The following is a 72,089-nucleotide window of genomic DNA, read 5'->3' on the forward strand; positions in this document are numbered from 1 at the left end:
CGACGAAAATTTTGGTGAGCATGTAGTATTGCTCCCTTTCGTCTCCCACATAGGTGGCTAAGCCCGCCTTGTTGACAAGGGTGAAGAAATCATCCAATATCCCTGCATTTGTCAGAAAATCATAACATGGGAGGGATGAAGCATTAGGAGCCCCATTGTCCTCTTCGGGCGCGAAGCTAGGCGCGATGATATCCTCATTGTACGATCGCCTAAGTCGGGTGGCGGTCCTAGAAGGCCTCCTGGTGCTGGTTGTTCCTCTCTTGAACAATTCTCCAAAGTTGAACTTCTTCATCTTTCTTTTCTGAAATTTTTCAACAAGTGATATAAAACTTGATTTGGTGACATATAATCAAGGGGAACTACTATAGGAACTTGCTAGAGTACTAATCATGCATCAAAATTAGTTTATACAACTTAGAACAAGCATGCAAGCTCACTAAACATGTTACCTACAGCAGCAAAATATTCAAGATATACTCAACCAAACAAAATTCTACTTGGATAATCGGAGGAGTCACATACCGGAGAGCAAATGTGCCAAATTTCAGACAGAAATCTGGGCTGAGCAAAGAGATCGAAAAATCCTGAGCTCTTGAGCAAAAACGCGAGTGAGAGAAAGCTGGTTCAAGTTTTTTCGGGAGAGAGAAGATTATGGGAGAAAGAGATGAAATAGTGGGGCAAGGAGGGGCCCACACCACAGGGTGGCGCGCCCCCCTCCTTGGCCGCGCCGGCTGGTGGTGTGGCACCCTGGGGTGCCCCACAGGTCATCCTCTGGTGCTCCCAGGCGCCTCTTCGAAAAATAGGACCAACGGTATAATTTTTTGTGAATTTTTGAAAACTTTGAAAAATGCACATTTCTGGGTATTAAGTTTATTATTACTGGCCAGGAAAAATTTTGAAATCTCTAATTAACTAGGGAACTTTGCAAATCAAAAGTGCTACAGCAAATAAGACAAGTGGAGTGAGAAAGAGATGTTGTTTACCTCCTCTATGCATATAAAAGGTATTCGTTAACAAGGTTGATCAAGTCTTGCCACCGAATAATTTTTACATAACATAAGAAGAAATAAACCTCAAATCAATCATGTTACCTTGAATTGTATTGATATGGATCCAATCATAAGATTTTGATAACCTTCTTTAGGCTCATATATAGGACAATCGATAGTTCCAACTTTGATAGTTCTCACATTAGAAATAGTATTGACTCCACATACTTTATCAATCCTTTTGGGGAAATAAACGGTATGCTCCTTATCATCAACATTGAAAGTAACCTTTCCTTTATTGCAATCAATAACAGCCCCTGCAGTGTTAAGGAAAGGTCTCCCAAGAATAATAGACATATTATCATCTTCAGGCATTTCCAACACAACAAAATCAGTTAATATCAAGCAGTTATTAGTAACTTGAACAGGAACATCCTCACATATACCAACAGGAATAGCAGTAGATTTATCAGCCATTTGCAAAGATATATCAGTAGGTATCAACTTATCTAAATAAAGTCTCTTGTAAAGAGAAAAAGGCATAACACTAACACCGGCTCCCAAGTCACATAGAGCAGTTTTAACATAATTATTCTTAATAGAACAATGAATAGTAGGTATACCTGGGTCGCCCAACTTCTTCGGCACTTTGCCATTGAAAGAGTAATTAGCAAGCATAGTGGAAATCTCCTCATTGGGGATTTTCCTTTTGTTAGTAACAATATCTTTCATATACTTTGAATAAGGAGGCAATTTAATAGCATCAGTCAAAGGGATTTGCAAGAATAAAGGTTTCATCCAATCACAAAATTTATTATAGTGTTCTTCTTCCTTTGATTTTAGTTTCTTAGCAGGAAAAGGCATTTGCTTTTGCACCCAAGGTTCTCTTTCATTACCATGTTTCTTAGCAATAAAATCTTCTTTAGTATACTTTTTATTTTTATCATGCTTTTTAGGTTGATCTTCTACCTCTTCTTTATCAGAAGCATCATTCTTATCATTATCATTATCATTATCATGTTCATTACCACTTTTAGTTTCAGCATCGGAAATAGAAATACTATTAGGATCATTAGCAGGGTCAGAGGATTCTACAACATTTTTATGTTTCTTCTTCTTTTTCTTCTTAGAATGAGCACTAAGTTCAATGCGTTGAGAATCTTGTTCAATTCTTTTGGGATGCCCTTCAGGATATAGAGGATCCTGGGTAGAGACACCACCTCTAGTTGTTACTTCATAAGCATGTTTCTCTTTAGAATTATTATTTAGCAAGTCATTTTGCACTTTAGTGAGTTGATCAATTTGAGTTTGAATCATTTGAAAATGTTTAACAAGCATCTTAACATCATTGGAGGTTCTCTCCACAATATCATGCAAATTGCTAATAGCTTGAGAATTTTCCATTAGATGATTCTCTACTCTCATATTAAAATTTTCTTGCTTAACAATATAATTATCAAACTCATCTAAGCATTGTGCAGGAGGTTTTGAATACGGAATATCTTCCCTAGTAAAGCGTTGAAGGGAGTTTACCTCAATCATGGGTGAAGGGGGAATTATCTCACATATATCCTCTATGGGAGGTAGATTCTTCACATCTTCGGATTTAATACCTTTCTCCTTGAGAGACTTCTTAGCTTCCCGCATATCATCATCATTCAATTCAATTAAACCCCTCTTCTTCAATATTGGCGTTGGAGTTGGTTCAGGTGTATCCCAATCATCATGATTCTGGCTTATTCTAGCCAATAAATCTTCAGCTTCGTCCGGAGTTCTTTTCCTGAAAACACAACCAGCACAACTATCCAAATATGCTCTAGATTCAATGGTTAGTCCACTATAAAATATATCAAGTAGATCATTCTTTTCCAAATCATGTCCAGGTCGAGCTCTGATAAGAGAACAAAATCTTGCCCATGCCGCAGGCAATTTCTCTTCATCTCCCTGGTCAAACCTATAAATTCTCTGTAAAGCAGCATGTTGAGCACTAGCAGGAAAGTATTTTCGAAAGAAAACATCACGCAAATCAGCTGGACTTTTAATAGAACCAGGAGGCAAATTATTATACCAAGTTTTAGCATCATCCTTTAATGAGAAAGGAAAAATTTTAATGACAAAGTAAGTACGCATCTTGACATCATCAGAAAACAAGCTACTCATAGAAGAAAGTTCATTCATGTGTTCTACAGCACTTTCTTTTTCAGTACCACAAAAGGGTGCTTTCTCTACAATAGCTATATGAGATAAATCAAGAGAAAAATCATAATCTTTATCCTTAATGCATATAGGAGATGTGGCAAATTCAGGATCAGGAGATAGCTTATGTCTAACAGTATATTGTGCGAGAAACTTTTTAATGTTTCTTGCATCAGCAGTAGCATTGCATCTATTAATTAAATCATCATTAAGCTCCACATAATCTTCATCAGGATCATCACTAGAATAATCAAGTTCAGGTGAACTAACAGGTGTAGTGGCATTTTCATTAGGAGTTTCAGCATTTTCAATTTGTCTAGACCTAGCAATTGTAGCATCTAGAAAGGATCCCAATGAACCACTATCATCAAGCACTGCAGAAACATTATCAATATTATGAGAGTTTTCAGATTCAGCAGACGTACCACCAAGCGAAGCTTGTGGCGGTGAAACAAGTTGACTTATCACAGATGGTGAATCGAGAGTAGCAGAGGTACTCAGAGTTGTACCTTTTCTTGTAGTGGATGGTAATATGGCGACTTTAGAATCGCGAGCTTTACCCATGATGGAGAATTTGCGGCGAACAATATCAATCCAAGTGAACTTCCAAATAAAGCTATGCTCCCCGGCAACGGCGCCAGAAAACAGTCTTGATAACCCACAAGTATAGGGGATCGCAACGGTCTTCGAGGGAAGTAAAACCCAAATTTATTGATTCGACACAAGGGGAGGTAAAGAATACTTATAAGCCTTAACAACTGAGTCGTCAATTCAGCTGCACCTGGAAAAGCACTAGTAACAGGGGTGATGTGAAAGCAACAGTAATATGAGAGCAATAGTAACAGTAACACAGCAGCAGTAGCAATAACACAGAAGCGATGGCACCAGAAGATAGTTGATACTACTTCTAATGACATATAGAACGAGTATATGATGATGAGAGATGGACCGGGGTTCCCAGCGATCTACACTAGTGGTAACTCTCCAATAACAAGTGACAAGTGTTGGGTGAACAAATTACAGTTGGGCAATTGATAGGATTGAAATAGCATTAAGATAGAACATCAAGGTTATTAATCATGTAGGCATGTTTTCCATATATAGTCATACGTGCTCGCAATGAGAAACTTGTACAACATCTTTTGTCCTACCAGCCGGTGGCAGCCAGGCCTCAAGGGAATCTACTGGCTATTAAGGTACTCCTTTTAATAGAGCACCGGAGCAAAGCATTAACACTCCGTGAAAACATGTGATCCTCACATCACCGCCATCCCCTCCGGTTGTCCCGATTTCTGTCACTTCGGGGCCTTTGGTTCCGGACAGCGACATGTGCATACAACTTGTAGATACAATCTAAGCAATAATTATAGAGCTTAAATCTAAGATCATGCCACTCAGGCCCTAGTGACAAGCATTAAGCATAACAAAATTGCAGCAACAATAACTTCACAAACTTTATAGATAGACTAATCATAATGTATCATCCATCGGATCCCAACAAACACAACACCGATTACATCAGATGGATCTCAATCATGTAAGGCAGCTCATGAGATCATTGTATTGAAGTACATGGGATAGAGAGTACCAACTAGCTACTGCTAGAACCCGTAGTCCATGGGGGAACTACTCACGGAGCATGATGGAGGCGGTGGCGTCGATGGAGATGGCTTCCGGGGGCACTTCCCCGTCCCGGCAGTGCCGGAACAGAGACTTCTGTCCCCCGAATTGGAGTTTCGCGATGGCGGCGGCGCCCCTGGAGTCTTTCTGGAGTTTCGTCAATTGGTACTGTGTTTTTAGGTCGAAAGGGATTATATAGGCGAAGAGGCGGCGCAGGAGGGCGCCCGGGGGCTCCTCACCATAGGCTGGCGCGGGCCCAGGCCAGGCCGCGCCGCCTTATGGTCTGGTGGCCCTCTGGCCCCTCTCCGACTCTTCTTCGGTGTTCTGGAGCCTCCCGGGAAAAATAGGATGTTTGGCGTTGATTTCGTCCAATTCCGAGAATATTGCCCGAACAGCCTTTCTGGAACCAAAAACAGCAGAAAACAGGAACTGGCACTATGGCATCTTGTTAATAGGTTAGTTCCGAAAAACGCATAAAAACATTATAAAGTGCAAGCAAAACATGTAAGTATTGTCATAAAACAAGCATGGAACAACAGAAATTATGGATACGTTGGAGACGTATCACTCCACTATATGTGAGATGAGTGCATCCACTATATGTGATCTTGAGTGCATACACTTTGAGAGCATGAGTGATACACCATGTGAGATGAGAGTGGTAGTTGATAGGTCATGTGAGGCCATTTCGAATTCTAACAACTTACCCTCTACCTCTAGTGTGTTTCCTTGTGTCTCATTAGGTCCCATGGATGACGAGTTCCCGATCATGGAGAAAATGTACATGGTGCATGAAGATGATGCTATCACACCATGCTTGATTGAAGATGAACATGGAGGCCACATGGAGCCTACCTCTTCCACAACACCTACTTCAAAGGAGTCGGACTACAAAGGTACCAACATAGGTGTTGATGATGCCATGATCCCACTAGTGGACATGATGATTTGTGAGTGCTTGCATGAGTTGGATGATCCTATTGCCATGTCATATGCTTCTTTCACTTTCCCTTGTGATACTTGTGATACCACCATTGTTGATCATGTGGAAGTAGTTGCTTATGATAATATGTCCATGCCATGCTATGAGTGTTTCGATTTCTACCCTATTGCTTGCAATATGTCGAACAATTTCTCTTTCCCATGTATTGCTTGCAATGAAAATGATGATGCTAATGCTTGTGTTGTAACAACCTTGATGAACAATTGCTCTTTCCCTAGGTTTGTCGACAACCATGATAAAATGTTGAACATGTTTTGTGCTAGATGCTTGCAATACTCTCCCATTAATGCAACCAAAATGTTGAACAATTGTTCTTTCCAATGCTTGGTTTGCCATAATGTTAATATGCTTGTATATGAGATTGCCCCCATAGCTCTCTCAAATTTTGGAGACTTTGCCTATATCCATGATGAGCATGTTCATGTGTTTACCCCGCATATTCACCATATCTATTATGACGCTTTGCTTAACGCTAATGGTGATGTGCAAAATAAATGGACCATCATGATGGATGATGTGTTCATATACCATGCACACACGTTCTTTGCTTTTCCTATTGTGTGTGTAGGTACAAGAATGCCAATGTTAACCTCGATTGAGCACGAGTTGACAAAGAGAGCTCTTGAGAGCATAATTCAAGTGAGTACAAGATCGAACCCGGCTCTAATACCTTTCCCATGCTTTGCATTGAACATGCCGAACAATTTCTCTTTCTTGTGATTCTTTTGCAAGCATGATGATGTGATTTTTACCGTTGGTGTTGCCTCAAACAAGTTGAGCAATTTCTCTTTCCTTTGGTTTGTTGGCACGCACGGTTGTGCAAATGTTTCCTTGATGAAATTTTTGGATGATATTTTGTGTGTTGCACCAAATATGAGGACCAATTTCTCTTTCCAATGGTTTGTGTGCACACATGTTAATGATATTTTGGACACTTTTCCGTATGTGTTTTTGCCAAATTCTCCTCTTATTGCTTCAAGGATGTTGAACAATTTCTCTTTCCGATGCCTTGAAAGCAATAATGCACATGAGTTTATACATGAGATGGACACCATGGTCGTCTCACAATTTGGAGTTTTTGTGTTTCCACATTGGGAAGATGTTCATAAGGAGTTCTTACACATTGACCTTGCACATGCATTATTCTTGATCAATTTGTGTTGTGCTAACGGTGTTGTGAATATGAAAGGACATGTCATCGATGATGTGCTCCAATATCACACACAAACATACTTTGCTTGGTCTTTGTTGTGTGAAGGTAAACGTGACTTGAGAATGAGCGTCAACGAATGGGTTCAACCCCATACATCTACTACACAAGATCTCTCAATGAGAGCACACCGACATTATGCTAAGGTGACCTCCTTCTACTTACACTCTCTTGCTAAACCCGTGGAACATTGGCTATGCTTTGAGTGTTGTTTGGATTTTCTTGTGCTATTCATAGGGCTCTTGACAAGCGAAGCAACATTCAAGTGTGGTTGTCATCTACCTCCTATACAAGTTCATGAAGAGCTATCGTCGAGGACGACTCTTTTTCAAGTGGGGGGAGATGATATGGGGCGACCTTCGGTCTTCACCGCATCATGTGCTTCATCGCCAAGACGGCACGCTAAGGTGAATCTTCTCCTTTACGCGTGCCTCGAATCGCCTATTTGGGACGATATACTACTTCATACTCCGACATATCTTGATGATAGGAACTCGACGACAAGTACGGAGAGAAGAGAGGATGCCATGGAGACCCGAGGACGCAAGACCGATGTCACGGAGGCATGGAAGAGAAGGAGAAAGAGGAGCTGGATGCTCCAGGCCGGAACTTCCGCCCGACACAGCCGGAACTTCCGCCCAGACACTGTCAAGACCGAAGATGCTCGCACTGAAGAGTTGCGGCCGGAACTTCCGCCCCTGATGGCTGATACGTCTCCGACGTATCGATAATTTCTTATGTTCCATGCCACATTATTGATGATATCTACATGTTTTATGCATACTTTATGTCATATTTATGCATTTTCCGGCACTAACCTACTAACGAGATGCCGAAGAGCCAGTTGCTGTTTTCTGCTGTTTTTGGTTTCAGAAATCCTAGTAAGGAAATATTCTCAGAATTGGACGAAATCAACGCCCAGGGGCCTATTTTGCCACGAAGCTTCCAGAAGACCGAAGAGAAGACGAAGTGGGGCCACGAGGCGGCGCCACAGTAGGGCGGCGCGGCCCAGGAGCTGGCCGCGCGGCCCTAGCGTGTGGGCCCCTCGTGACTCTCCCGACTCTGCCCTTCCGCCTACAAATAGTCTTCATCGCGAAACCCCCAGTACCGAGAGCCACGATACGGAAAACCTTCCAGAGACGCTGCCGCCGCCAATCCCATCTCGGGGGATTCAGGAGATCGCCTCCGGCACCCTGCCGGAGAGGGGATTGATCTCCCGGAGGACTCTACACCGCCATGGTCGCCTCCGGAGTGATGAGTGAGTAGTTCACCCCTGGACTATGGGTCCATAGCAGTAGCTAGATGGTTGTCTTCTCCTCATTATGCTTCATTGTCGGATCTTGTGAGCTGCCTAACATGATCAAGATCATCTATCTGTAATGCTATATGTTGTGTTTGTTGGGATCCGATGGATAGAGAATACTATGTTATGTTGATTATCAATCTATGTGTTGTTTATGATCTTGCATGCTCTCCGTTACTAGTAGATGCTTTGGCCAAGTTGATGCTTGTATCTCCAAGAGGGAGTATTTATGCTCGATAGTGGGTTCATGTCTCCGTGAATCTGGGGGAGTGACAGAAACCCCTAAGGTTATGGATGTGTTGTTGCCACTAGGGATAAAACATAGATGCTATGTCCGAGGATGTAGTTATTGATTACATTACGCACCATACTTAATGCAATTGTCTGTTGTTTGCAACTTAATACTGGAAGAGGTTCGGATGATAACCTGAAGGTGGACTTTTTAGGCATAGATGCATGCTGGATAGCGGTCTATGTACTTTGTCGTAATGCCCAACTAAGTCTCACAATACTCATCATATCATGTATGTGCATTGTCATGCCCTCTCTATTTGTCAATTGCCCAACTGTAATTTGTTCACCCAACATGCTATTTATCTTATGGGAGAGACACCTCTAGTGAACTGTGGACCCCGGTCCTATTCTTTTACATCGATACAATCTACTGCAATACTTGTTCTACTGTTCTCGGCAAACAATCATCATCCACACTATACATCTAATCCTTTGCAAGCCGGTGAGATTGACAACCTCACTGTTTCGTTGGGGCAAAGTACTTTGGTTGTGTTGTGCAGGTTCCACGTTGGCGCCGGAATCCCTGGTGTTGCGCCGCACTACATCTCGCCGCCATCAACCTTCAACGTGCTTCTTGGCTCCTACTGGTTCGATAAACCTTGGTTTCTTGCGAGGAAAACTTGCCGCTGTACGCATCACACCTTCCTCTTGGGGTTCCCAACGGACGCGTGCTGTACGCGTATCAAGCTCTTTTTCTGGCGCCGTTGCCGGGGAGATCAAGACACGCTGCAAGGGGAGTCTCCACATCCCAATCTCTTTACTTTGTTTTTGTCTTGCTTTATTTTATTTACTACTTTGTTTGCTGCACTAAATCAAAATACAAAAAAAATTAGTTGCTAGCTTTACTTTATTTACCGTCTTGTTTGCAATCTCCATATTAAAAACACAAAAAAATTAGTTACTTGCATTTACTTTATCTAGTTTGCTTTATTTACTGTTGCTAAAATGGGTACTCCTGAAAATACTAAGTTGTGTGACTTCACAACCACAAATAATAATGATTTCTTATGCACACCTATTGCTCCACCTGCTACTACAGCGGAATTCTTTGAAATTAAACCTGCTTTACTAAATCTTGTTATGCGAGAGCAATTTTCTGGTGTTAGTTCTGATGATGCTGCTGCCCATCTCAATAATTTTGTTGAACTTTGTGAAATGCAAAAGTATAAGGATGTAGATGGTGATATTATAAAATTAAAATTGTTCCCTTTCTCATTAAGAGGAAGAGCTAAAGATTGGTTGCTATCTCTGCCTAAGAATAGTATTGATTCATGGACTAAATGCAAGGATGCTTTTATTGGTAGATATTATCCCCCTGCTAAAATTATATCTTTGAGGAGTAGCATAATGAATTTTAAACAATTGGATACTGAGCATGTTGCACAAGCATGGGAAAGAATGAAATCTTTGGTTAAAAATTGCCCAACCCATGGACTGACTACTTGGATGATCATCCAAAACCTTTATGCAGGACTGAATTTTTCTTCACGGAACCTATTGGATTCAGCTGCTGGAGGTAACTTTATGTCCATCACTCTTGGTGAAGCAACAAAGCTTCTTGATAATATGATGATTAATTACTCTGAATGGCACACGGAAAGAGCTCCACAAGGTAAGAAGGTAAATTCTGTCGAAGAAACCTCTTCCTTGAGTGATAAGATTGATGCTATTATGTCTATGCTTGTGAATGATAGGACAAATATTGATCCTAATAATGTTCCGTTAGCTTCATTAGTTGCTCAAGAAGAACATGTTGATGTAAACTTCATTAAAAATAATAATTTCAACAACAATGCTTACCAGAACAATTCTAGTAACAACTATAGGCCATATCCTTATAATAATGGCAACGGCTATGGTAATTCTTATGGGAATTCTTACAAAAATAATAGGAAAACACCCCCTGGACTTGAAGCTATGCTTAAAGAATTTATTAGTACACAAACTGCTTTTAACAAATCTGTTGAAGAAAAGCTTTGGAAAATTGATATACTTGCTTCTAAAGTCGATAGTCTTGCTGCTGATGTTGGTCTTTTGAAATTGAAAGTTATGCCTCATGAAAATCATAATAATAAAATTGTTACTACAGCAAATGTCATCCAAGTTAGAATTAATGAGAATATAAGATTGATGGCCGAATTACGTGCTAGGTGGGAAAGAGAAGAAAATGAAAAAGAAGATAATATAGCTAAAGTTTGGACTATTACCACCACTAGTAATACTAATGCTACACATGTTGCTGCACCTCCTACTAATAATGGTAAAAGAATTGGTGTTAGCAATGTTTCCACTTCTAATGCAAAGCGCGAAAACCTGCCTGAAACTGCTAAAACTGCTGAAACTGCATGTGATAAAACTGCTGAAATTTTTTCCAACATTGGGGATGATGATCCCATTGCTTTAGATTATAATGGTTTGGATTTTGATGATTGCCATATCTCTGAAGTTATAAAGTTCTTACAAAAACTTGCTAAAAGTCCTAATGCTAGTGCTATAAATTTGGCTTTCACAAAACATATTACAAATGCTCTCATAAAAGCTAGAGAAGAGAAACTAGAACGCGAAACTTCTATTCCTAGGAAGCTAGAGGATGGTTGGGAGCCCATCATTAAGATGAAGGTCAATGACTTTGATTGTAATGCTTTATGTGATCTTGGTGCAAGTATTTCCGTTATGCCTAGAAAGATCTATAATATGCTTGACTTGCCACCATTGAAAAATTGTTATTTGGATGTTAATCTTGCTGATAACTCTACAAAGAAACCGTTGGGGAGAGTTGATAATGTTCGCATTACCATTAACAATAACCTTGTCCCCGTTGATTTTGTTGTCTTGGGTATTGAATGCAATGCATCTTGTCCCATTATATTGGGAAGACCTTTTCTTCGAACTGTTGGTGCTATCATTGATATGAAGGAAGGTAATATTAAATATCAATTTCCTCTCAAGAAAGGTATGGAACACTTCCCTAGAAAGAGAATGAAGTTACCTTTTGATTCTATCATTAGAACAAATTATGATGTTGATGCTTCGTCTCTTGATAATACTTGATACACACTTTCTGCGCCTAGCTGAAAGGCGTTAAAGAAAAGCGCTTATGGGAGACAACCCATGTTTTTATTACAGTACCTTTATTTTATATTTGAGTCTTGAAGTTGTTACTACTGTAGCAACCTCTCCTTATCTTAGTTTTGTGCATTGTTGTGCCAAGTAAAGTCGTTGATAGTAAGGTTCATACTAGATTTGGATTACTGCGCAGAAACAGATTTCTTTGCTGTCACGAATCTGGGTCAAATTCTCTGTAGGTAACTCAGAAAATTATGCCAATTTACGTGAGTGATCCTCAGATATGTACGCAACTTTCATTAAATTTGAGCATTTTCATTTGAGCAAGTCTGGTGCCTCAATAAAATTCGTCTTTATGAACTGTTCTGTTTTGACAGATTCTGCCTTTTATTTCGCATTGCCTGTTTTGCTATGCTTGATGGATTTTTCGATTCCATTGACTTTCAGTAGCTTTGTGCAATGTCCAGAAGAGTTAAGAATGATTATGTCACCTCTGAACATGTAAATTTTAATTGTGCACTAACCCTCTAATGAGTTGTTTTGAGTTTGGTGTGGAGGAAGTTTTCAAGGATCAAGAGAGGGAGATGATACAATATGATCAAGGAGAGTGAAAGCTCTAAGCTTCGGGATACCCCGGTGGTTCACCCCTGCATATATCAAGAAGACTCAAGCATCTAAGCTTGGGGATGCCCAAGGCATCCCCTTCTTCATCGACAACATTATCAGGTTCCTCTAGTGAAACTATATTTTTATTCCATCACATCTTATGTACTTTGCTTGGAGCGTCGGTTTGTTTTTGTTTTTGTTTTTTTTTGAATAAATGGATCCTAGAATTCTTTGTGTGGGAGAGAGACACGCTCCGCTGTTGCATATGGAGAAATATGTCCTTAGGCTTTACTCATAGTATTCATGGCGAAAGTTTCTTCTTCGTTAAATTGTTATATGGTTGGAATTGGAAAATGCTACATGTAGTAATTGCTATAATGTCTTGGATAATGTGATACTTGGAAATTGTTGTGCTCATGTTTAAGCTCTTGCATCATATACTTTGCACCTATTAATGAAGAAATACATAGAGCTTGCTAAAATTTGGTTTGCATAATTGGTCTCTCTAAGGTCTAGATAATTTCTAGTATTGAGTTTGAACAACAAGGAAGACGGTGTAGAGTCTTATAATGTTTACAATATGTCTTTTATGTGAGTTTTTCTGCACCGCTTCATCCTTGTGTTTGTTTCAAATAAACCTTGCTAGCCTAAACCTTGTATCGAGAGGGAATACTTCTCATGCATCCAAAATCCTTGAGCCAACCACTATGCCATTTGTGTCCACCATACCTACCTACTACATGGTATTTCTCCGCCATTCCAAAGTAAATTGCTTGAGTGCTACCTTTAAAATTTCTATTCTTCACCTTTACAATATATAGCTCATGGGACAAATAGCCTAAAAACTATTGTGGTATTGAATATGTACTTATGCACTTTATCTTTTATTAAGTTGCTTGTTGTGCGATAACCATGTTCCTGGGGACGCCATCAACTACTCTTTGTTGAATATCATGTGAGTTGCTATGCATGTTTGTCTTGTCTGAAGTAAGGGAGATCTACCACTAAAATGGTTAGAGCATTGCATACTGTTAGAGAAGAACATTGGGCCGCTAACTAAAGCCATGATCCATGGTGGAAGTTTCAGTTTTGGATAAAAATCCTCAATCTCATATGAGAAAATTAATTGTTGCTACATGCTTATGCATATAAGAGGAGTCCATTATCTGTTGTCTATGTTGTTCCGGTATGGATGTCTAAGTTGAGAATAATCAATAGCGAGAAATCCGATGCGAGCTTTCTCCTTAGACCTTTGTACAGGCGGCATAGAGGTACCCCTTTGTGACACTTGGTTAAAACATGTGCATTGCGATGATAATCCAGGTAATCCGAGCTAATTAGGACAAGGTGCAGGCACTATTAGTATACTATGCATGAGGCTTGCAACTTGTAAGATATAATTTACATAACACATATGCTTTATTACTACCGTTGACAAAATTGTTTCTTGTTTTCAAAACCAAAGCTCTAGCACAAATATAGCAATCGATGCTTTCCTCTTTGAAGGACCTTTCTTTTATCTTTATGTTGAGTCAGTTCACCTATCTCTCTCCACCTCAAGAAGCAAACACTTGTGTGAACTGTGCATTGATTCCTACATACTTGCATATTGCACTTGTTATATTACTTTACATTGACAACTATCCATGAGATATACATGTTACAAGTTGAAAGCAACCGCTGAAACTTAATCTTCCTTTGTGTTGCTTCAATGCCTTTACTTTGAATTATTGCTTTATGAGTTAACTCCTATGCAAGACTTATTGATGCTTGTCTTGAAGTACTATTCATGAAAAGTCTTTGCTATATGATTCATTTGTTTACTCATGTCATTTACATTGTTTGGATCGCTGCATTCATTACATATGCTTACAATAGTATGATCAAGGTTATGATGGCATGTCACTCCAGAAATTATCTTTGTTATCGTTTACCTGCTCGGGACGAGCAGAAACTAAGCTTGGGGATGTTGATACGTCTCCGACGTATCGATAATTTCTTATGTTCCATGCCACATTATTGATGATATCTACATGTTTTATGCATACTTTATGTCATATTTATGCATTTTCTGGCACTAACCTATTAACGAGATGCCGAAGAGCCAGTTGCTGTTTTCTGTTGTTTTTGGTTTCAGAAATCCTAGTAAGGAAATATTCTCGATTGGACGAAATCAACGCCCAGGGGCCTATTTTGCCACGAAGCTTCCAGAAGACCGAAGAGAAGACGAAGTGGGGCCACGAGGCGGCGCCACAGTAGGGCGGCGCGGCCCAGGAGCTGGCCGCGTGGCCCTAGCGTGTGGGCCCCTCGTGACTCTCCCGACTCTGCCCTTCCGCCTACAAATAGTTTTCGTCGCGAAACCCCCAGTACCGAGAGCCACGATACGGAAAACCTTCCAGAGACGCCGCCTCCGCCAATCCCATCTCGGGGGATTCAGGAGATCGCCTTCGGCACCCTGCCGGAGAGGGGATTCATCTTCCGGAGGACTCTACACCGCCATGGTCGCCTCCGGAGTGATGAGTGAGTAGTTCACCCCTGGACTATGGGTCCATAGCAGTACCTAGATGGTTGTCTTCTCCTCATTATGCTTCATTGTCGGATCTTGTGAGCTGCCTAACATTATCAAGATCATCTATTTGTAATGCTATATGTTGTGTTTGTTGGGATCCGATGGATAGAGAATACTATGTTATGTTGATTATCAATCTATGTGTTGTTTATGATCTTGCATGCTCTCCGTTACTAGTAGATGCTTTGGCCAAGTTGATGCTTGTAACTCCAAGAGGGAGTATTTATGCTCGATAGTGGGTTCATGTCTCCGTGAATCTGGGGGAGTGACAGAAACCCCTAAGGTTATGGATGTGCTGTTGCCACTAGGGATAAAACATTGATGCTATGTCCGAGGATGTAGTTATTGATTACATTACGCACCATACTTAATGCAATTGTCTGTTGTTTGCAACTTAATACTGGAAGGGGTTCGGATGATAACCTGAAGGTGGACTTTTTAGGCATAGATGCATGCTGGATAGTGGTCTATGTACTTTGTCGTAATGCCCAACTAAATCTCACAATACTCATCATATCATGTATGTGCATTGTCATGCCCTCTCTATTTGTCAATTGCCCAACTGTAATTTGTTCACCCAACATGCTATTCATCTTATGGGAGAGACACCTCTAGTGAACTGTGGACCCCGGTCCTATTCTTTTACATCGATACAATCTACTGCAATACTTGTTCTACTGTTCTCTGCAAACAATCATCATCCACACTATACATCTAATCCTTTGCAAGCCGGTGAGATTGACAACCTCACTGTTTCGTTGGGGCAAAGTACTTTGGTTGTGTTGTGCAGGTTCCACGTTGGCGCCGGAATCCCTGGTGTTGCGCCGCACTACATCTCGCCGCCATCAACCTTCAACGTGCTTCTTGGCTCCTACTGGTTCGATAAACCTTGGTTTCTTACTGAGGGAAAACTTGCCGATGTACGCATCACACCTTCCTCTTGGGGTTCCCAATGGACGCGTGTTGTACGCGTATCAATGGCCGGAACTTCCGCCCAGGACCGGAACTTCCGCCCAGGACGGCCGGAACTTCCGCCCCATCGAACCTCAGCCAGATCTCAGCCCACTTTGGCTTGTAACTTACCCCTTCATCCCCTTACCTATAAATAGGCACCTACCCCCACCTTCATGAGGGAGAGATGATGTTTATATGAATTGGCTTATGCCTCTATTATCCCTTTGTGGATTTGGGAAACCCCCGCCTTAGATTAATTTCTATTGTACCACCCAGGCTCCTTATCAAATCCTATTGTATCTCTTTGGTGACTTCTACCAATCTTGATCTTTTGCTTGCACTTCTACCTTTGGGTCTTTTGCTTGCACTTCTATTGATTTTGGTCTTTTCACCCTTCTAGATATATAGGATCTTCGATTCGTCGATCTTTTTGCGGGACTTCTACCGAAAGGTGTTTTCCATGCAACTTCTATCGAGTTGGTGGTTCGGGCCAACGAGAACAAACCGATTATGTTGTGTGCGTGTGTTTGTATCGAGTTCTTCGCATTCATCCACTTCCCCGTGAATCCCCCTCAGCAATCACACTCAACCGGGTCAAACCGTGAAGATTGGGCACACCCTCGGGCTTAGCCCGCATCATCACCTAGTGGAAGAATCAAGTGCAAAGGACACCTAATGTATTAAAAAAGTTAATTATCCGCTAACCCTCCACTTCAGCATTGGAGACGCCTGTGACAGCCCCCACATTTGTCCTTCACCGGACTAAATGAACCTTTGTACCCATAATTTTACTTCTGAGCATCACTAATATATGGCTAGACTGACCACGACGACCTTGACTAGAAACAACAGTAAACATCTTTTCTCCTTTAAAAAGCAAAACCAATCATGTCACAAAATGGAACAAATAACCAAAAGATCGATAGAGAGACACAACATGATCAACACAAGACTCATTAGTGGCAAGTCGCAACACATGGCCCTACTTGTTCAGTGCAAGATCTGAATTGCAAAACCTGTCTAACCACGCTCCTAACAAGGAAGATGAGTCGAACCCAATTTACATGTCATGGGACCGAAGAAATTACAATTGCAAAAAGTCTTGTGCTTCCATACACCTCCAAGACTGAAACATTTTTTGAGTGAAACACAAGGACGACTGAGATTAAACGATACATGTTCGGGATTAGGGGTAGGATAACTGAAATTAAACCTACCCTTCGGGGGTTTACACTGTTTTAAAATTTAGGGTTCTATGGAAGCACAAGCCTTGCAAAAATACCACAAATGAGGCTAGGGTTTTAGAAAACAAAATGATTTTTTTATTACACAAATGATCATAGGTCAAGCCTAGTAGTTTTTCAAAAAACATTGACCGGCTAATGATGTTTATGACATGTTTTGGACCTTGTTGTTAGGCCATGTAGGAAGGCGGTAGTGGTCAATGTAGGTAGACATTAAGCGAGTTCTAAATTCATGATGCATGGACACATTGATCTAGATCTTTTTCCGCTGGTTGATTTTTATGGGCACCATGTCTGATCTATGAGATGTAACCTTTGAAATCTAAAACTTTGGAATATATGAGCAATGTGCAATGATATATGCAAAGGCTAGAGCATCACTCCTATTCTCAAGAAGAAAACATTAAATAGGTTCTAAATTCTTTTTTGTAAAAAAATTCTAGATCCTCTCTCCCAAATTCACGGGGAGTTTGGAGCCTCCCTAATGTCAGGCTCACCATCAACGGGGTCAAGGTGAGTATCGCACCGCCCCTAGCTAATTGGGAGCAGGGGGAAGCGACCTGATTTGAGGTTGCACGTATTCATTGCAGACAGTTTTGGGTGCATATCCTTCTTGATGATATAATGTGAATGGAGTGACGAGTTTATAGAGATCTCGAATATAGGAAGGTGATATAGGGAAAATAGCATCAAAGGTGGCCGCAAGGTTAAGCAATGAATACGACGTCACACATCGTCACTTGCTAGAGGAATCGAATGCAAGGGACACCTGGTTGCAGCGACGAAGTTCTTCATTAACCGCCCACTTCAACAGTGAAGTGTGTGACATATTGACATCCTCCTCATTTTTTCTTCACCGGATAAAAGGAACTTTCATTGTACTAATGACGTTAATTCCGACAGGCACGTTTGGAACCTGGGTGTGCGTGCCCACCAAGTTTTCCAAAAAATGAAAAAAAAAAGCTATTTAAAAGTTTCAAAAAAGTTTGAAATAAATTTTTGCATGAACATATTATGTTGATACTTGTGTAAGTTTTCACGAAAAAATACTATTGTATGTAGCCTACACGAAAATAACAAAATGTCCAAATGACACAATAATGTTTGGATTCGTATTATTCATAGGAATAGGAATTTCCATTTTTTTCATTTTTTGTGCAGGTCACATACAATTTTTTTCCGTGAAAACTTACACGAGTAAGTACCAACATAATATGCAAAAAAAATTAAAACTTTAAATAGCATTTTTTTGAATTTTTCGTAACTAGGTGCGCACCCAGGTTCCATTTGTCATTTCTGCTTTAATCTCTACTATATTAAATGGCTAGAGGTGGTGTCCCATGGTACGTCCTCTACCCACCCCCGCCTGCAAACAAAGGAATAGGTCCTCCGAACCGCTCCACACTTAAAAACCGGTAAAAAAACTTGCAAAGGAACAACCTCCACCCACTAGGCTCACGACCCTGATTGACTCGAGAGAAAAAAAACGCACGAACTCCTCTGTTCTCCTCTCTCTTCCTCGCAGCCTCTGCTTCGTCCTCCACAATGGCGGTTTTGGGTTTCCAATTGTGATGCTGCCTCCGCCCTGCATCGTCCATGGCAGCCAGGATGTGGCAGAGACGTCCGGAAACAAGCTCCCCTCGTCCATGGAGGGATAGATGTGACGGGTATGGACAGAGCCGAGCTTCCCATGTTCCGTGGCGGATGGTAGGCGGCATATAGGGCTCGGCTGAATACGAGCGCGACGCCGGAGTGCTGGATTCGCCCAGATCAAGCCGAGAATAGGTGGGGGAGGTCTCCGGTGACGCCAGAGGTCACCACAGGACTCCTCCCACCTCTTCGTCCGCGGAAGGGAGCACCTCCACGACTACTGAGAACCCCAGCGAGGTGAGGCTCGCTCGGCTGCTCCAATCCCCCTACCTTCTCTCTCAATCTCTCTCTCACGATGAGGTGCAGGTGGTCATGGCGAGATATGGCCCTGATGCAGCCAACTGAAAAAATAGTTGAATGATCTATTTTGTCAATTTTGATCCAAGCTTATGGCTTTTAGATCAAAAGGTTTGGACAAGTTCAACTAGGTATAATTTTAGAATGAGCTTTCATGTACTTATGGATTTTGCTTTAGGATCAGTAGACTGAGAACACAAAAGTGACGATGAAGGTAAAAAGTACATGATATGCTGAATACCAGACGAGATTTTCACATGAATACTAATTCTTTGCTCAGTACAAATGAGAGATGCAGATCATTGCTTTTCTAGCCGGGATTGTTAATTACTTGGATGGTGCCTTACGCTGATGTTGTTTTCCTTGCACTATGATATCTAAACTGTACACATGTCCTGCTTGCACCATGATTTTTATATATACTGATTTAGGTACCCATGGCTCCTTCGCAGTTACATAACTATCAAATGTCAACTGTCACGGAATAAAGACTCATGTAGAACAAGTATGTTCCGCCACCGGCTCACGTAATTGTGTCCCTTGTTGCCCTGGTCACTGTTGGACGTGACGCCTAGGAACTACGACATCGGACGCGAACCCAGTTCGCCTTTGGCCATTCATACTAACTACAACAGCTAGAGTGGTGGAGGAGGATGAGGACTTCAAGGAGTTTGAAGTGGATTATGATGTCTGATTTAGAGTTTGGGATGATGAGGAGTCGACGACTAGGAGGTAATGATAGAACAACTAAAACTTATGGTGTTTGTTCTTGTGCTTTTTCATGGCTTGCTTTTCGTGATCCGTGATTTTGGTGGTCTTGTTGCTTCTAACTTCTATCTATGGGAACTACTGCATTCCTATGGAGGGACCTCATATATTTCGCAGTAGCAAAGATTAGGAGCTAACCACCATCATCCATTATACAGTTGCTGGACAAAATTTCCATCAGTTAGGATGCTCATAGTTACATTACATATAGGTGGCAGCAAAATGTCAACTCGATTATAGGCTATCACAAGGTGTCCTGTTAAGGAACTAACCATCTGCTGAATTATGACATCCCTTCACCATTCATATATTACTATGCGCCGTCGTACATACAAACAGCAACTATAATTTGTTGTGTGAACAAGCGATGGATTGTCCAAACAGAAGAATATTATGTTTTTCATTATTTTAGTCTGTCAACAACTGAACCACATTCTGCCTGCTGCCAGAGTATTTCACCATCGATGGGTTTCTTCTCCTATTGCAAGGTGATACATGCATCGAGTTGCACACGGTCATGTGTTCATTTGGGGCGCTCACTGCTTTGTGTTTCTTGGGTTGCAAGCCATTCTAGCCGCACCAGATTCCTTGTCCCCCATTCCGTGGTGGTTAGCGACTGCGATGGAAACTGATAAGCTTGAAACAACAACTGTTGTTCAGCGGATTGTCGAGCTTCTTCCAACCGGTACAAAAAAGGTATAGCCTTCATGATGCCTCAAGTCCTTTATTCTCATCCCCATGGTGCTACCGTGCACATCACACTCTCTTGCCTTCACGCAGTTCCGCGACTGCCAGAACAACCACCGCGACACCTCGTGCTGCTAAAGAAGCTGGCGGGCGCCATCCTCCGGTCCGCCCACGCCTTCGAGCGCGAGTTCTAGGTAGAGCAAGGTTCTCAAGGCATAAGTGTTAACTCCTTCTATCAAGCAATGTTTCTCCTTTTGATGATTTCCCTTCCAAATTTCCTGATGTTTGAGTGTTTTCTTTGGAGGATTCAGAGATCAAGCAAATTGTTCTTGGCTACTTAGAAAGTCCTACGTAACAAAAATACGTATCTATATTACTTTTTACCTTACTATTGAACATCAAAAGTTGCCCTGAGAAAACTTTCGAATCTTGTACAGTTTCTAGGGGCTCTGGTAGGTGCTAGGGATTTAATTTGTTAGTTAGACATTGGGTTAGAGTTACCATGAGCTGTTTGGGCTACAACATCTGATGTACAATGATGTAGTGATTTCGTTGTATTACTAATAGTACCTGCCCTTAAATAGGAATTGGTTTATCTGGGCATGCGGATATTTCATAGATGCACTGGACATCAAGTATTTGAGAGGATCAGCCAGCGCTCTTCTGTTTCTGTGGATTGATAGGCTTATCTAATTTCTGACGTAGAATTCTGAAATTAGAGAGTTTTCTAAAATTCCCTTTTCAAACTTTACAATTAGATGGTGTACTATTGACAATACTCTTTCGTTTGTGCTATTCTGAATTTCTTATATTTATTTGTTTCTATAGATTACGGGTTCACGAGAGTTGGGAAGCTCAGTTTTCAAACTGTGATTAAGTTGGCATCCCACAGTTTCAAGTCAATCTGCGATTCGCGTAAGTGGTTCTTCTATTGATTGGTTCCCTAGGAGAAAGATTGAATCATACTTCAAGAGAAAGATATAGCAACTTTGGGTACCTGATCCAGTGTGCAAAATGTCTCATTATTCTTTGGTGATATTTCTCTAGAGTGTACTGCATTTGAGACAAAGTTTTGGTACTTGGATATATTTGATTTTTTTCGAAATGGACTTGGATACATTTGATACGTGGTAAAACTGATGAGGAAATTTGTGCTTTGTTTCGTTGTGGGGACTTTCGCCGAAGCATTTCCATTTTAGGATGGAGTTGTTTTCGGTGGCATTATAAAGCCTGAACATGTGCTACTCCTATTTTGAATGGGAGACACATCTGGGCAGTACTAGGGATGGACGTAGGATAGTGAGGTATGTGTGAGGGAATGGTATGTATTTGTCGGAACTGAGTAAAGAATATATGAATTCTTTTGAGATACATCTGGTTCATTTGAATGATAACTTAATGAAGGTTGTATGAGGGATGGGGGTCGTACTAACCTTGGAAGTGGGATGCACTGTTGCAAGGGATAAGGAGGAACTAATGGCTTTCCAAAATGTTAAAATGTTCTCTCAAGTAATATCCTTGGGTCTAGAGGCTGCATCCCACCTGGCTGATAATGACCTGTTACATGAATCTACTGTTTTAGACTTATGTTTTTTCAGATTTATGGTTAAATAGTTTTTATTTTCCATGTAATGCAGATATACCATGGCATATACGATTTACATTCTGTCAGTTACATGATATACATCTTTTTGTGCATATAAGCATGAAACGGGCCGAAATAGTAGCGAATCCAATTAGAAATCAGCGCGGACAAACAACCGATGCGCCAGAAAGGTAGTCCAGCTTCTTATAGTTGTGTATTGTTTCAGTTTTTATTTATACTAATTGTTTTTGGTACTTACTTCGTGATGATTTGTAATTTCTTCCCCTGAAAACTTCTACTATTCATCTCAGTATTATAGATCATCAAAAATATGGCTTAAATTGTGCATTATCAAAATTATGGCTGTTGTTCTAAGTTCTAACTACTAACTTAGAAATACCTAATCATGTCAATACCGACGAAAGAAAAAAATATATACAAATACATGTGAGCAGTTAATTAGTATGTTTATCCAACTTATGAAATATATTCACGTATATTAATCATAATCAATTGTGCCTCGAGACCTACTAATATCTTCATTTGAACTAACCTTGCAGAAGTGTTGTTGCTCAAATTAAATTTATATACCATTTGTCTCATTGTCAAATGGTAGTTTGTTCAGTTAAATTTCTCTTTTGGCATAAATTCAGGAACTTGCTTGTTGTGTGGCTCCAGGAGGAAAGCATGTGATTATGGGTAATTAAGGCACATATGATCCGACTGTACTGTGTTTCTCTGTCTAGCATATTTCACGTTTTCCCAATATGATTTTTTTCTGTCTTTGCGCTTGAGACTGCAACTTTGCTTTCATAATCAAAATGGTATGCATTTTTCAGGTTCATCTGTTATAGACACCGGTTCTGCTTTGCAGTCTTAAGATTTTGATTATCGAGCCATATGATGGGTCTTGCTATGTTATTTTCTGAAAGGAAAGGCTTACTATGTTTTGGCACCCCTGCCTTGTAAGGCATGCCCTTTAATTTTCTGAAAAGAAAGGGTCACCATGATATTATTAGCCTTATGTAGGTAGCAATGCTACTATTCAGCAATATATTCTTGTGCAATGCTTATCTGCAATGTAACTTTCTGATCTGCTTTGTCTGGTCAGCGAAGAAGGAAACCAGCAAGATCAAAGTCACCGGGCACTCCTCTACACGCATCCTGTAGACAACATGATAGTCAGACATCGCATGAAAACTTCCCTCGGCACTCTCACTCGCTTTTTTTCTATTATCTCGTAGCAGTGCACGGGTACTGAACTAAGAGCCAATGGTTAAGCTTAATTGATAATGTGTGTTTGATGTTTCAGGTTGTGGTTTATGATAAAATAGATTTCATACTTCTATTCGAAAGAGATTAGAGTTCAGAGTAACGGATAAGTTACAAAATAAGAGTATATTATTCCCTCGGGAGTTTGAAGTTAGACATTAAAGATGCGCATTATTTCATTTTATGTAGTGAACTTTTGTACACATTAATGTACCTAAATGTATTTTTTTAATGCAGAAAATCTTTTGTGTTTTTCAAAAATCCTGGTACTAAGATGGGCTATAAGAATGGGACTAAAAATTTACCGAGGTTTACACAACAAAACTTAGGGGTATCTAAACTCGCTGAAAACTCAAGTTTTACGCAACAAACAATCGTGAGTAAATATTGAAAGCAATTTTCCAGGGTAGATCTTAGTTAGTAAGAGTTGAGTAATTGTATATAGTACTCCAATATCTTTTATTGCAAAGGAAAGGGGTATCAATTTTTTTATAATGGGCACGTATTGTTTCTATACATGTGAAATCACATGCATCATATTTGTATGTGCGGAGAGGGAAACAATTACGAGCCGTGGCAACGCACGGGTATTCAACTAGTTCTTACTAATACATGCATTTGCGCGCGTGACTCTCTAAATAAGGAAATACAATTGTCGCATACATCAATCGATGTATAGGATAGGACAGGTGCCTCCGTTTTGAAATAAAAACTAGTAAGATTAATCGACACATACAACATCTTTTGGAGATAACAATATACTTCAGTAGATAGAAACAAGCACCGGCGCGGCGCCAGATCAACAGAGCACACTAAGATAACACACGAAACGTCGGTAGGAGATGCGCGCGCGTGCCTGCACGCTGCGATGTCCCCTACAGAGCGAAGGCGGCAGCCGCCGCGGCGGCGCCGGCAGTACGCAGGATCTGAAAATACAGCTGCGGGTTGGCGAGGAACGCGGCCTTAGAGATGAGAAAGCCGGCTGCGCCGGGCGCCTTCATCGTGGCGCCGACGGCCACAGCGGCAGGCCAGAAGAAGTAGGCGCCCACGGCGCCGGCAACCAGCGCCGCGGCTCCCAGCGCGCCATCGCGTGTGGTGAACATGTCCTTGGCCTTCTGCTTGAACGCGTCCATGTAGGACTAGATTGTTTCTAGCTTCCTTGTAGATGTTGCCTGTCTAGCGACCGAGATGGAGAAGGTGGAGTACTTGTGCGAGGTGACTGGGGGTTTATAAAGAGTTAAAGACGAAGGTGATCGTGGGGGGAGGGAGCATCTTAATTAGGCCTTGGGGAGATAGTTGCAGTTCCACTTTTTCTCTTGGTTAATCTTGTTCTAATTACTGAGTGTGTTTGGTCCCCTCCCAAAGCAATTATTCGTTTATTGCTTTTTACTGAAAAGATAAGCTCGATGCATAGATACGTCCACTAGCTACAGGAATAATTCCGTTCAGAAGCTTAAATCGTAAATAATCTCAAACCAAAAAAACTACAATTACTCGAGTACACTCGTGACAAGAAACTAGCTCGAAGTATATCATTCCATGTTGAACAAATCTAGTCAATACTTCATGTTGAAATATATATTACCAGCCTATTTTCGGGTGAATTGGTTGGGTCATCAATTTAATATGGTATTAAGAGCCAAATCAATCTCAACCACGATCCGCTTTGATAGCCTTCTCCGCGAATCCGGCAATGGTGGCACCAATGGCGCCACCTTCTCCGAAAGTGATGGTACGCTTTCAGCGGTCCTCACGGGGATAGTCCACTGTTCACATGCTGAACGTCAACACTTACGCCGCCCTCGATATAGGCAACGCGCGGGTGTGTTCAGTCCTAGCGGTACGATTGGCCTCATGCGAACTGGCACCCTCAGAGTGCCCGATCTCACTGGGACCTTCGGCATGCTCACCACTCACGTCGTTGGTGTGTTCGTATCCCAAATGGTGTTACGCTCGAACATCGTGACCGCCGCCCATGCCTCTTTGCTTGTGTGTTCGTGTCTCAAACGGCATTAAGCTCGAACGTCATGGTGCCAATCACGTTCGGCCATCCAGTCTCAGTGAAACTCAATCAGGAGAATTTTCTTATGTTATTCAGCCATATCGCGCCCCTTATCCGTATCTTCTATCTTCTCGGCTACGTCAACTGTCATGTTGCCATGCCTGGACCAGTTCACCACCAAGCTCGGTAACGATAACTCCCTAACGCATCATCAGTCCGGCGCACTCCTTCTAGAACCAACAGGATCAAGCGATTTTGCCGGCCCATATTTCCTCAATGACCAGGGGCATTGACCAAACCTTCTCATGAAGGCTGATAACCAACAAATGTAGAGATAAATTATAGTACCTTTCGAAAAGTAAGGGTTCTTAACCCTTAAGAAGCTGAGGAAATGATTTAGTAGAATGGTAATAGTAAACAAAAAAGTAAGTTTTTTTTGGTATTTCGGTTTTATAATTTCCTGAAAAGTAAAACACAAGAAGGCTAAAATACTAATAGTAAAGTGAAAAAGTAACAAGCTCTTTTAAGAAAAAGGTCAATCTTATCCCTTGTGAATCAAGAGGATAGCTTGGTGTGCACTTACGCGAGTAAACATTCTCTAGGGTGACAAGGATTATTTAGCACATGATTTCTAAATGAATATGATAAATATTTCGTCAACTTTAATTCCTAGTTGGATGAAGCCTAAGATAGATGCAGCCATATACTTGAGTAATTACACCCCTAATGACTGATCTTCAGGCCACATTCATGAGCAAGCCAATGATTTATTAAGAAAAATGTCTAACCACAGCCTAAAATTTTAGGATCCCAGATAAATTATCCCCTTATTGCAAGTACGAGACTTGGGTCATGATTTGTGTCTCTTCATGTCACTCCTCTTTTTCGTACTCTAAGATTCAATACTAGAGCCCATATAGGTGAAGTAACACGCAGTAGACATTCACATATTACCATCATAGAACCACATCAAACCACTGCTTCGATCATCACTCCTAACAACCTCTTTATGATCCATCCTAAACTTACGGTGTAAATGTTCCGCCGACCACTCTCTGCATGATTTTCTAACAGAAGTAGAACATCCGAGCTACTCTGCTTATAGAGATTAAGCAGGGCCCGATTGGCTGCAACCCCTTGGAGGCCAACACCATTACATCCGAGGTTTTTCGTTGCTCCCTGTTGACCCCTTTGTCAGGAGTTGCCGATTTAACTGGGATTGGGACATTGTTTACATCATCACTGTATTTTTTTATCTTTTGTATTGTCCAATTAGGATTGGGAGGAGAGATTAGAGCTGCTGATAACCCACAAGTATAGGGGTTCGCAACAGTCTTCGAGAAAAGTAAAACCCAAATTTATTGATTCGACACAAGGGGAGGTAAAGAATACTTATAAGACTTAACAACGGAGTTTTCAATTCAGCTGCACCCGGAAAAGCACTAGTAATAGGGGTGATGTGAAAGCAGCAGTAATATGAGAGCAATAGCAATAGTAACACAGCAGTAGTAGCACAGAGGAGATGGCATCGGAAAATATTCCAGAGTAGTTAACTGTAGAGCAATGATGATGACGAAAGGACCGGGGTTTCCAGCTATCTACACTAGTGGTAACTCTCCAAATAACATATGTTGGGTGAACAAATTACAGTTGGGCAATTGATAATTGTGAGGGCGTGATAATGCATGCTATGATAAGATAAAGGTTATTGTAGTATTTAATTGAGCATTACAACATAATACATAGATCGTAATCCAACTGCTTCTATGACTAATAATCCAGATTCAGCTTATCATCTGAACCCCTTCCAGTATTAAGTTGCAAGCAACAGATTATCGCATTAAGCAATATGTGTAAAGTAAACAATAGAATTATCCTTGGATAAAAAATTGTTGTTTTCTCCCTAGTAGCAACAACACATCGACAATCTTAGAAGTTATTGTCACTCTTGCAGAAAACTAGAGGCATGAACCCACTATCGAGCATAAATGCTCCCTCTTGGAGATACATGCAACTACTTAATCAAGGTAGCTACAAGTACCAGAGAGCATGCAAGATCTTAAATAACATTAGTATAATAATATGATGAACAATCTGATCACAACTCCATAATTTATCGGATCCCAACAAACACAACACCGATTACATCATATGGATCTCAATCATGTAAGGCGGCTAGTGAGATCATTGTATTGAAGTACATGGGAGAGAGAGTACCAACTAGCTACAACTAAGAACCCGTATTCCAAGGGGGAAGTACTCAGGAACCGTCATGGAGTCGAAGTGGTGGCGGTAGAGTCGATGGTGATGGCTCCGGGGGTCAATCCCCGTCCCGGCAGGATGCCGGAAGAGGAACTTCTGACCCCTGAAACTTGTTGGATGATGACGGCGACAGAACTTTTCGTGGACGGAGGCTAGTTGATTTAGGGTATTTACATCGAAGGAATTATATAGGCGGAAGGGCGAGGTCGGTGGAGGCTAGGGGGGCACACCACCCCTTGGCGCGACCAGGACCTGGGCCGTGCCAAGGCATGGTCTGGCCTCCCTATGGCCCCTCTTCATCTCCTCCGGACTTCGCCTTCGTTACGGAAATTTAAGATCTTCGGCTTTTGTTTCGTCCAATTTCGAGAATATTTCTTGTACAACTTTTTTGAAATACAAAAATAGCAAAAAATAGGAACTGGCACTGTGGCATCTTGTCAATAGGTTAGTTCTGGAAAATGCATAAAAGTGCCACGAAGTATAAACAAAACATATAAAAATTGGTGTAAAACAAGCATGGAGCATAAAAAATTATAGATACGTTTGCAACGTATCAGCATCCCCGAGCTTAACTCCTGCTCATCCTCGAGTGGGTAAGTGATAACAAAAATAATTTTTGAGGTGACTGATAAGTTGGAAACGTATCTATAATTATTTATACTCCATGCTTGTTTTACACCAATTGATATATGTTTTGTTTACACTTCGTGACACTTTTATACATTTTTCGGAACTAACCTATTGACAAGATACCACAGTGCTAGTTCCCTGTTTTGTGCTATTTTATATTTCAGAAAAGTTATACAGGAAATACTCTTAGAATTGGACGAAACAAAAGCCAAACTTTCTATTTTTCCCGAAGCGAAGATGGAGTCCAGAGAAGAGACAGAGGAGGGCCACAGGGTGGCCAGACCATTCCTAGGCGCGGCCTAGCCCTGGCCCGCGCCTAGGGGTGGTCTGGGGCCACGAGGCCTCCACCGACCTCGCCCTTCCGCCTATATAAAGCTCCCGACACAAAAATCCTAAATATACCAGCGTCCGCCCATGAAAAGTTCCGTAGCTCCGCAGCCGTAGCATATAAGATTCGGGGAACATAAGTATCTGTATCGGCACTCTGCCGGGATGGGTAATTTCCCCTGGAGCAATCTCCATCGACTCCACCGCCATCTTCATCACTGTTGCTGACTCCCATGATGAGGAGGGAGTAGTTTTCTCTCGGGGCCGAGGGATCTACCGGTAGCTATGTGGTTTATCTCTATCTCCCATGGTGTGATCTTTGTGTGACCATGAGCTTTGTAATATAGATGAAGTTATGCTATTCAAGTGAATTTTACTGATGTGATCTCCGGAGAATCCTTGTCCCACATGTGTAAAGGTGACGGTATGTGCACCGTGTGGGTCTCTTAGGCTCTATTTCACAAAATACTTGTTCACTGAATTATGATTTGAGTTGGATGTCTCTATGAAATTGTGGTGTGTTAGTTCCTCCTATGAATGCTCATATTGACAGCGTGGGGTGTTTATTAGTACTTGGGAATACATCTTTAAGGTTTGCTTATGCAGACCTACGCAATGAATTAGTTTATGTTATCCAACCGGAGAGTAGTTCAGAGTAGCATAGTGAAGTGCTTATATTTATATTCCTTTATGATATCATTGTTGAGAGTGACCACTAGTGAAAGTATGATCCCTAGGCCCTGTTTCCAAACATCAAATCACCGTATATTTACTGTTTTACAGCATGTTTATTTGCTGCCATATTTATTTCAGATTATTATTACCACTCATATTTATCCATATCACTTGCATTTTACTATCTCTTCGCTGAACTAGTGCACCTATACATATGACAAGTGTATTGGGTGTGTTGGGGACACAAGAGACTTCTTGTATCGTAATTGCAGGGTTGCTTGAGAGGGATATCTTTGACCTCTACCTCTCTAAGTTCGATAAACTTTGGGTGATCCATTTAAGGGAAACTTGATACTGTTCTACAAACCTCTGCACTTGGAGGCCCAACACTGTCTACAAGAATAGAAGCGTGCGTAGACATCAAGCTCTTTTCTGGCGCTGTTGCCTGTTAGGTAAGGTAAAAGGTACTCACATCCTCTGGCTACTAAGTCTTTTAGTTGCTGGTGAGTGCTCGAAGTTATTTCCTTTAGATTCTGCAATATATATTTTTGTTTTTATTTTCACTATTTAGGTCTAATGGAAAACAATAACAAAAATTAGAGAGCTTTATAGTATTTATCTTGAGTTAGGCATTAGGTGTTTGAAGAGAAAATTTAAAAAATCTATGGAACTTTACTTGCATGCTAATAGAAATATTATTGGTATGAATTCTTTGAACACCATTATTGCTAATGCTATGGAAAAGTCAACTTGGGGAAGCTAGTTTTTATGAAAATAATCTTTTTAGTTCCCCAATTTTTGAGGAGGAAATTTGCTATGATGATACTATGTCTCTAATATATGATGATTACAATGATGATTATGTTATTTTCATTCCACCTACTATTGATAAGAGAATTAATTGTGATTACAATATGCCTCCTATAATTGATGATTATGGTGATGAGAATAATAATGATAGCTATTTTGTTGAATTTGCTCCCACTACAATTAATAAGAATGACTATGCTAATATGCTTATGTGGGGAGTAATAATTATTTTATGCATGTGGCTCATGATAAGAATGTTTTATGTGATAGTTATATTTTTGAGTTTGTTCATGATTCTACTGAAAATTATTATGAGAGAGGAAGATATGGTTGTAGAAGTTTTCATGTTACTAAAACACCTCTCTCTATGCTGAAAGTTTTGAAGTTGCTCTTGTTTTATCTTCCTATGCTTGTCTCTTTGTTCTTTGTGAATTTATTTTTGTACAAGATTCTATGCATAGGAAGTGGGTTATACTTAAATGTGTTTTTAATTTTCTTCTTGATGTTTCTTCCTATGCTCGCTCTTTTTCCGCGCCTAGCTGAAAGGCGTTAAAGAAAAATACTCTTGGGAGATAACCCATTTTTATTTACAGTAATTTTTCTTTTTGTTGAGTCTTGGAAGTTATTACCTCTGTAATAACCTCTCCTTATCATTTGTATTTCGTCTTCGTGCCAAGAATAGCCTCTAATAGTGAGAAAGTAAGATTTTGGGAAGTTGTTGTCCTGAAAACAGATTCTGTGATGTTACCATAGAATTCGTATAAATAGCCAAAGCGGAATTTTGAGCTTCCATTTTTTATGCATATGCCCCAAGTTATTATCCAACTTTCTTTAGTTGACCACTTTTCGAGATGAGAAACAGAGGATTTTCGAAAATATCGATCTTTACCTGTTGTTCTGTTTTTACAGATTTCTGCACTATTTGCATTTGCATCTTAAATCTCTTTTTGTTAGTTCTTTTAATTAAAGTGCTTTTTGAAAGGTTTCTACAGTAGCTAATACTTTAATATATGTTTGATATATGTTATTACTGAACCCAAGTGAATTTGTTTATTTTGATTGTACTAATACTGCTAATGAAAAATTGTGTGAAGTTTTGTATGAAGAAAGTTTTTAAGTGTAGGTAAAGAAGAATGATGTGATGAGATGAAGAATGGACAAAATCTCAAGCCTGGAGATGCCGCTGCACCCCAAGACATATTCAAGAGGTACAAGTGTCAAAGCTTGGGGATGCCCAAGGCAGGGCATCCCCTCTTCATCAACAAAGCAACATGTCATCTCTCTATGCGCTATATTTTTATTGCTTCATACGCCATGTGTTGTTCTTGGAGCATCTTTATTTTTTTAGTTTAGTGTAGTTTTGTTTGCTGTAACATATGTTGGATCCTGGCACATTTGTGTGGGAGAGAGACACGCTCCATTTTAATTGCATAGAATGCTCTAGTTTTGGCTCTTCTTGTTCTGCGAGTGTTCTAGTTTTCTAGTTCTGCGTTTAGCTCTTGGTTTTCGATTCTAATTTTATTCAGAGCTCATTAGTATTATTTATTTATGTATTATTATCTCTCGGGTCCATATTCATTTTCATATTTGAGAGCTATTTCAAATAAGTTGATTGGTGTTGGAGACGAGTAAAATGTTTCATGTCTATACTGATGCAAAAGGAAGCTTGTCTAGACTGTGGCATAGACTTTGGCATGTCATGTTGGATGTTATTTTTATCATATGCTTAGTATTTACTGTTGTAGAATGACTTGTTTAAAATGGCTGAGAGTGCATAATGTGTTATTGAAAGAATCATGTGTTGTTTCTATCGTAAAAGCATAATATTGGGGTATTCTCCTTTGATGCTTTATTGAGTTGACTTGGCACATGCTTCTACCATGTTATGACTATAACCAGTCAACCAAAGCCTCTATGATCATTTATTTTTTGACTTGTAATATCACTTTATGCTTTGATTGATAATGTTTTGTCGCTATGCATGATTATGGATATTATTGCTCTCTTAGTTGGTCGCTCCCAGTGTTTTGCTAGCCTTCGCCTGTGCTGATTATGAACTCTACTCGTGCATCCAACCACCATGAAACAGAGTTTGCCAATTGTGTCCACCATATCTATCTAATAGCATTATTGCTATTCCATGTAATTCATCATGTTTTTAGTTATCTTCCAAATTAAATTTTGGCATGAGAAAATTATTCAGTAAAGCTCTCACGAATTTGATGGTAGATTTACTTTCTTGTATTTAATAAATTTGATCATTGTGCCTATCTTATGAAGTTTATATGTTTGCAAATTGCGAGTTGGGAGTTAGTATAACCATGCTTTCATGGGGAACACTTTCGACATTGCACCTATATGTAGTTGATGTCATATTCTTTTGTTTATGGATGCCTAGCGGTGCGAAATAAAATGAAAACTTATAAGTGCATGGAGTTTGTATATGAGTTAGAGAAACGTCTGGACCGCTAATCTAAGCCATGCATCATTCATGGTGGAAACTTACAGCTAAGTCATAGTGAGCATTCTGTGAAGCATTTGCAATAAAAAAGCTATACCCATAGTAAATAAAAAATTGTTGAGATGCTCATTGTCTGTTTGTCTTTTCATTTTGGCATGTGATTTCTCTTACAAAAGTACCTCCATATCATCGGGCAAGAGGTACCCCGTTGGCGGTTCTCAATGATACATCTATACTTACAATGACACGAACTTATTTGGGACCTAAATTGAGTAGCATGAGGTTTAGGGACTCGCATTCAAGGGGCATGAGATTTTCAACTTGTGATTCGCAAGCATATAGCTCATTTTTTGACTCACATTAACTTTCAACATTCAAGATGCTTATTATAGGGGAAATGAGAGCTCAAAGATAATACGTACCATACTTTTTGGAAGGTTTGTAAAACTTGTTTATCTTGCTTACTCTACAAAGAGCCTCTCTTTTACTTTTATGTTGAGTCTTCATCTTCTACTTTATGCACCAATTAATAGAGCATAGTTATCATTCTTAGTGCAATGTGCATAGTTCCAAAATTATTATTGATTAATTCATGATTATGACTATTGCTTGTTCTTAAATTACTTGTATCTAATCACCCTTTGAACTTTGAAGGTGTCCTAGCATTTATGTTTTGCTACTTCATAAAGGACATGTTGAGTACCACTTTGCTATGTTTTCTCTATGCTTATAAACAAACAGATGCTTTCAATACACTATTATTCATGATCCTTTGTTTGAGTTACTCTTCATGTTATAGCATAATTTCTAAGTTCTATTGAATTATATCTATCATGACTATGTTTAGAGTACTTTGATCCCAGCTCACAATGCTTTACATGCTTGATCAAGATGGTGTTGCCTTCATGTCACCTCAAAAATTATTTTGTTATCACTTACCTACTCGAGGACGAGCAGGAGTTATGCTTGGGGATGATGATATGTTGCAAACGTATCTATAATTTTTGATGCTCCATGCTTGTTTTACACCAATTGCTATAGGTTTTATTTACACTTCGTGGCACTTTTATGCATTTTCCGGAAGTAATCTATTGACAAGATGTCACACTGTCATTTCCTTGTTTTCTGCTGTTTTGTATTTCAGAAAAGTTGTATAGGAAATATTCTCGGAATTGGACGAAACAAAAGACAAACTTCCTATTTTTCCCGAAGCGAAGACGGAGTCCAGAGAAGAGACGGAGGAGGGCCACATGGTGGCCAGACCCTTCCTAGGCGCGGCCTAGCCCTGGCCCACACCTAGGGGTGGTCCGGGGCCACCAGGCATCCACCGACCTCGCCCTTCCGCTTATATAAAGCTCCCGACGCAAAAACCCTAAATATACTAGCCACCGCCCACGAAAAATCCCGTAGATCTGCCGCCGTCGCAGACAAGATTCTCGGGGGACAAAAGTCTCTGTTTCCGCACCCTGTCGGGACGGGGAAATTCCCCCGGAGCCATCTCCATCGACTCCACCGCCATCTCCATCACCTTTGCTAACTCCCATGATGAGGAGGGAGTAGTTCTCCCTCGGGGCTGAGGGCTCTACCGGTACCTATGTAGTTTATCTCGCTCTCTCATGGTGTGATCTTTATGTGACCATGAGCTTTGTAATGTAGATGTCGTTATGCTATTCAAGTGGATTTTACTTATGTGATCTCCGGAGACTCCTTGTCCCACGTGTGTAAAGGTGACAATGTGTGCATCGTGTGGGTCCCTTAGGCTATATTTCACAGAATACTTGTTCACTGAATTTTGATTCGAGTTGGATGTCTCTATGAAATTGTGGTGTGTTAGTACCTCCTATGAATGCTCATATTGACAGCGTGGGGTGTTCATTAGTACATGGGAATATATCTTTAAGGTTTTATGCAGACCTACGCAATGAATTAGTGTTCGTTATCTAACCGGAGAGTAGTTCAAAGTAGCATAGTGAAGTGATTATATTTATATTACTTTATGATATCATTGTTGAGAGTGACCACTAGTGAAAGTATGATCCCTAGGTCTTGTTTCCAAACATCGAATCACCGTATATTTATTGTTTTAGTGCATGTTTACATGTTGCCATATTTATATCAGATTGTTGTTACCACTCTTATTCGTCCATATCACTTGCATTTTACTATCTCTTCGCCGAACTAGTGCACCTATACATCTGACAAGTGTATTGGGTGTGTTGGGGACAAAAGATACTTATTGTATCGTAATTGCAGGGTTGCTTGAGAGGGATATCTTTGACCTCTACCTCCCTGAGTTCGATAAACCTTGGGTGATCCACTTAAGGGAAACTTGCTGATGTTCTACAAACCTCTGCACTTGAAGGCCCAACACTGTCTACAAGAATAGAAACGTGCGTAGACATCAGTGATATGAAACCAACACAATCTGGATCAAGTTATTGTAAAAGCATTGTGAGCTGGGATCATACTTATTGGAATAGAAACGTACTCTAATCATAGGCATGATAGATATAATTCTATAGAACATAGCAATTATGTTATAACATGAGAAGTAACTCAAACAAAAGATCATGAATAATAATGCACTGAAAGCAACTATTTATTTATGGGCATAGAGAAAACATAGCAAAGTGGTATTCAATTTGTCCTTTATGGAGTAGCAAAACATAAATGACAGGACACCTTTAAAGTTTAGAGGGAGAGTATATACAAATAATTTGAGAACAAGCAATAGTCATAATTAATCATGAATCAAACAATAATAAATTTTGGGACTATGCGCATTATACTCAGAATGACAACTATGCTCTCTTAGTGGTGCATAAAGTAAGAAGATGAAGACTCATCGTAAAAGTAAAAGAAAGGCCCTACGTAGAGGGAAGCAAGATTACTCATGTGCTAGAGCTTTTTATTTTGAAAGCAATAGGAGTGTTGAAATATTTTTTTTGAGAGGTATGCATGTCTATGTCAACGAATGGCATTAAATGATCTATCATTCTTTCATATAGTAACCTCAAGAGCGGCTCCCATGTAGTTCTCTATTGCACACCATTATTTAGGATCTCTCCAGTACATAATGTGCAGAGCGTTATTTGTTTATTTTATATTTTATTTGGGATGGGCACCCGGTTGCCTTGCTCTTTTTGCAATATTAAGTACTTTAGCACATTATGCATGCTAGTCAAGGTGTAAAGTCATGAAAACACAATAAACCATTCAATACTTCCTCATGAGCTAAAACAAAACACAAAACATGTAATAATTTTGAAGGTTTAAAGGTAGCACACAAGCAATTCACTTTGGAGTGGCGGTGAAATACCACATATAGGTAGGTATGATGGACACAATTGGCAAATTTGGTTTTTGGTGGTTGGATGCACGAGTAGAGCTCATACTCAGTACATGTGAAGGCTACCAAAAGACTGGGAGCGACCAACTAAGAGAGCAATAATGGCCATAATCATGCATAGCGACAAAACATTATTAATCAAAGCATAAATTAATATTACAAGTCAAAAACTAAATGACCATAAAGTCTTTAGGTGATTGATTTGTAGTCATAACATTGTGTAAGCATGAGCCAATTCAACCCAATAACAACATCAAAGGAGAATACCACAATATTATGCTTTTGTATGATGGAAACAACACATGATTCTTTCAATGGCGCATTAAGCACTCTCAAATATTTGAGACAAGTCATGCTACAACAATAAATACTAAGCATATGATTAAAATAACATCTAACATGACATGCCAAAGTCTATGCCACAGTCTAGACAAGCTTCCTTTTGCATCACTATAAGCATGAAACATTTTACTCGTCTCCAACACCAATCAATTTATTTGAAACAACTCTCATAGCTAATAATAAATAAAGACCAGAGAGCTAATCATACCCAACTAAAGAAAACCAACAAGCTCTGAACAAAATACGAGTGGAAAACCAGAGCTAAACGCAATACTAGCAAAAGCGAACACTTGCAGAACAATAAGAGTGAAAACTAGATTATTCTATGCAATGAAAACGGAGTGTGTCTCTCTCCAAAACAAATATGTTGGTGTCCAACCATATGGCACAGCAAACAAAACAAAAGAAAACTAAAAACAACAATAAAGATGCTGAAAAACAACACATAGCATATGAAGCAATAAAAATATAGGATCTTGAAAGATAACCTGATACTTTGTTGATGAAGAAGGGGATGCCTTGGGCATCCCCAAGCTTTAACACTTGTAACTCTTGGATATTTCTTGGGGTGTCATGGGTATCCCCAAGGTTGAGATTTTGTCCATCCTTCATCTCATCATATCATTCTTCTCTCCCTACACTTGAAAACTTCCTTCATACAAAACTTCACACAATTTTTATTAGCAGCATTAGTGCAATCAAAATAACAAATCTACTTGGTTTAGTTCTAACATAAGTCAAACATCCATTAAAACATTTAGCTAGGGTAGCAAATTCTTGGGAAATCTATTTCTCTCAAAAGAACTCAAAAAAAAGAAATTGATCAAGAGGCAAATGCAAATGGTGATAGAAATCTGTCAAAGCAGAACAACAGGTAAAGATCGAGTTTTTCGAAAATCTTATGTTGCTCAAATCAAAAAGTGCAAAACTAACGAAAGTTAGATAATAACCTGGGAAATATGCTCAAAAATTGGCAGCTCAAAATTACGTTCTTTCTAGGAATACGAATTTTTTGGTGACAACACAGAATCTGTTTCAGGACACAACTTCCCCAAATCTTACTTCTTCCTATTAGAGGCTATTCTTGGCAAAAAAAAACAAAATAAAAAGGATAAGGAGAGGTTATTACAGAGGTAAGAACTTCCAAGACTCAACAAAATAAAAATTACAGAAATAAAACAATGGGTCGTCTCCCATAAGCGCTTTTCTTTAATGCCTTTTAGCTAGGCTTGATAGTTTTAATGATGCTCTCATGAAAATAGAAATGAAGCAAAAGGAGCATCAAGGAGAAAATTCAAAAGACATTTAAGTCTAACCCACTTCCTATGCATAGGAATCTTGTACACAAATAAATTCATCAAGAACAAAGTGACAAGCATAGGAAGATAAAACAAGAGTAACTTCAAAACTTTCAGCATATAGAGAGGCGTTTTAGTACCATGAAAATTTCTACAACCATATTTTCTCTATCATAATAATTTTCAGTAGCATCATGAATAAACTCAACAACATAACTATCACATAAAGCATGCTTTTCTTGATCTACATACACAATTTTTGTATCAAGCTCAAAAATAGTGAAATTAAAACATTCAAACCCACTTTTAACAATTTTATAACAAGACGATTGATCATTCTCAAGAGGTATGGGGCTCCACGATAAAGTCAAGACCCCTCTAATCACATTTTCAATAGTAGCACAATTAATATTATCAACCAATATAGGACCATCATCAAGAGCTTTATCATAAATATTTTCTAAGCAAAACACTTTAGTACCATGCATTTAGAAGTTAGGCACATATAAAGGATTATCATAAGATTTATCAAAATAGCATGGATTATCATAGATAATAAGACCATAATTATTATCACAAGTTTTACTCATAGTAAATATTTTAAGAGAATCCACATGAACATAACATTCATCCTCCTTTGGTAAGCATATGGGACAATCAAATAATGTAAGGGATAAAGAGTTACTCTCATTAGAAGGTAGGCTTGGGTAGCTAATCCATTCTTCCTCCTTTAATTTGTTCATCACTCTCCTCCTCTTTTTCATCTAATGAGCTTTCAGGTTCAGCCATTTCTTCCTCCACAGATTCCTGTAAATTGTGGATACATTCTTGTGCATGACTGAGTCTCTCTTTATAATCAATGATATAACAATTATTGCTAAAATTTTCTATGCAATTATGAAGGTTAGAAGAGACCATATATTTAAGTTTATTACAAGCAACAAAGGTTTCATAATTTTTAGACATGAATGATTCTATTTCAGAAGCTCCTATAAATAAGACAAATTGTTTTACTTCTCAAATCCAAGATGAATATAGTTATTCCAATGATAGTTCACAATTAAAACTTCTTTACTAAAGCCACATTGGAATTTAAGATGTTTAGTATCCTATTCAGAGCAACAATTATATTATCGCGTTTAAGCAAAAATTAAGCAATTAGATTGAAATTTTGTAACACGCCTCTCATGACTTTACCCTTATATGATTCTCTATACTTTATAATATGTTCCATAGAGGTTCTAGCATGTTCTTCCATAACAACATTTTTTTAGATTTTCGGTTTTTCAAGTTTTTATGGATTTTTGGGTATATAAGAAAAATAAAACAAGACAAAAATAAACTGGACAAAAGTAAACTAAATAAAACACAACTAAACCGAAATAAATTAAGCATAAATAAACTAGACAAGACAAAATAAAACAAAATAAAAATAGAGAGACGGGTAAAGTGTATTCCCCGGGTGAACTTATGATTAGAGTTATGCCTCCCCGGTGATACGTCTCAAACATATCCATAATTTCTTATGTTCCATGCTAGTTTTATGACAATACTCACATGTTTTATACACACTTTACATCATTATTATGCATTTTCCGGCACTAACCTATTAACGAGATGCCGAAGAGCCAGTTGCTGTTTTCTGCTGTTTTTGGTTTCAGAAATCCTACAAAGGAAATATTCTCGGAATTGGACGAAATCAACGCCCAGGGTCTTATTTTTCCACGGAGCTTCCAGAAGACCGAAGAGCATACGAGGTGGGGCGACGAGGCGCCCAGACCACAGGGCCGCGCGGCCAGGGTGGGGCCCGCGCCGCCCTATGGTGTGGGGCCCTCGTGCCTCCACCGACCCTGCCCTTCCGCCTACTTAAACTCTCCGTCGCGAAAACCCTATTACCGAGAGCCACGATACGGAAAAAGTTCCAGAGACGCCGCCGCCGCCAATCCCATCTCGGGGGATTCAGGAGATCACCTCCGGCACCCTGCCGGAGAGGGGAATCATCACCGGAGGGCTCTACATCACCATGATCGCCTCCGGACTGATGTGTGACTAGTTCATCCTTGGACTATGGGTCCATAGCAGTAGCTAGATGGTTGTCATCTCTTCATTGTGCTATCATGTTAGATCTTGTGAGCTGCCTATCATGATCAAGATCATCTATTTGTAATGCTACATGTTGTGTTTGTTGGGATCCGATGAATATTGAATACTATGTCAAGTTGATTATCAATCTATCATATATGTGTTGTTTATGTTCTTGCATGCTCTCCGTTGCTAGTAGAGGCTCTGGCCAAGTTGATACTTGTGACTCCAAGAGGGAGTATTTATGCTCGATAGTGGGTTCATGGCTCCATTGAATCTGGGACAGTGACAGAAAGTTCTAAGGTTGTGGATGTGCTGTTGCCACTAGGGATAAAACATCAATGCTTTGTCTAAGGATATTTGTGTTGATTACATTACGCACCATACTTAATGCAATTGTCTGTTGTTTGCAACTTAATACTGGAAGGGGTGCGGATGCTAACCCGAAGGTGGACTTTTTAGGCATAGATGCATGCTGGATAGCGGTCTATGTACTTTGTCGTAATGCCCTGATTAAATCTCATAGTAATCATCATGATATGTATGTGCATCTTTATTTGTCAATTGCCCAACTGTAATTTGTTCACCCAACATGCTATTTATCTTATGGGAGAGACACCACTAGTGAACTGTGGACCCCGGTCCATTCTTTACATCTGAATACAACCTACTGCAATCATTGTTCTCTACTGTTCTTCGCAAACAAACATCATCTTCCACACTATACATTTAATCCTTTGTTTACAGCAAGCCGGTGAGATTGACAACCTCACTGTTACGTTGGGACAAAGTATTTTGATTGTGTTGTGCAGGTTCCACGTTGGCGCCGGAATCCCTGGTGTTGCGCCGCACTACACTCCGTCACCAACAACCTTCACGTGGCCCTTGACTCCTACTGGTTCGATAACCTTGGTTTCTTACTGAGGGAAAACTTGCTGCTGTACGCATCACACCTTCCTCTTGGGGTTCCCAACGGACGTGTGCTTCACGCGTTATCAAGCTCTTTTTCTGGCGCCGTTGCCGGGGAGATCAAGACACGCTGCAAGGGGAGTCTCTCACTTCCAATCTCTTTACTTTGTTTTTGTCTTGCTTTACTTTACTTTATTTACTGTTTTGTTTGCTTCTTATATCAACAACACACAAAAAATTAGTTACTTGCATTTAATTTACTTTATTTAGTTTGCTTTACTTGTTTTTATTACTGCTAAAATGGGTCCTCTTGAGAATACTAAGTTGTGTGACTTCACTAGAACCAATAATAATGATTTTATATGCACTCCTATTGCTCCACCTGCTACTACAACAGAATTTTATGAAATTAAACCTGCTTTACTAAATCTTGTTATGAGAGAGCAATTTTCTGGTGTTAGTTCTGATGATGCTGCTGCCCATCTTAATAATTTTGTTGAACTTTGTGAAATGCAAAAGTATAAGGATGTAGATGGTGACATTATAAAACTGAAATTGTTTCCTTTCTCCTTAAGAGGAAGAGCTAAAGATTGGTTGCTATCTTTGCCTAAGAATAGTATTGATTCATGGACTAAATGTAAAGATGCTTTCATTGGTAGATATTATCCTCCTGCTAAAATTATATCTTTGAGAAGTAGCATTATGAATTTTAAGCAACTGGATAATGAACATGTTGCCCAAGCATGGGAAAGAATGAAATCTTTGGTAAAGAATTGCCCTACCCATGGACTAACTACTTGGATGATCATCCAAACCTTTTATGCAGGACTGAATTTTTCTTCGCGGAACCTATTGGATTCAGCTGCTGGAGGTACTTTTATGTCCATTACTTTGGGGTCGGCAACAAAGCTTCTTGATAATATATGATGATAAATTACTCTGAATGGCACACGGAAAGGGCTCCACAAGGTAAGAAGGTAAATTCTGTTGAAGAAACCTCCTCCTTGAGTTATAAGATTGATGCTATTATGTCTATGCTTGTGAATGGTAGATCTAATGTTGATCCTAATAATGTTCCTTTAGCTTCATTGGTTGCCCAAGAAGAGAATGTTGATGTGAACTTCATTAAAAGTAATAATTTCAACAACAATGCTTATAGGAATAATTCTGGTAACAACTATAGGCCATATCCTTCTAATAATGGTAATGGTTATGGTAATTCTTATGGTAATTCTTACAACAATAATAGGAGTGTACCCTCTGGTCTTGAAGTCATGCTTAAATAATTTATTAGTACACAAACTGCTTTTAATAAATCTGTTGAAGAAAACCTTGGTAAAATTGATATTCTTGCTTCTAAGGTTGATAGTCTTGCTGCTGATGTTGATATTTTAAAATTGAAAGTTATGCCTAATGAAGATAAAGATATTAAGTCATTTGCTACAGCAAATGCTATCCAAGTTCGAATTAATGAAAATATTAGATTGATGGTTGAATTACATGCTAGGTGGGAAAGAGAAGAAAAAGAAGAAAAACTTGCTAAAGAGAATAATGTAGCTAAAGTTTGGACTATTACCACCACTAGTAATGTTGATGCTTCACATGTTGCTAAACCTCCTACTATCAATGGTAAAATAATTGGTGTTGGCAATGTTTCTACTCCTAGTGCAAAGCGTGCAAAACTGCCTGAAACTGCTAAAACTGCTGAAACTATTTGTGATAAAACTGCTGAAATTTTTCAAAATATTGGGGACAATGATCCCATTGCTGTAGATCATAATGGTTTAGGTTTTGATGATTGTCATATCTCTGAAGTTATTAAGTTCTTACAAAAACTTGCTAGAAGTCCTAATGCTAGTGCTATAAATTTGGCCTTTACAAAACATATTACAAATGCTCTCATTAAAGCTAGAGAAGATAAATTAAAACTTGAAACTTCTATTCCTAGGAAGTTGGAAGATGGTTGAGAGCCCATCATTAAAATGAAGGTCAATGATTTTGGTTGTAATGCTTTATGTGATCTTGGTGCAAGTATTTCTGTTATGCCTAAGAAACTCTATAATATGCTTGACTTGCCACCATTGAAAAATTGTTATTTGGATGCTAATCTTGCTGATAATTCTATAAAGAAACCTTTGGGGAGGATTGATAATGTTCACATTACGGTTAACAATAACCTTGTCCCCGTGGATTTTGTTGTCTTGGATATTGAATGCAATGCATCTTGTCCTATAATTTTGGGAAGACCCTTTCTTCGAACTATTGGTGCTATTATTGATATGAAGGAAGGGAATATTAAGTATCAATTTCCTCTCAAGAAAGGCATGGAACACTTCCCTAGAAAGAGAATGAAGTTACCTTTTGATTCTATTATTAGAACAAATTATGATGTTGATGCTTCATCTCTTGATAATACTTGATTCACACTTTCTGCGCCTAGCTGAAAGGCGTTAAAGAAAGCACTTCTTCGGAGATAACCCATGTATGTTTTTATTACTGTTTTGTTGAGTCTTGGAAGTTTTTACTACTGTAGCAACCTCTCCTTATCTTTACTTTATTGCATTGTTGTGCCAAGTAAAGTCTCTAATAGTAAAGTTGATACTAGATTTGGATTGTTGCGCAGAAACAGATTTCTACCTGTCACGAATTTAAGTAGATCTCTCTGTAGAAGAATCAAAAAAATCTGCCAATTTACATGCGTGATCCTCAGATATGTACGCAAGTTTCATTAGTTTTGAGCTTTTTCATCTGAGAATGTTAAGTGCCTCTAAAAAATTCGTCTTTACGGACAGTTCTGTTTTGACAGATTCTGCCTTTTATTTCGCATTGCCTCTTTTGCTATGTTGAATGGATTTCTTTGTTCCATTAACTTTCAGTAGCTTTGGGTAATGTCCAGAAATGTTAAGAATGATTATGTCACCTCTGAATATGTGAATTTTTGATTATGCACTAACCCTCTAATGAGTTTGTTTCGAGTTTGGTGTGGAGGAAGTTTTCAAGGATCAAGAGAGGAGGATGATACAATATGATCAAGAAGAGTGAAAAGTCTAAGCTTGGGATGCCCCCGTGGTTCATCCCTGCATATTTCAAGAAGACTCAAGCATCTAAGCTTGGGGATGCCCAAGGCATCCCCTTCTTCATCGACAACTTATCAGGTCACCTCTAGTGAAACTATATTTTTATTCGGTCACATCTTATGTGCTTTACTTGGAGCGTCTGTTTGCTTTTGTTTTTGTTTTTGTTTGAATAAACTCGGATCCTAGCATTCTTTGTGTGGGAGAAAGACACGCTCCGCTGTTTCATATGAACACTGGTGTTCTTAGCGTTACTTTTAATGTTCATGGCGAAGGTTGAAACTGCTTCGTTCATTGTTATTTGGTTGGAAACAGAAAATGCTTCATGTGGTAATTGGTATATTGTCTTGAATAATTTGATACTTAGCAATTGTTGTGCTCAAATAGATCATGTTTATGCTCTTGCATCATGTACTTTGCACCTATTAATGAAGAACTACCATAGAGCTTGTTAAAATTTGGTTTGCATGATTGGTCTCTCTAAAGTCTAGATATTTTCTGGTGAAGTGTTTGAATAACAAGGAAGACAGTGTAGAGTCTTATAATGCTTGCAATATGTTCTATGTAAGTTTTGCTATACCGGTTCATACTTGTGTTTGCTTCAAACAACCTTGCTAGCCAAAGCCTTGTACTGAGAGGGAATACTTCTCGTGCATCCAAATCCTTGAGCCAAAGCCTATGCCATTTGTATCCACCATACCTACCTACCATGTGGTATTTCTCTGCCATTCCAAAGTAAATTACTTGAGTGCTACCTTTAAAATTTCATTCCTTGTCTTTGCAATACATAGCTCATGGGAAAATAGCCTTAAAAACTATTGTGGTATTGAATATGTTGCTATGTATCTTATTTCTTATAAGTTGCTTGTTGAGTGGTAACCATGTTTCTGGGGACGCCATCAACTTTTACACCTTTGTTGAATATCATGTGAGTTGCTATGCATGTTCGTCTTGTCTGAAGTAAGGGCGATTTATCATGATCAAATGGTTTGAGTATGCATATTGTTAGAGAAGAACATTGGGCCGCTAACTAAAGCCATGAATCATGGTGGAAGTTTCAGTTTGGACACTAATCCTCAATCTCTTATGAGAATATTATCTGTTGTTGAATGCTTATGCATTAAAGAGGAGTCCATTATCTGTTTTCTATGTTGTCCCGGTATGGATGTCCAAGTTGAGAATAATCAAAAGCGAGAAATCCAATGCGAACTTTCTCCTTAGACCTTTGCACAGGCGGCATAGAGGTACCCCTTTGTGACACTTGGTTGAAACATATGTTATGCAATGATAATCCATGTAAATCCAAGCTAATTAGGACAAGGTGCGAGCACTATTGGTATTCTATGCATGAGGCTTGCAACTTATAGGATGTCTTATGCATAACACATATGAATTATTACTACCATTGACAAAATTGTTTCTATGTTTTCAAAATAAAAGCTCTAGCACAAAAATAGTAATCCATGCTTCCCTCTGCGAAGGGCCATTCTTTTACTTTATGTTGAGTCAGTTTACCTACTTCTTTCTATCTTAGAAGCAAACACTTGTGTCAACTGTGTGCATTGATGCCTACATACTTGCTTATTTGCATTCATCATATTACTTTGTGTTGACAATTATCCATGAGATATACATGTTGAAGTTGAAAGCAACCGCTGAAACTTATATCTTCCTTTGTGTTGCTTCAAAACTTTCTACTAAAAATCTATTGCTTTATGAGTTAACTCCTATGCAAGTCTTATTGATGCTTGTCTTGAAAGTACTATTCATGAAAAGTCTTTTATATATGATCAGTTGTTTAATCATTGTCTTTACCATTGCTTCGAATCACTTCATTCACTTCATATGCTTTACAATAGTATTGATCAAGATTATGATAGCATGTCACTTCAGAAATTATCCTTGTTATCGTTTACCTACTCGAGGGCGAGTAGGAACTAAGCTTGGGGATGCTTGATACGTCTCAAACGTATCCATAATTTCTTATGTTCCATGCTAGTTTTATGACAATACTCACATGTTTTATACACACTTTACATCATTATTATGCATTTTCCGGCACTAACCTATTAACGAGATGCCGAAGAGCCAGTTGCTATTTTCTGCTATTTTTGGTTTCAGAAATCCTACAAAGGAAATATTCTCGGAATTGGACGAAATCAACGCCCACGGTCTTATTTTTCCACGGAGCTTCTAGAAGACCGAAGAGCATACGAGGTGGGGCGACGAGGCGCCCAGACCACAGGGCCGCGCGGCCAGGGTGGGGCCCGCGCCGCCCTATGGTGTGGGGCCCTCGTGCCTCCACCGACCCTGCCCTTCCGCCTACTTAAACTCTCCATCGCGAAAACACTATTACCGAGAGCCACGATACGGAAAAAGTTCCAGAGACGCCGCCGCCGCCAATCCCATCTCGGGGGATTCAGGAGATCACCTCCGGCACCCTGCCGGAGAGGGGAATCATCACCGGAGGGCTCTACATCACCATGATCGCCTCCGGACTGATGTGTGAGTAGTTCATCCTTGGACTATGGGTCCATAGCAGTAGCTAGATGGTTGTCTTCTCTTCATTGTGCTATCATGTTAGATCTTGTGAGCTGCCTATCATGATCAAGATCATCTATTTGTAATGCTACATGTTGTGTTTGTTGGGATCCGATGAATATTGAATACTATGTCAAGTTGATTATCAATCTATCATATATGTGTTGTTTATGTTCTTGCATGCTCTCCGTTGCTAGTAGAGGCTCTGGCCAAGTTGATACTTGTGACTCCAAGAGGGAGTATTTATGCTCGATAGTGGGTTCATGGCTCCATTGAATCTGGGACAGTGATAGAAAGTTCTAAGGTTGTGGATGTGCTGTTGCCACTAGGGATAAAACATCAATGCTTTGTCTAAGGATATTTGTGTTGATTACATTACGCACCATACTTAATGCAATTGTCTGTTGTTTGCAACTTAATACTGGAAGGGGTGCGGATGCTAACCCGAAGGTGGACTTTTTAGGCATAGATGCATGCTGGATAGCGGTCTATGTACTTTGTCGTAATGCCCTGATTAAATCTCATAGTAATCATCATGATATGTATGTGCATCTTTATTTGTGAATTGCCCAACTGTAATTTGTTCACCCAACATGCTATTTATCTTATGGGAGAGACACCACTAGTGAACTTTGGACCCCGGTCCATTCTTTACATCTGAATACAATCTACTGCAATCATTGTTCTCTACTGTTCTTCGCAAACAAACATAATCTTCCACACTATACATTTAATCCTTTGTTTACAGCAAGCCGGTGAGATTGACAACCTCACTGTTACGTTGGGACAAAGTATTTTGATTGTGTTGTGCAGGTTCCACGTTGGCGCCGGAATCCCTGGTGTTGCGCCGCACTACACTCCGTCACCAACAACCTTCACGTGGCCCTTGACTCCTACTGGTTCGATAACCTTGGTTTCTTACTGAGGGAAAACTTGCTGCTGTACGCATCACACCTTCCTCTTGGGGTTCCCAACGGACGTGTGCTTCACGCGTTATCACCCGGCAACGGCGCCAGAAAATAGTCTTGATAACCCACAAGTATAGGGGACCACAACAATCTTCGAGGGAAGTAAAACCCAAATTTATTGATTCGACACGACGCGAGGTAAAGAATACTTATAAGCCTTAACAGCGAAGTTATCAATTCAGCTGCACCTGGAAAAGCACTAGTAACAGGGGTGATGTGAAAGCAGCAGTAATATCAGAGCCATGATAATAGTAACACATCAGCAGTAGCATAGAGGATATGGCATCGGAAAATATTCCAGTGAGTAGTTTACTGTAGAGCAATGATGATGACAGAAGGATCGGGGTTCCTAGCTATCTAAACTAGTGGTAACTCTCCAAATACCATGTGTTGGGTGAACTTATTACAGTTGGGCAACTGATAATTGTGAGTGTATGACAATGCATGCTATGATAAGATAAAGGTTATTGTAGTATTTATTGGGCATTACAACATAATACATAGACCGTAATCCAAATGCGTCTATGACTAATAATCCACCTTCAGATTATCATCTGAACCCCTTCCAGTATTAAGTTGCAAGCAACAGATTATCGCATTAAGAAATGTGTGTAAAGTAAACAATAGAATTATCCTTGGATAAAACATTGTTTTCTCCCTAGTAGCAACATCACATCTACAATCTTAGAAGTTATTGTCACTCTTCCAGAAAACTAGAGGCATGAACTCACTATCGAGCATAAATACTCCCTCTTGGAGATACATACAACTACTTGATCAAGGTAACTACAAGTACCGGAGATCATGCAAGATCTTAAAAAATACTATAGTAGTATGATAATATGATGAACAATCTGATCATAATTCCACAATTTATCAGATTCCAACAAACACAACATCAATTACATCATATTGATCTCAATCATGTAAGGCAGCTCATGAGATCATTGTATTGAGGTACATGGGAGAGAGAGTACCAACTAGCTACAGCCGAGAACCCGTAGTCCAAGGGGGAACTACTCACGAACCATTATGGAGTCGAAGTGGAGGCGGTAGAGTCGATGGAGATGGCTCTGGGGGTCAATCCCCATCCCAGCAGGGTGCCGTAACAGGAACTTCTGACCCCCGAAACTTGTTGGACGATGGCGGCGGCGATAGAACTTTTTGTGGACGGAGGCTGGTTGATTTAGGGTATTTGTGTCGAAGGCATTATATAGGCGGAAGGGCGAGGTCGGTGGAGGCCAGGGGGCCCACACCACCACTAGTAGGAAAACCCTTATAGGCGGAGCTTAGTTCTGTGGCGCACCCCTAAGAATGCGCCACAGAATTTTATTTTGTGGCGCACCAGGAACGGTGCGCCACAGAAATAGCTTAATTTTGTGGCGCACCATGGAACACTGCGCCACAAAAACTTGGTGGGGCCCACACCCTGTCACACCCAATCATTGGTTTTACTTTTTCTACGGCGCACTGCACTTGGTGCGCCACAGACGTCGGTGCGCCACAGAAATAACATGTCCTATATCATGGCCGTACCCCTCCCTCGCCCGTATACCAGTCTCTCCCCTCTCCCCTCTCCCCGCGCCGCCGCCTTCCATGGCGAGCGCTGCCGTCGCCGCCGCCTTCCTCCGCGAGGGCCGCATGCCGCCACGCTCCACCCATCCCCGCCACCAGCAGCACAAGCCGCTGCGGCGTGGAGGAGGAGGGGCCGGCGCGGCGTCAAGGTGGAGGAGCCGCCGCCGCGTCAAGGTGGAGGAGCCGCCGCGACCTCCACCCCTGCCGTCGTCGTCGGTGAGCTCCTCCACAACTGCCGTCGTTGTCGGTGAGCTCCCTCCCCTCCCCTCCCTCTTCCTCCCCCGCGCGAGCACAACGTGCTCGACGAAATGCTCGCTCGGTTGGCTGGCCAGGTCGGCGTGGTTGAGGTCGATGTCGGCGACGATGGTCACGTAGGAGTTGTGCTCTTGCTTGTGCTGCTAGGTTTATTGCTGATGTTGCTCTGGATTCATTGCTGCTGTTGCTCTGGATGCATTGCCCCTAATCGTTTTGCTTCATATGGTGTTCATATGAACACCAGCTACTAGCAGTGACATGCTATATTGGCTCTATCTGCTCCAAAGGTTCCATTTGGAGCCTGGATTGCTAGTGGTTAGTATATTGTTATGCTGCTAATCCTTGTTGTTGCTTGTCTTAAGCAATAGAAATTGTCTATGCCTCTCTGTACTTGCTTACCATTAACTGGTGAGCTAGTGATGCTTATTGGAGTGTTCTATATCAGTGACACTTCTATGCTGCTACTACATATTGGTGTTGGTTATTGTCAACTTATATCACTTGCTATGCCTGTGTGGCTTACTGGATCATATGTACCTGTTGTTTGTGGAGGTTTACTGCCACTTGTTATTGATGAACCATGTGATGGTAATGATTCAATTTAATTCAATGATGTTAATTTGATTTCCATCCTTTGTTGGAAATAAATCCATGTCTGAACCTGTACAAGGTAATGAAGACTTGCTCACTTGGTATTGCTTGCTAGTTGGACATTTGGTTGGTTTTGATGCTACTGGTTCATTTAAATGCATGAAATGCTACTATGGTATGCTACTGTGGTATCCTTGTGAAGAAAATGATGGATTCTTGTGAGCTTATGGTATGCTACTATGCTACTGTGGTATCCTTGTGAAGATTTACTTGATGGATTCTTGTGAGCTTATGGTATGCTACTATGTTTATAATGCTCTGATTAGTGGGGATGCTTACTGGATCATGTGCATATAGTTCATATAGTTCCCTAAAAAGAAAGAATGCTCCTTGGCCAGATGCTTGATGTCTTGGCTCAGCCAATGATGCAAAGGCTGAAGCAAAAAAACTTGGATAAGAACAGATACTAAAATGTGTGATTTAAATGGAATGCTTATGATGGTATACTAAAATAGAGATATTCACATTAGATAATCATGTAAATGAATGCCACTGTGGTATCCTTTGAAGAAAATGGGAAGTTTCTGATGGTTTAAAAGACTAGGTGATGCTAGGTTATTAAGTTGGCTGTCAAGGTTGGTTTTATCTGGTTAACTTGGATAGGCTATGTGTTCTTGCTTACTTATGCATATCCATCTCTACTGGATTGACTAGCTCAGGCTTGGCCTCTCTCTTGCCAGCATCACTTGGTTACTACCAAGTGATGAATAATCCCTTATGGTACCCCAGCTTTCTTTTGAACTCAACTGAGTAATGATAAATTTCTATTTCTTGTTGGCTTTGATGAAAATAGAGATATCCACAGTAGGGGATCATGTAAATGAATGCCACTGTGGTATCCTTTGAAGAAAAATGACTGTTTCTGATGGTTTTAAAAGGCTAGGTGGTGCTAGGTGATTAAGTTGGCTACCAAGACTTGTCTCATCTGGTTAGCTGGGATATGCTATGTGTTGTTGCTTGTTTAGGCATATCTATCACTTACTGGATTTACTGGTTCTTGATTGGCCTCTCTTTTGCCAGCATCACTTGGTCTATATACCAAGTGATGAATAATCCCTTTGGAGCATCTGCTCCATGCATGCTATGTGTGTTTGAGCATCTTGACTTATGTCACCATGGTTGCTGGTTTGGTGGTGTTTTTGTACTTGCCGATGATTAGATGGTTGGTCGATCACCAGACACTGGGGTGGAGCAAGTGAGCCTGGTGTGATGGCACAAATATCAATATCTTGTGCATCCTACCTGGCCTCACTTACTCCATCCCTGGATGTTAATATTTGTTTCGACCAACAAAGTATGAGGCATTCCATTTAGTTCATACTAGCTACTTCTTAATTGCATTGGCCTTTCTTCCATTTTAGTGCCGATGATTAAATTGTTTGGTCACTTGTACACTCTGGGGTGGGGCCACTGAGCCTAGTGCGATGGCACAAATATCAATCTCTTGTGCATCCTACCTGGCCTCGCTGACCCCATCCCTGAATGTTAATATTTCTTTCGACCAACAAAGTATGAGGCATATGATATCTAGTTAAGATACCACTTGACTCTTTCTTCCATTTTAGTGCCGATGATTAGAATGTTTGGTCACCTATACGCCGCAATATACTTTGTAGACGGGCCCCCTTTCCCCGGCCGCCGTTCCGTGAACGAGTCTTTGACGAGACAACAACGCCGACCTGCCTCTCCAGCGCAGAACCACGCCAGTCCCATCCGCCTCTCTTGTGGCCGCGTCTCCTGCGCCCTGCACTCTTCGCCTTCTTGCCCGGTGAACAATAGACTGATCGTTGGAATAAGGAAGCCGATGACGGCCGATCGCAATCTAATCTTGCGACCGGCCGTTATCGGTTTCCTTATTCCAACGATCAGTCTATTGGTTCACCGGGCAAGAAGGCGAACAGTGCAGGGCGCGGGACACACGGCCACAAGGGAGGCGGTTGGGACTGCCGTGGTTCTGCGCCGGAGAGGCAGATCGACGTTGTTGTCTCGTCAAGGACCCGTTCACGGAACGGCGGCCGGGGAAAGGGGGCCCTTCTGCAAATTATACTGCGGCGTATACTGCAACTATGGTTTCTGACCATAGTATTTGTGTTGACCAACAATGTATGAGGCACTTATTCCATTTTGTCATTCCATTTGCTTTGGTATTTCCAAAATGCCGATGATTAAAATGTTTGGTCCCCGTACACTCTGGGGTGGCGTAAGTGATCCTGGTAAGATAGCACAAATATCAATCTCTTGTGCATCGGACTTAGTCTCACTTACGCTATCCCGGAATGTTAATATTTGTGTTGACCAACAATGTATGATGCATTTATTCCATTTCTCTTGTGCATCGGACTTGTTGGTCTCACTTTCTTCCATTTTCATCATAGTAGGAACTGGATATGAAGACCCCGATGCAAGCGAGCCTAGTGGGTAGAGATGATCGAGGGAGCAAAGGAGGAACCGGATGAAGACTACTTTGTATCTCGAAATTGTGAAATTTGTATGAATTAAGAGTTGTATGCAAAACATTTGTCTATATTGTTGTATAATGTGATGATGATGTATAATGTTGCTATGTTATATATGTCCATATTATATCTGTCTATATTATATCTGTATATAACCTGTATATTGTGTATAAAACCTGTATAATACACCAGGCAGTATAAAATCGAGTATACCTGTACAATGTTCTATGGCGCAGCAAAATGTAATTCAGTGGCGCACCTGTTTCTGTGGCGCATGGGGAACCATGTGCGCCACAGAAACCTTAATTCTGTGGCGCACGGGCCCCTGCGCCACAGAAACCTTATTTTTGTGGCGACGTTTCTGTGGCGCACCACCCGTGCGTCACAAAATCACTTTTTTGTGCGCCACTGATGAGGCTTTTCCTACTAGTGCACCCTTTGGCGCGGCGAGGACATGGTCCGTGCCAAGGCATTTCTGGCCGCCCTGTGGCCCCTCTTCGTCTCTCATCCAGACTTCGTCTTCGTTAGTTTCGGAAAATCTTCGGCTTTTGTTTCGTTCAATTCCGAGAATATTTCATGTACAAATTTTCTGAAATACAAAAACACCAAAAAAACAGGAATTGGTATTGTGGCATCTTGTCAATAGGTTAGTTTCGGAAAATGCATAAAAGTGCCATTAAGTGTAGACAAAACATATAGAAAAATGTGTAAAACAAGCATGGAGCATCAAAAATTATAGATACGTTTGCAATGTATCAGTTGTCCCTAGCATAGAAGCCAACGGTTCTTTCCCTACAACAGTATCCTCCATGGAGGCCACGGTTCCTGGGGGTAACACTGCAAGTGTATTAGAGTTTCATTCACCGATCCTCTATTTTGTGGATCATCAATGTCATCCATCTCCTTTTAATCAATATAATTTCTCCTTGCAATTTCAAGCTAGATTAGTGTTACCTTGTCTCTTCCTCATTTCTCCGAAAAAGCATCTCTCCCGTGACCTCCACCGGCATCATCTCCACCACATCACGGCCTTCAAAACGCATGCTCCAAGTGGGTTTCATCTCTTTAACAACTAGCGATTAGGGCGGGTGTATTCCATCAACGTGATCTATGCCCAAATATACAATCATACCACAAAATGCACACGAGTCTGATTGCCTCTCATATTTCACCAAGAAAATGTGCCGCTTCTTTTCCCTGATCATCGACGCATTATTTGGGTTGGGGGTGGGGGGCTTCCTCACATCACATAAGATCCTAACTCTGAAGAAGTTACCAGAAAAATTATTGGAGATGAGTACCATGCTAACTACCTCGCGTACATTCGAGGCCAGAGCCTCAAGCATTGGTTTGAAACGATCAGGCAAATCGTGGATCTGTATCCATTTCTTGAAAGTATTCAACTCTATCTCAGATGATTTAGGAAATTCATCATACGGAGCAAGAAAAATAGGGTCCCAAGCATGAAAATTGCATCGTGTATATGTTATTTTCTAGAGATCTTAACTTCACATCATGGGCCAGATCCCACGCAGACCGCATGCTCTTGTAGAACCAGAAGTCGCTGAACTCACATTCCATATGAACCCTGGCTATTGCCAGCCTATCTACGAGTAGCCAGTACCAGTGGTGGAGATTCATCTTCAAATACTATGCCATACTAGATGAGTTCGGATCCATTTACGAAAACCATAGATTGCGGCAAAAAAAACTTCGCGGAGAACTGCTTCGACCCACAATTAAACACACTCCATGCCTCACCTAGACGGAGTAGCGACGCGTGGGTCGCCCCTAGATCAGCCCGAGAAAGATGAATGTAAGGGGAGCGACGGAAGAAGGGTGAAAAGTCTCGATGTTGACGAGAGTCGGCGCGAGGAAATAAACCCTACCATGAGGGGAAGCTATAGGTTTGGGGTTCTCGTACAATTATCTTTATTTCTTTATGTTTTAAACTTGAGTTAATTTATTCTTAATACTCCCCAGAGGGTAGTACTTGTTCAAGTGGGTCATACTACTTTTATGTCTCTTTATGGTAGAGTGAAGTGAATGCTCTTTATGGAGGAAACTGGATCAGCTTTAGGTTTAATTGATCTATCTCTCATTAACATGGTGACGTATAAAATAAAGCATGCATGAATATGATCTATTCAAACATGCAAACATCATGGTTTTCAAATGGGATATATACACAACTTGTCAAAAATCCACACACTAGGCATTCATGCAAGTGCGGGCTAATACTTGTCACACCAGTGTGTACATTAATGTTGTTGACAATGGAGGTGTCATCTGTAGAAGGATAGATAGAGAGATATGCGGAATATGATGGATGATGTATTGCGCCTCTCGGGTGAGTATATATAGTGATACAGACTTGGAGGCTAAGATAGCTCTCCTAGAGATATGGTAGGTAGAGATTACAAATCCTAGACTACCTAATATACCTGTACCAAATATATCTCTAACACTCCCCCGCAGTCGTAGCGGTAGTGACGTGAACAACAGTAGCATCGCGGACGGTCAGACTGGAGAGAAGCCGAAGGTAGGAACCAGCGGACTAACACTCCCCCGCAGTCGTAGCGTGAGCATCGTGGACGATGTTGCGTCGCAGATGCTCGGACTGTAGAGGAAGCTGGTGAGGCGCAGGCGAGTTGGTACCCTTTATGCCGATGTCGAGGTAGCCGAGAGCGTGGGTGCTGCAACCTTGGTCGAGGGAGCCGCGCGAGGGATTGCCGTGGTCGATGTCGTGGGTGGGTGCCGGTGTCGATGTAGCCGCAAGCGCGTAGTGCGTGAGGAGAGTGACGGAGACGCATCGAGGAAGTCGTGGAGGTTGTCGATGCCGAAGTCGATGCAGTCCGAGCCATCGAGGACGAGGTGCGGCCCTAGTTTTGCCAGAACCAGACACACATCGGGGACGAAGGCATACTTCGGTTTTGCCAGAACCGAGTACACATAGAAGAAGTCGGTGACGCGGTCGAGGCAGTCGTAGAGGTGATGCCGAAGAAGACGTTGTCGAAGCCGATGAAGACGAGACGTCCGGCGCGAGTTTGCCAGACTCGGGAACGTGTCGGGGACGAAGGCACTTCCGGTGTTGCCAGTACCGGGCATGCGAGGGGCAGGGACCATCATGAACTTATCGCCGTGTCAGAGGGACTAGCAGAGGAGGCCTCCGGAAGCGTCGCGGTCGCAGATCGACGGAGATGCCGACGCTGCCCGCAGTTCTCAGAGTAGAGTAGCAGGTGGTGTAGACGGGGACGAGGCGATGGCACGGGCGACGAAGTCAAGACGGTTGGAGACGTAGAAGGCGGCTAATCCAGCGGTGACCAGGGGTGGTCATGCTGGACGCCTAGACGGGCGTTGCGGTGGTCGGCGAGCCCAGCGCGACCTGAAGTGGTTGGCGAGCCCAGCGGCGACCTAGGGTGGGGGCGCGGCGGCGGTACACGAAGTAGGCGAGGAAGACCCAGCGGTGTGACGAAGACCATGCGCGGATGGAGGCGACCCGCGCTGAAGGGGCGGCGCTGTGGTGGCCTCGGACATCGACGCGCGGTGAACGGCGAAGGCGACCGCGTGCAGCAACAGCACGACCCGAGGGGGCGGCGTAGCTGTAGCCGCAGCAGAGGGTGCGGCAGGGGTCGAGGACGAGGTCGTGGAGGGGCAACCGGCGCGGCAGCCGGAGCAGCCGGCTTAGCGACCGGGTCAGCCGGCGCGGCAGCCGGTGCAGCCGGCCGAACGTCCGGGGCAGCCGACGCGGCAGCCGGTGCAGCCGGCCGAGCGCCCGGGGCCGCCGGCGCGGCAGCCGGCGCGGCAGCCGGTGCAGCCGGCCTAGCGACCGGGGCGGCCGGCGCGGCAGAGGCTAGCGGCGTGGACCAAAGGCGGCGACGCTGCGGCCCGAAGGGGTGACGCAGCGGCAACCCTTTGCTCGATCGGTGGTAGGCGCGTGCTCGGGGACTTGCTTGGCGTAGATGTGCGCGGGGTCGGTTGATCAGACCGACGGCGGTGCTACATGTGCCATGGCGTGGACGACGCGCAGATCGGAGTCGATGGCTGCGTTGTCGATGTAGTCCCGGGCGATGACGGCGAAGACAGACCAGCGATGGAGACCGCGCGGGCGAGACAGCCTGCGGCGTCGCACGTAGGGGCGCCCCGTGTGCGGCGCGTGATGCTGTGCCGTGCGGTTGATGGCCGGTGTAGGTCGATGCCGTTGTCGGAGTAGAGGCGCAAGAGGACGACGGCGATGGGCGACTCAATCCGATCTATGATCGGTAAAACCAAAAAGAAAGCGTCGGTCGAGCGACCGGCGGAGCAAAAAGAAAACCAATCTACGGATTGGAAAAAAAAGGACTCGAGGGCAGCGGATCAACGGATCGGCGGACGAACCCTCATACGGGTTGCGCGGCCCCCGGAGTAGGCCATGGAGATTGACCTCCCCGGGGGTGACGCGGGCGGAAGCGCGGGCGGCGGCTAGGTCAAGGAGCGTGCTGCTCTGATACCATGTAGAAGGATAGATAGAGAGATATGCGGAATATGATGGATGATGTATTGCGCCTCTCGTGCGAGTATATATAGTGATACAGACTTGGAGGCTAAGATAGCTCTCCTAGAGATATGGTAGGTAGAGATTACAAATCCTAGACTACCTAATATACCTATACCAAATATATCTCTAACATCATCTATACAATTGTGCAGAGCGAGAAACACATCCACTTGTTTGCGGTTCAACCTTAACCATCGAGGTTTAGCTAACAAAATGTGACTTATATGCATTAAACATACATTTGGTACGCATTCGGAATCTAGTTACATTACATGATTTCTTAGACTAGCCACAATATGAGTATCATAAATAGTATCATGAATGCTATGTTGGCAAAAATCTGATGTGGTGCACCAATTAATAAGGTGAGAGATGGAAGTGCTATCATAATATGATACCGTATCATATCATGTAAAACTAGAAAACTTAATGACAAACATATGATGTACATAAATTTGCATTGAGATTCTACAAGACATTAAATATGATACTATGCATTGTAGAGGTAGTTCATAAACTAGTATCATGTACATGATACTAGCGTATAATACTTCCCATAGCAGATACCAAATTGGTCATCATTTAAATTTCCAAATACTTAGTAAGTTAGCACCACAGCATGCGTCTGCATCTCCGCCATCTGGATCTGTATGTGCATTATGCATGCAACTCATATTACTACTTGGAATGCCGTGTTAGATGGAAGCTATTCTTTTTCGCGAAAACGTATATGGAAGCTATTCTTAACCACTAAGTTTACCCAAGTGCATGTGTCTCATCTTCGTTATGACGATCTGTGCGTCAGTGCGTGCATTATGCATGCCGTACGTGAACCTTTGCGTTGGAGTTTTTATGCGGTACAGCTTTGGACTAGATCGATCAAAAGGAGATTCTTTCACCACACCTTCCAGGATACAACCATATCCGAGAATGCTTTAGTCTACTTTAGTAATAGTGCTGGCGTGTCACTTTTCCGGTCGGCGTCAATCATATCAAAGATGAGAGTACCTACCTAGCACAACGTGATATACACATGAACATCAAAAATTGAAATAAGCAGCTGGAAAATGGAAAATATTCACAGCTTTGGCGGCAGCATCCCACAAGAACATGATCAGCTGGAAATGGAAAGATATTTTCTTAAATACTACAACACCTTCCCTTTAGACTGCACTCTCGGTAGTGCGCAATTTGATTTGACCTGTTTTTAACAGTCAATTTGAGATTATCCTAGATTCTTAAAACATTATATTCTATGTGTGTGGCTAATTTTTGGTCGACTGAGAATTAGCTTAATTCTTAGTCAAGTGATGCCATCCCACAATTATGTTGCATATGAATAATTTTTTATTGTCTGATTTTTGTGTACTGCTGAACCATTATTTTAGGGTACAATGCGATTTGCAAAAACTCAATTGTATCCTAACTTTAAAAAAAGCTTAGTTGCAACTCGATTTCCAATTGAATGTTTTCAGTTGCAATCCGACTTGCAGCTAAAATCTCACTTGCAACTCAATGCATAAATCTCGATGCAGATATGTTGGTTCTGGACTTGACTGGGCAGTAAGTTATTTCTCAGTAGTTAGATGAGAATTAGCAATTCTAATATATATCCAGCAGAAAGATAGTAGTCATATGTAAGCAAGCACTTGCTTTGCAGCAAAAAAGAAATATAGGAGAACAGTGCAAACTACGAGTACTAGCCAGGCAGCGCTTATTGCACACCATGCGTAGGAGAGATCAGTTCCCTGGGATAGATGACAGATCCTCAATGCACGCCCAAATGCTAGTACTACTAGTAGACAGTATATCAACACACTTAATGAACACTGTGCACCAAGAACCCGGCTGCACGCAGCGCAAACGGAACGTACGTCGCTTCCATGGATATCCAGTTCCCTACACCGCGAGAACCGCGACCGCAGCGGCAGGGCCGGCCGTGCGGAGGACCTGGAAGTAGAGCTGCTTGTGGGCCAGGAACGCCACGCGGGAGACGACGAAGCCGGCGGCGCCTGGCGCCTTCATCATGGCGCCGGCGGCGGCAGGGGCGGCGGCCGCGGGCCAGAGGAAGTAGATGCTCACGGCGCCCCCGAGGACTAGAGCCGAGGCTTTCATGGCGCCGTCGCGGGTCGAAACCGCGGCCGCAGCCTGGTCCTTGACATGGCTGAGACCCGCGACGAGGTCCGCCCTGCTCATCCCGGCCAGCTTCTGACGGAGATCCGCTGGCCTAGCTGAGGAGACGCTGGAGGCCATAGCCTTCACCTGTTGCTTCACACTATCGAGGCTTCCGGAGATGAGGTTCATCGCGGCCAATTTTGAGTGCAGATCCTTCTTGGCCGACGAGATCGATATGAACTGAGTGAAGAGTTTACGGTGAGCTATATAGGAGGTGATGCTACGGGGAAAACAGCATCAAAGGTGATCGGCAGGTGACGCGGTGGGTAAAGACGTCACCGCACACTGTCACCTAAGAGAAGAATCGCTTGAAAAGGACACCTAGTTTTGCATTAACAAAGTTCTTTCGTTTAGCGCTCCACTTCAACAGTAGCGATGCGTGTGACATCCACCATCATTTGTCCTTGCCGGATTAAAGGAACCTTCCTACTCATAATTTTACTTTTTAGCAACACTAATCTATGGCTAGACCAACGACAACGACCTTGACTAGTAACAATACTACACATCTTTTCTCCTTTAAAAAGCATAACCCATCATGTCTCGATAAAGAGACACAACATGATCAACATAAGACTCATTAGTGGCATGTGGCAACATAGGGCCCTACTTGTTCAGCGCAAGATCTGAATTCCAAAGCCCGTCTAACCAGGCTTTTAACGCCGAAGTTGACTCGAACCCAATTCCTATATTTCATGGACCCAAGGAAATTACAGTTACAAAAATATCACAACTGAGGCTAGGGTTCTAGAAAACAAATGATTTTTTTTTTTTCACAAATGAACGTAGGTCAAGCATAGTATTTTTTTCAAAAAAACATAGATCGGCTAACGATGTTTCTGACATGTTTTGGATCTTGTTGATAGGCCGTGTGGACATGGGGTAGTGGTCAAGGGCGATAGACATTAAGCAGGTTCTAAATTCATGATGGATGGATGCATTGTTCTATTCTTGTTCTGCTGCTTGATTTTTATGGATACCATGTGTGACCTATGAGATGTAACCTTTGAATTCTAAAACTTTGCAATATACTATGAGCTGTGTGCAATGATTGATGCAAATGCTAGAACATCACTCCCATTCTCAAAAAGAATGGTTGCGTGTGTTCATTGCGGACAGTTTTGAGTGCATAACTGCATATCCTTCTTGTTTGATGCGGTAATATGAATGGAGCGAAGAGTTTATAGAGAGATGGAATATAGGAAGGTGATATGGGGAAAATAGCATCAAAGGTTACTGCAAGGCTACGCAATGGATACGACGTCACACACCATCACTTGGTAGAAGCATCAAATGCAAGGGACACATAGTTGCATTAACAAAGTTCTTTGTTAACAAGTGTGTGTGACATCCTCCTATTTTTTTCCTTCACCGGATGAAAGGAACCTTGGTACTAATAAATTTAATTCTTAGCAACACTAATCTATGCCTAGGCCTACGACCACAAGCTTGACTAGTAACAGTACAACAAAACATGATCTGTCTACTTTAAAAAGTTACACCAATCATGTCACAAAATGGAAAATAAACAAGGGACTGATAAAGAGACAACAAAATGATCAACACCACACTAACCAGTGGCAAGTGGCAACATGCGGCCTTAGAGCATCTCCAGTCGCGTCCCCCAAACCGTCCCCCAAAGGGATTTGGGGCGCGCCGGACAGAAAATGCGTTTCAGCCGCGTCCCCCAAAGCCCATTTTTGTCCGGCGCGGCCCGATACGGTGTCCGGCGCCCCGAGCCCGTCCCCGTCCCACAGGGGACGGTCCGGGGACGCCGGACACAACGAAAAGCGAGGCGAACCGACGCGGGGCCGACCCGTCAGCGGCACAGGGAAAATTCGTCTCACACTCCCGCCAAATCCCGCCGCTCCCGCCAAATCGCGCCTATACCGCCGCGCACAGGCCTCCCAAAACATATCCCGCCGCCGATTCATTTCTCCTATCCCGCCGATTTCTTTCTCCCTCCCGCCGTCCACCCGCCGCCGCTACCCTCTCTACATGGCGCCGCCGACAGCCCCCAAAAAGATGGCGAAGAAAGCGGCCAAGAAGCCGCCGGGCAATGGGTCGAAAGGGGCGACAGCGCCGTTCGCGAAGCCACGGAAGGCGCCGGCTGCGAAGAAGAAGCCTGAAGGATGGACCGAAGATCAATGGCAGCAAGATTGCCTGCGCCGGAAGCTATCGACGGCGGAGCGGAAAGGACGGAGGGCGGCGGAGCTGGAGAAGAAGGCTCAGGCGGCGCGCCAGCACCAGCACGTAATGGCCGGGTGTATCGCCGCCACCAACGCGAGCCCATGGAGTACGTCCATGCCGGTGTACGTTCCGGGAGTGATCTCTCCGTCGCAAGCCGCCTTCTACAACGATGACACCTCCGCCACTCCCGGGTGCGTGACGCCTAACTTGTCGCCGCACTACCAGGATGCGCTGCCGCACGGCGGCTTCAACCCCAACAACCTCTACTCCCCGGCGTACGAGCATCGCGAGCCAGGGCCCGGTCCGGATGGCGACCCTTTCACCGGCCGCAGGGGTCCGCTCGAATACGACGGCGCCGGTGCTGAGGAGGACGACGGGGTTGAGGTGGAGGATGACGAGGAAGAGGACGGGGTGGAGGACGACGAGGAGGACGACGATGAGGACGAAGAGGGCGGCGAGGAAGAGGACGACGAGGGTGCCGGTGACGATGATCTCGTGGAGGTAGACGCGGACGGCGTGAGGACGAAGAAGAAGAAGAAGAAGGCGTCGGGCACACGAGGCCCGAAGTGGACGCCTCTGGAAGATCTTTGTCTGTGCGAGTCGTGGGCGACGGTGAGCCATGACTCCATCATCGGCGCCAACCAGAAAAGCGGGAAGTATTGGGCGAGGATCAAGACCGAGTTCGATGAGCGCAAGCTCATCAACAGCGACTACCAGAAAGTGCCAATGAAGAGGAGCCAGAAGGCAATGTCGACGCGATGGGCCATCATCCAGGCGTCGGTGAACTCCTTCCATGGGTACCATCACGACTTAGAGACCAGAGGCGACAGCGGCGCCGACGTCGCCCAACTGGTACGACTCTTTCTTCCATAATCCGTAGCGCCTACATTGTGTTCGATGAAATGACTCTGCTTCCTTTGGTTAGTTTGATAGGGCCATGGATTTGTACGCGAAGAACTCGGAAGGTCACAAGTCTTTCGTGCTCATGCATTGCTATGGCAAGCTCAAAATGAATGAGAAATGGCGGCTGACGCGCTTGTCGCTGTCCAAGGGGAAGGACGCCATTGATCTGGACGCGCCGCTGGCAACTTCGACAGGGCGTCCTACTGGCAACAAGGCTGCCAAGGCCGCCTTGGCCGACGCTGCGTCGTCTGAGAAGACGCAGGCGTCGATCACGAAATGCCTCGCCGACGTCTCCTCGACCTTTATCTCCCGCGACAAGAAGGCCGACCAAAGGTGGGCCGAGCTGCTCAAGAGGCAAGAGGAGAAGCTGGAGCTCAAGAAACGCAGGGACGACATGTCCCTGCTGAGAACGTCGACAGAGGGAATGTCTCCCCGGACGCGAGCGGCACACAACTTCTTCAAAGGCCAGATCCTCGACGACATCGAAGCCAAAATGGTGGCGGCGGACGCGGCGGCCCTGGCAGCGGCAGCGGCGGCAGCGGCAGCGCAGCAAGAGCAGGCTGACGCGTCTTCTACTGCTACACCTGCGTCGACCTCTGCGTCGGCGACGGAGCAGACGCACCATGCACAGGAACAGGCAGATCGCGACGAGGTCGTCGTGCTTGACGGGCCTGCGTCGACTCAGGATACGACGCCGTCGCCCAACCCCTTCCCATTCTTCTAATTTGCATGCACCACCGGTCTGTAATATGATCGCGCGCCCAGTACTTTGATCGATCGCCGCTACTCTGATCGCGACGAATCGGCGGGAACGATCTCTTTTGAATGCATCTATTTGAATTTCTGATTGGGGGCGGCGTTTGGGGGACGCGGCTGGGGAGCGACGTCCCCAAACGCGGCACGAACAAAACACGTCCCCCAAACGCTCGATCCGGCGCGGTTTGGGGGACGGTTTGGGGGACGCGGCTGGAGATGCTCTTACACGCCATCTCAAGATCAGAATTTTCAAGCGCGTCTACCCATGCCGGAAGTAGACTTAGACCCAATTCTCACGTCATAGATATGAGAAAATTACATTAGTTCAACGTTGAGCCTAGGTATTAAAAAATACCGTGATTTTTTCATTTCATAAATGGCCATCGGTTGTGGGTAGCAGTTTTTTTTTTTAAAAAAAAATCAATCGATCAGTTAACACTGGCTAGGAACCTTCTGACTAGTGGATCCTGTTGTCAATCCAGTGTGGGCTGACGTTAACAGTCGAGGGAGACAAATTATTATGTCACGAAATAGAAAATAACTGTATTTGGTTGAGTTTACACAGTGGAATGTAATGGAATGGTTCCACATCAAATATTTGTTCCGGTGTTTGGCTGAGAAATAGAATAAAATCAGTTAGTTCTTTAGAAGAGAATATTGCCTCTTCAGAATGCACTCATTTCTCAAATTAGTCGAATCTCTCTCTTCCTCTTTGCTAAAGCCACTGTAGGGTAGCTTGTAGCTTTTGTTCTCTTGCAACTCCTCCTGCTAAACTCAACCCATGCTTGCTCATATTGTCTATTACTAAAATCTGCCGCATTCCACTCTCTAACGAAACAGAACCAACTCATTCTATTTTTCAGCTCAAACCAAACATAAGGATGTAATAAATCCGTTCCTCTAAAATGGAACCATGACAATACATTCTACTTATTTTCCTAACCAATCACAGCCATAAAGAAAGTCGATAAAGAGATAACAACATGATAACGATAAAGCTAACCCATGGTAATTGGAAGTAGTCCTAGTTGTCTTAAGTAAATAGAAACTCTTTTGTAGTTGTAGTGTAAAAAAATGAAGATGGTGCCACACTATTGATGTGTTATCTTTGTTCCTAGATTTCACAAATCCCGTGAATGTATACAATTATTATACATATTTATATTCATGCGAATAACTATTCATGAGAATTGTTCTTAGGGTTTTTGCTAGCTTTCAGCTAGCTGAAAACTAACTTAATTTTAAGTCGAATCCCGCACTACGAAATTGGCATTGTGATTGATACAATTAAGTTACAAATTAGACTGCAACAAAAAAATTCAATTGAAGATTAAGTTGTAACTAGAAAATGCCTCTAAACCGTTATAGTTGCTTCGTGATTCATTCTAATCGTGAGTTAGAGCATCTCCACCGGCGGCCCCCAGATAGGCGCCGGCAGGGGCGCCAGCACTGCCGGGACGGGGGTCACCGGTAGAGCATCCTCTATTTGGGGATGCCGCTCCCACACCGACCCCCATACGCCACCCTCGATAGAATTTGAATGTTGGAATTACATTTAAAACCGAAATTCATACGAAATTTACACAAAAGTAACTCGAATTTAAACCTAAATAAAACTTAAACTTAACCCTAATCTATTGGCCGTCGGTTGGGGCACGCGATGGGCCTGTCTCGTCGTCGTTCTTCGCCTTTGCCACATGCGTCCGTGCCCGCCTCTCGGCCCTTGCTTCGCGCATCTAACGGGGGAGCATGGCGGCCGGTGTCGCATGAACTTGAAAGCGGCGCTATCCCCGCGTTGCCAGCCTTTGCCAAGAAGCCTCGTTCTCGGCACGCCTCGCTTGCTTGCGGGCGAACGCCTCATAGTGGCGATGAGCTTTTGTCGCTCCGCCTCCATGAGGAGGCGTCCCCGCCTCCTCCGTGGCCGCTCGCTGGCGCGAGATCTCGAGGGCGTGCTCGAGGTTCACGTCGTTAACAAACTCCCGCTGCTCCTCCTTCAACCTCTGGAACCGCTGCGCGTTCAGAGACGCCGGGATCGCCGCCTGCTCCGGGTCGGCGGGGGCCTACGGCTGCTCGCCCCACTGTGCCGCCTCCTCCACCGCCTTAGCTTCCGCGTCTCCGATGTAGGCCACGGGCCACACCGTGAACTGTGGGTCCACGGCGTCATCGGAGCTGTAGTCCGCGTCGGGTTGCGGCTCCGGCTGCGGTGGTGGTGGAGGCGTTGCAGGCAGTGCGCAGCCGTTGAGGCCGAGTATGGAGTACGTCGTCTTAAGATGCCGCGACATTTTTGAGGTGAAGGGGAGAGACTGGCGCCGCGGCGGTGGTGGAGATGAGAGGATAGCACCGCGGCGGTGGACGGCGTACGTACGAAATAGGGGTGCCAACTACCCGCATTTACGGCGGCGTAGGCGAGTGGACACCATGTGGCCAGTCGCTACCCTCGTCGCCGCCTCGGTTTCCACGCGAGAGACCATTAAACGCCAACGACCAACCTTCCCGCGTAGCGGCCGATGCAAACCGTCGGGTCCTCTCGCTGACAAGGTGCCCCCACCCACGAAAACCGTCATGCCGTGAGGCGCCGGTTCGCACCCTACGCGAATGGGGCCGGAATGGGGATGCCGGAGATTCTATTGGGCTCGAAAACTAGCCAATGCCTTTTGGGGTGCACCAGTGCGAGCCCATTTTTGCTGCCGACCCCTAGAAATGTTGGAGATATGCCCAAGCGGCAATCATAAAGTGGTTATTATTATATCTTTGTGTTTATGATAAATATTTGCATCCCATGCTATAATTGTATTAACCAGAAACATTAATACTTGTGTGTTATGTAAACATAAAAGAGTCCCTAGTAAGCCTCAACTAGCTTGTTGATTAATTGATGATCATGGTTTCCTGGTCATGAACATTGGATGTTGTTAATAACAAGGTTATGTCATTAGAAGAATGATATAATGGACACACACCCATAATAAGCATAGCATAATATCAAGTTATTGAGTTCTTCTTGCTATAACCTTTTGATACATAGTAACCTAATCCTTCGACCATGAGATCGTCTAAATCACTTACACCGGATGGGTGCTTTGATTACATCAAACGCCACTTCGTAAAAGAGTGGTTATAAAGATGGGATTAAGTATTCTGAAAGTATAAGGTGAAGCGCATTTTTCTATCCTGATGACGGATAGATATGCTTTGGGCCCTCACAGTGGAATGTCATCTAATTATCTTGCAAGCATGTGACAAGGTTACAGAAGATGACATACCACGGTACGAGTAAAGAGTACTTATCGGTAACGAGGTTGAACTAGGTATAGAGATACCTATGATCGAACATCGGATAAGTAAAGTACCATGCGACAAAGGGAATCAGTATCATATGTTAGTGGTTCATTCGATCACGAAGTAATCGTTGAATATGTTGGAGCCATTATGGATCTCTAGGTACCGCTATTGGTTATTAATCGGAGAGGAGTCTCGATCATGTCTGCATATTTGGTGAACCGTAGGGTGACATGCTTAAGGTTTGATGTTGTTTAGTAGATATGGAATATGAGATAGAGACCAAATATTTTTCAGAGTCTCGGATGAGATCCAGGACATCACGAGGAGGTCCAGAATGGTCCGGAGAATAGGATTCATATAAGGCAAGTTATGTTTCGCATTTGTTCTGGAAGAATTCTGTTGTTTTGTATTCCAGAAAAGTTGTTCTAGAAATATTCTCGGAATTGGACGAAACAAAAGCAGAAGTTCTTATTTTTTTGTCACGTATATGGAATCAAAAGGGGAGACGAAGAAAGGCCGGGAGGGGCCAGACCACCCCTAGGCACGGACCCACCCCTGGCCACGCCTAGACATGGTCTGGGCCCTCCAGGCGCCGGCCCTAGATGGGTTTTGAGAAACCCTAGTCGTACTCCCCACTATATAAAGAGGGGTGGGGTGGCCGGCCATAGCTCCTGTGTATGCATCCCTAATCTGCCACCTCTCCTCCCTCCCAGTTTCTCCTGCTCCAGCTTAGGCGAAGCCCTGCAGGAATTGTCCTCCACCACCATCACCACACTCGTGCTGCTGGGATTTCGAGGGGATCTACTCCTCCGCTTCCCGCAGGATCGGGGAGAGGAAGGACTTCATCGACACCGTACGTGTGACCGAGTATGGAAGTGTTGCCGGATTGCAGCACCGGAACGATCGTCTACATCAACCACGAGATCTGATCTCGTTAAGGCTTTGGATCTTCGAGGATTAGTCTCTCTTCTTTCTCGTTGCTCCGATCTCATAGATTAGATCTTGGCTTTTCCATAGATTGGATCTTGATTTTATTCGACTTTGCGGTAGAATTTTTTTGTTTTCTATGCAACGAACCCAACAAAAGTGCTATTAGGGCCGCTATCGGGACCGCCGGTGGAGATGCTCTTACCCCTTATGCTCCCCGGCAAGAAATTTTTGATTCCATAAAAAAAGTCTCTCGCCTAAATTGCTTTGTAACATAGTTTCCAACTAAAAATTAATAATGATTTTTTTGATAAAGGGAATATATTAATATCGAGAGATACCAATTATAACCAGCCTCTGCAACAACGCAATACCCTAATGGTAGTACGGATGCACACAACCAAAAAAAAGGGAATACTAAGACATAAAAAAGTCCCGCTACGGTATATTCCAGCCTTTGTAGCAACAATACATCCACCATCAAATCAACATATGTACTCCAGGCTCTTCAAAAGCGACGGCTCCAAGAAGGGAACATTGCACAAGTGTCGTCGTCACCCGATCAAAAGATCTTAGATTTTCACCCTGAAGATAGTCCCCGCTCTCAAAACAATGCCTTCAAGAAAGCCATTGCCAAGAACAACCAATTAAGACTAGACCTTGGATACTCACCCTGAAATTCACTTGCACACTCTTAAATCCAGAACACCAAGCAAGTCCCTCAACATCAGAGAGACTCGAATCTTCATTGCAAGTCCTTTAGTCCGGCCTTCACGATATTCTCAATCTCTGATTTCATCATGGACCAGAATGTCATCTGATGGCAACACATAACAGAGCTTCACGCCGCTCCCTCCAGAACCAAATGGCCGAAATAAAAGCATGTATGCGCACGGCCGAATACCACCCGATCTAGCAAACTCCAAGCATAACATCAACTGATACATTCATCGGTGCAGCCTTCTGAAACTCGACACTCTAGCCAAATCCATTACGACATGCATAAAGCAGACTTTCGTCTTAACGTGAGAGGAACCTTAGGACTGCCGCATTTATTTAGGCTGTGCCCCCACGCATCCGACCATCGCCCGACCAACCAGGAGAGGCGGCAGAATAGCGACCCTGGCCGCCACGCCAGCTCGATGACAAACAGAAATATTGATCATCACTTGAAATAGCAGTTGATGGGAATTTTGTTGACATGGATATCACCAAAAAGTCGATTACCATGCCCATGATGCTGCCGAGAAACAACAAGCATCGCTTGCCGCAGTCACACAGATCACCGGTTCAGGTTATGGGATGCCACAAAAATCCAAAAAGAACAAATCCAACAGCAAAGCTCATACCTCACCTAGTCACCTGATATTAGTGATTAGGGCATCTTGATACGTCTCCAACGTATCTATAATTTCTTATGTTCCATGCTAGTTTTATGATAATACCTACATGTTTTATTCATACTTTATAATGTTTTTATGCATTTTCTGGGACTAACCTATTAACAAGATGCCACAGTGCCAGTTCCTGTTTTCTGCTGTTTTTGATTTCAGAAAAGCTAGTTTACAAATATTCTCGGAATTGGACGAAACAAAAGGCCAAGTCCCTATTTTTCCAGCACCGTCACGGAGTCCGAAGGAGAGACGAAGAGGGGCCACGAGCTGGCCACCTCATAGGGGGCCGCGGCCCCACCTTCTGTCGCGCCGCCAGGTGGGGTGGGCCCCTCGGGACTCCACCGACGTCGCCCCTTCGCCTATATATTGCCCCAGACGCGAAAACCCTAAATAGTCCAGTCATATTCCACGAAGAGTTCCGTAGCGCCGCCGCCATCGACGACAAGTTTCGGGGGACAGAATCTCTGTTCCGGCACGCCGCCGAGACGGGGAATTGCCCCCGGAGTCATCTCCATCGACACCACCGCCATCTTCATCGCCGTTGCTGTCTCCCATGATGAGGAGGGAGTAGTTCTCCCCCGAGGCTGAGGGATCTACCGGTAGCTATGTGGTTCATCTCTCTCTCACATGGTGTGATCTTTATGTGATCATGAGCTTTGTAATCTAGTTGAATATGTAGATGTTACTCTTGTCTATTATGCACTCTAGAGGTTACTTTAATATGAAATCCGGAGTCACTCTCCACGGTGTGATGGTGACAGTGTGCACATCGTGTGTGATTCCTTTATGACGTTGTGGAGCTTGTTTACTGCGGCTTGAGGTGTGCTTTTGCAGCCCTACACAATGAATGGTGTTTGTTATCCAACAAGAGAGTGTTTGAGAGTAGCATTTATTTATTCAATTATGTGATCATTGTTGAGAGTGTCCACTAGTGAAAGTATGATCCCTAGGCCTTGTTTCTAAGCATTGAAACACCATTTCCAACAAGTTCTGCTACATGTTCTCTTGCTGCCATTTTTATTTCAGATTGCAATTACTACTTATAATCATCCATATTACTTGTATTTCACTATCTCTTCGCCGAACTAGTGCACCTATACATCTGACAAGTATATTAGGTGTGTTGGGGACACAAGAGACTTCTTGTATCTTAATTGCAGGGTTGTTTGAGAGGGATATCTTTGACCTCTACCTCCCTGAGTTCGATAAACCTTGGGTGATTCACTTAAGGGAAACTTGCTGCTGTTCTACAAACCTCTGCTCTTGGAGGCCCAACACTGTCTACAAGAATAGAAGCACACGTAGACATCAAGCTATTTTCTGGCGCCGTTGCCGGGGAGGTAAGGTAAAAGGTCTTCACATCCTCCGACTACTAAGCTATTTCCTAGCACTGTTGCCGGTGTGTGAGTGTTCGAAGCTATTTCCTTTAGATTCTGCAATTATTTCTTTTTGTTTCTTATTTTTATTTTCACTAGTTAGGCTTAATGCAAAAACAACAACAAAAATTAGAGATATTTATGAATTTTATCTTGTATTAGGACATGATGTGTTTGAAGAGAGAATTAAAAAACCCATGGAACTTTGTTTGCATAATAGTGATAGCAATGTTATTAGCATGAACTCTTTGAACACTATTATTGCTAATACTATGGAAGAATTTAAGCTTGGGGAGTTCGGTTTTGATGAAAATGATCTCTGTAGTCCTCCGGGTATGGAGGAGAAAGTTTATGTTGATTATGATATGCCTCCTATATATGATGTTTACAATGATGAATATGATATTTTCAGTCCATCTACTATTGAGGATAAAATTCATTATGATTATTCTATGCCTCCAATTTATGATGATTACAATGATGGTTGTGATAGTTTTACTCCCACTATTACTAATAAAATTGATTATGCTTGTGTGGAGAGTAATGATACTTTTATGCATGTGGATCATGATAAGAATGCTTTATGTGATAGCTATATTGTTGAGTTTATTCATGATGCCACTAAAAATTATTTTGAGAGAGGAAAGTATGGGTATAGAAATCTTCATGTTACTAAATTTCTTCTCTTTATGATGAATGTTTTGAGCTTTCTCTTGATTTGCTTTTATTTGCTGTGTACTTTAAGACCTACTGGTCCTTATGAGAGAGGGAGACACGATTTCATATATCACAATAATATTAAGTCTCCTCTCCTTGTGTTGAAATTTTTGAAGTTACACTTGTTTTGTCTTCCTATGCTACTCACTTTGTTCTTCATTGACTTGTTTTCTTACAAGGCTCATATGCATAGAAAGAGTGTTAGATTTAAACATGTTTTATATATGCTTCTTGATGCTCTCTTTTCAACTCTCATCTTTATGTGAGCATCATAAAAATCACTATGCCTAGCTAAAAGGCGTTAAAGAAAAGCGCTTATGGAGACAACCCAACATTCTTATTTTCTGTTATTTTTGCTTTTCTTTTTGTTTTGAGTCAAGGTGTTTGTTACTTATGTAGCAATACCTTTGTATCTTTATTTTATTGCATTGTTGTGCCAAGTAAAGTCTTTGATAGAAAGTTGATACTAGATTTGGATTTCTGCGCAGAAACAGATTTTTAGCTGTCACGAATTTGAGCTTTTCTCTCTGTAGAAAAATCTAAAAATTCTGAAAAATTTAATGAGTAATCCTCAAATATGTATGCAACTTTCATTAAACTGGAGCTTTTCGATTTGAGCATGATAAGTGCCTCGAAAAAATTCGTCTTTACGGACTGTTCTGTGTTGATAGATTCTGCCTTTTATTTTGCATTGCCTCTTTTACTGTGTTTGAGTGGATTTTTTTGCTCCATTAAATTTCAGTAGCCTTGGGTAATGTCCAGAAGTGTTGGGAATGATTGTGTCCTTGCTGAACATGTGAATTTTTTATTATGCACTAACCCTCTAATAAGATTACTTCGAGTTTGGTGTGAAGGAACTTTTCAAGGATCAAGAGAGGAGGATGATATAATATGATCAAGAAGAGTGAAAAGTCTAAGCTTGGGGATTGCCCCGTGGTTCATCCCTGCATATTTCAAGAAGACTCAAGCGTCTAAGCTTGGGGATGCCCAAGGCATCCCCTTCTTCATCAACAACTTATCAGGTCACCTCTAGTGAAACTATATTTTAATTCCGTCACATCTTATGTGCTTTACTTGGAGCGTATGTGTGCTTTTATTTTCGTTTTGTTATTTTCATTCTCTGAATAAATCGGATCCTAGCATGCTTGTGTGGGAGAGAGACACGCTCCGCTTTTTTATTTGAACACTTGTGTTCTTCGTTTTACTTTTAATGTTCATGGCGAAAGCTGAAAGCTGCAGCACTTATTGTTATTTGGTTGGAAACAGAAACTGCTTCATGTGGTAGTTGGTATATTGTCTTGAATAATTTGTTACTTGGCGATTGTTTTGAGCTCTCAAGTAGATCATGTTTAAGCTCTTGCATCATGTAGTTTAAACCAATTAGTGGAGAACTACCATAGAGCTGGCTGAAATTTGGTTTGCATGATTGGTCTCTCTAAGGTCTAGATTTTTTCTGGTAAAAGTGTTTGAGCAACAAGGAAGACAGTGTAGTGTCTTATAATGCTTGCAATATGTTTTTATGTAAGTCCTGCTGTACCGGTTTATACTTGTGTTTGCTTCAAACAACCTTGCTAGCCAAAGCCTTGTACTGAGAGGAAATGCTTCTCGTGCATCCAAAACCTTGAGCCAAAACCTATGCCATTTGTGTCCACCATAACTACCTACTATGTGGTATTTTTCTGCCATTCCAAGTAAATACTTCATGTGCTACCTTTAAACAATTCAAAACTTTATTACTCCTTATTTGTGTCAATGTTTTATAGCTCATGAGGAAGTATGTGGTGTTTTATCTTTCAATCTTGTTGGGCAGACTTTCACCAATGGACTAGTGGCATATACATCTGCTTATCCA

At 42.2% G+C, this 72,089-nt stretch overlaps 2 protein-coding genes and 1 long non-coding RNA gene across 7 annotated transcripts; 1 reads left to right on the forward strand and 2 right to left on the reverse strand.

The window, feature by feature from the left end:
- The first annotated feature begins 18,472 nt into the window (after nt 1-18,472).
- LOC139836007 (uncharacterized) lies at nt 18,473-23,478 on the forward strand. Of its 5 annotated transcripts, none has more exons than XR_011751610.1 (7): nt 18,476-18,941; nt 19,454-19,733; nt 20,219-20,465; nt 20,550-20,650; nt 21,285-21,371; nt 22,094-22,232; nt 22,881-23,478. It is a non-coding gene; the product is annotated as an uncharacterized lncRNA (long non-coding RNA). The 5 variants fall into 5 exon arrangements; XR_011751611.1 differs by having other exon boundaries at nt 20,219-20,257; nt 20,335-20,465; nt 22,094-23,478; XR_011751609.1 differs by having other exon boundaries at nt 18,473-18,941; nt 19,433-19,733; nt 22,094-23,478.
- A 470-nt stretch (nt 23,479-23,948) lies between these two features.
- LOC127322814 (protein EGG APPARATUS-1) lies at nt 23,949-24,524 on the reverse strand. Its single transcript, XM_051351220.2, has one exon. It carries the CDS (start codon nt 24,444-24,446, stop codon nt 24,189-24,191), a length of 258 nt encoding a protein of 85 aa, XP_051207180.1. The 5' UTR covers nt 24,447-24,524; the 3' UTR covers nt 23,949-24,188.
- A 33,627-nt stretch (nt 24,525-58,151) lies between these two features.
- LOC127322843 (protein EGG APPARATUS-1) lies at nt 58,152-58,885 on the reverse strand. The gene has a single exon (XM_051351252.2). It carries the CDS (start codon nt 58,819-58,821, stop codon nt 58,417-58,419), a length of 405 nt encoding a protein of 134 aa, XP_051207212.2. The 5' UTR covers nt 58,822-58,885; the 3' UTR covers nt 58,152-58,416.
- Between the last annotated feature and the right edge of the window lie 13,204 nt (nt 58,886-72,089).

The sequence above is a fragment of the Lolium perenne genome, chromosome 2, assembly GCF_019359855.2.
Source record: "Lolium perenne isolate Kyuss_39 chromosome 2, Kyuss_2.0, whole genome shotgun sequence".
NCBI classification, from domain to species: Eukaryota; Viridiplantae; Streptophyta; class Magnoliopsida; order Poales; family Poaceae; genus Lolium; species Lolium perenne.

Bases quoted from the DNA above. Each gene is read 5' to 3' on its own strand.
- LOC127322843 (XM_051351252.2), bottom strand. From the start codon at position 58,821: ATGAACCTCATCTCCGGAAGCCTCGATAGTGTGAAGCAACAGGTGAAG.
- LOC127322814 (XM_051351220.2), bottom strand. From the start codon at position 24,446: ATGGACGCGTTCAAGCAGAAGGCCAAGGACATGTTCACCACACGCGAT.